The sequence below is a fragment of the Schistocerca serialis genome, chromosome 9 (genome assembly GCF_023864345.2).
Source record: "Schistocerca serialis cubense isolate TAMUIC-IGC-003099 chromosome 9, iqSchSeri2.2, whole genome shotgun sequence".
Lineage (NCBI taxonomy): Eukaryota > Metazoa > Arthropoda > Insecta > Orthoptera > Acrididae > Schistocerca > Schistocerca serialis.
In genome coordinates, this window is record NC_064646.1 from 152,237,406 (window position 1) to 152,309,494 (window position 72,089).

Sequence of the window (72,089 nt, forward strand, 5' to 3'; positions counted from 1 at the left end):
GTTCTGACTCGCTTCTGCTACATGCGAGTTCGTTGTCTTAACCACAGAACAACGTAAATGTGTCATCTTCTATGGAGTCTAGTTTCACGATTAAGTTCTGCTGTCCCGTAAGAGAGTCTGCAAGAATTCTATAATGTTTCATTGTAACCACTCTTCTACTAGCTTAGTTAGAAAAGGCTTTTGACAATGCCGACTGGAATACATTCTTCGAAATCCCGAAGTTGTCGTAGATAAAACACTGGGAACGACACGTTACTCGTAAAGAAAGCAGACTGCGACTGTAAGTGTCGGCGGACATTACAAAGGTAAGCAGTAGTTACGAAGGTATTAGCTTACCCCCACGAAATTCATTTCGTGCGTGTATCAAGCGGTAATAAAAAAGACTTCTTAGTATAAATCCTGAAAGCAGTCTCCCTTTAGTTATAATCAAAACCTTTTGAAGATATATTCTGTTGGCTGCCTGCAGATCTGAAATGTCGAGATAACGTTTTAGGTAATATTCTTTTGCAGCAAATGTCATGCTAAAATAACAGCTGTTATAAAACTGGAAATGAGTGCACCTTGAGGGTAGTCTGTTTGTCTAAAAATTATGATCCCATAAACGCATCACAGACCTAGTTAAAAGAATCCTGCAATTCAAGTCTGTATTTGGAAGTACATTTGAAGCTGTATGCCAGTGGGCCACAATACACTCGTGCCTTTGAATAGATCCAAAAAACACGCACTCACACACCTGCACGCGCGCACGCGCACACACGCACACACTGAGAGAAAGAGAGAGAGATAATTACTAATTGACAATATTTAGTATGTTCCATTTCGTAAGCACCGCTATCAATAGTCTTTCTTTTTCCCTAAAGCAGACAGCTTTTAACAAAGTAATAAAATTATTTCACCTTGGAAGACGTGTGTTAGATCCCACATGAATTACATACAGGATCTATGTATGAGGATCCTCTGCATATCAGAGTTTTGTTAGCAGCACTGTAGAGGTAGCTGATATGCAGAAGATGCCATACTGTTGTTATTATTTGGTGAAAAAGTGTCCAAGAGTTTATGAATGTCTTTATTTCTGATGAAGAGACGAAGATAAACTCGTAAAACGGAAAACTATTATGATGTTACTTGTTTTGGTCTTGTCAGTAGTTGAGATAGTATATTTGGAAGTCCAAGTGGTGCAGTTAGTTAACCTGCGCTAGGGAGGTGGTTTCGTCCTAAGATAGTTGTATTGTGTTATTGAAACAGTGCAGAACGTCACACGTAACACTGAAAATCAGACTTCATCCAATTTGGACCCAGAGGGCGGAATGTAATCCTCAACTGAGACAGCTTCTGAAGTTCACTTCAGCCACAGAAGATTAGTATACCAACTTCTGAATTTTGTTACATCTATCCTTCCTGCTAGAGGCTAAGCTTAATTTTTAGGTATGCTATTTGACATGCGCTTCACATGCTCTGATCGCAAATCTCAAATAAACAAAGAACGGAAAACAGCACTAACACAATCAGATCAGTCGCTGGAACTTGGTGGAGTTGCAGACTCTTACATTCTCTTGATTATGCTTAGGGCCACTGTTCATTTATTCATCGGCTATGAATGCTGGTAATCGTACTCTTCGTATACTTGACACGGTACTGTTCCGATGCGTGCGGATTGACCTTCGAGCAAAGCGATCGACTCCAACAAACGCCTTGCTAATAGAAACTGCCGGACCTCCACTTAATGTTCGACATCGGTACTTGGTAAGAAAATTTATTTACTATAATTGCAAGCTACCCAGTAGTTATCTGCTGCGAGAAAGGAAAGCCGGACGGAGTGGCCGTGTGGTTCTAGGCGCTACAGTCTGGAACCGCGAGACCGCTGCGTTCGCAGGTTCGAATCCTGCTTCGGGCATGGATGTGTGTGATGTCCTTAGGTTAGTTAGGTTTAAGTAGTTCTAAGTTCTAGAGGACTGATGACCTCAGACGTTAAGTCCCATAGTGCTCAGAGCCATTTGAACCATTTTTTGAGAAAGGAAAAACAATTTTCCACTCACAAGGTTAAAAGGAATCTACTGGGGCGCACTTGTATGTGGTACCCGAATACGATAATAATATTAATGTAAACTAAAGTGCAACTAATATATTATAAACGATCTGTGAGTCTAATGGGGCACACTTGTATGTGGCAACCGAATATGATAATATTATTAATGTGAACTAAACTGAAACTATTATGTTATAAACGATGTATGTCTCTGATAGGCTTTATAATGTGGATCACTGACTGTGCACGACTGCAGAGCCAAAGATACGGCTTCTGGTCTGAGATAATAGTGTTCGAGTAAGAGAGTGCTGGTCACATTGTTGTGGGTATATGTGTGAGTGAAAGAGGATAGTGTAGGCAGTTTTTGTGGTGTGCTCTGTAAAGCCACCAAGTGTTAGAATAATGTTTTAATTACGAGAACATGGAAGCAGAAATCTTCATGCAAGCAAGGTAAAGATGTTGAATGATTATGATTTTCGTTTTGCCAGCGCGTTATTATAGATGATTTGGCTGATAATTTGTAATTGTTGAGTGACCCTTGAAAGTACATAAACTGACTGATAAAAAGGCTCGTTAGATATTTCACTTTTGTAATGCTTCTAAGATTTGCTGACAGAGCGATATGTAATTTGGTGATTTGTATTTATCCTGGATTAGTGAGGTTAGATAATACTTGCTGTAAAAACCTCATTGTTTATGGGTCAGTTGGTAAATATGATATTTTTTTTTTTTTTACCAATGTAACTTCAGTTGTCAAATGTGTTTGAAAAACCAAACTTAACTTGCAATATAATTTCACAAAAAAAAATTTGTGTTAGTAGTTCACCACAATCAGTACTGCCCCCTGTCCAGATCATATATTTTTCAAAGAACTTGGATTTTCTTAAATGTTCTCGTCTATCAGCCAAAAGAATTTCATGTGCATTTCAAGTATTATGCACACTACTGCACACTGCTGAGCCTGTAGCTAGCATTCATTTTTTTTTTTATGAAAGACCAGAATGTATCGCGTTCCACCGTTGCTGCTTTAGAGGTAAGACAATTTAATCTATTGTTACGCGCACAGGGAGCAAAATTATCAGCTTTGAACAGGGTCAGAGGATTCAGTGCCAAAGGGTCTGCATGTATTTCGCAATGACTGTATTTCTTTATTGGTATAGCGAGCTGCATTCCCCAGTCAGTTCGTACGAAGTTTTGCTAACAATAACACAGAGTAAGCACACCACTTTGCAGTTACAAGACACTACACGAAAATTTGAGTTTAGCTTCCATTCCACAGTCCATACATTCATTCAACATAATCGTAAAGATTTCTTATTGAAAGAACGTTACAAGGTCTACGCTGGAAATGTGGAATCTTTGTCCTCTACTAGTGACACCATTAGACTTAGTGCATACTATCAACCACTGGATTCAACCTCGTAGCTGTATATACTCTCTAACCGGACAGCCCTACGTAATGCGGAATTGACTACTAGATACCAAGACAAGCCAGTGTAATAGGCAGGGGGGAAGGGGGGGTATTGAGTTGTCAGTACAGAAGAAGCAACAGCAGAGTGGGTCGGTCAAGAGAGCTCAGCGACTACGAACGTGGACCAGTCCTTGGATATCGCCCGAGTAACGAATCCATCACCAAAGTTTCAACCAATCTAAAGTAGGCCAAGTCAACCGTCAGTGATATGATTGTGAAGTGGAATCGCAAAGGAACAACCAAAGCTAAACCAAGAACAGGCGGACTTGTACTGACAGACAGGGACCGTCCAGCATCTCGCAGAGTCAGAGCCCAGCGTTCATCCCGACTACCTCCTTTGATTTCGTATACTGAGGATCAATGGGCTGCCATTGTTCTACAGACATTCAGACTCTACACTGAAATGTTCCCAGCAAAGTCGTCATAAAGGCGAGGGAATCATATTAATGTCCACTAACAGGTGTCCGTATACTTTTGGTCAGACAATATACACTATTGGCCATTAAAATTGCTACACCATGAAGATGACGTGCTACAGAAGCTAAATTTAACCGACGGGAAGAAGATACTGTGATATGCAAATGATTAGCTTTTCAAAGCATTCACACAAAGTTGGCGCTGGTGGCGACACTTACAACGTGCTGACATGAGGTAAGTTTCCAACCCATTTCTCATACACAAACAGCAGTTGACCGGCGTTGCCTGGTGAAACGTTGTTGTGATGCCTCTCGTAAGGAGGAGAAATGCGTACCATCACGTTTCCGACTTTGATAAAGGTCGGGTTGTAGCCTATCGCGATTGCGGTTTATCGTATCGCGACATTGCTGCTCGCGTTGGTCGAGATCAAATGACTGTTAGCAGAATATGGAATCGGTGGGTTCAGGAGGGTAATACGGAACGCCGTGCTGGATCCCAACGGCCTCGTGTCACTAGCAGTCGACATGACAGGCATCTTATCCGCATGGTTGTAACGGATCGTGCAGCTACGTCTCAGTCCCTGAGTCAACAGATGCGAACGTTTGGAAGACAGCAACCATCTGCACGAACAGTTCGACGACGTTTGCAGCAGCATGGACTATCAGCTCGAAGACCATGGCTGCGGATACCCTTGACGCTGCATCACAGACGGGAGCGCCTGCGATGGTGTACTCAACGACGAACCTGGGTGCACGATTGGCAATTCGTCATTTTTGCGGATGAATCCAGGTTCTGTTTACAGCATCATGATGGTCGCATCCGTGTTTGGCGACATCGCGGTGAACGCACTTGGAAGCGTGGATTCGTCATCGCCATACTGGCGTATCATCTGGTGTGATGGTATGGGGTACCACTGGTTACACGTCTCGGTAACCTCTTGTTCGCATTGACGGCACTTTGAACAGTTGACGTTATATTTCAGATGTGTTACTACCCGTCGCTCTACCCTTCATTCTATCCCTGCGAAACCCTACATTTCAGCAGGATAATGCACGACCGCATGTTCTGGATACAGAAAATGCTCGACTGTTGCCCTGGACAGCACATTTTCCAGATCTCTCACCAATTGAAAACGTCTGGCCAATGGTAGCCGAGCAACTGGTTCGTCACAATACGCCAGTCACTACTCTTGATGAACTGTGGTATCTTGTTGATGCTGCATAGGCAACTGTACCTGTACACGCCATCCAAGCTCTGTTTGACTCAATGCCCAGGCGTATCAAGGCCGTTATTACGGCCAGAGGTGGGGTGGTTGTTCTGGGTACTGATTTCTCAGGATCTATGCACCCAAATTGCGTGAAAATGTAATCACATGTCAGTTCTAGTATAATATATTAGTCCAGTGAATACTCGTTTACCATTACATTTCTTCTTGGAGTAGCAATTTTAATGGCCAGTAGTATAGTCCCATTGGGATATTACTCGATTGTCAGTTGAAAGAGCTCGGTATTCACTAGTACAGTTTTACGAAAATTTATTGTAGCAAATCGACTAAATCTCGAGCTGCCCGTAATGTGCCAAATGTTCTCAACTGGGGAGAAATCAGGCGACCTCGCTGGCCAACGTAGATCTGGCAAGCATAATGACAGGCAGTAGAAACCCTCGCCGTGTGTGGAAGAATATTGTCTAGCCCAGGATGGCTTGCCATGGAGGGCAAAAGAAACGAGGTGTAGAATATCGTCGACGTATCGCTGACACGATCATTAATTTATATTGGCCGTACATTGCTCATTTTTGTGTTGGTGGTTCCCGATATCAAGAGTCCTCAACAGGTAGAAGCGAATTTATTGTCTCAAAGTAGAAATATTCCAAGCAAATTTCCTCTGCCCTCCTATTGTTCAGTTTTTACCGTAGAAATGTTACCGATTCGAGAATCTCAGAATTTTGGTCGCTATATGGGGATCTTGAATCTACTAATAGTGCCAGACTCAAAACGCGTGATTGCAACAGTGTAACAGTAAAATGAGTATTCAAATATTGAAAGCTATGCGAGAACAAGGGCGCACATATCCTCGGGCGAAGGCGGGCCGCCCACCTCCCTCCTAGTTCTCAGGGAAAGGAAAAAAAGTGTAGTGTAATCAGCTGTTTTTCTTTCACGAAAATGAATGAAATCTCGGTATTACTCAGGTATATAACAGGATCGGAACTAGAACTTTTTTATGCTATATTAAAAATACTCCATAGCCCTTCAGTCTAGCTCCTCCCCCCCCCCCCCCCCCCCCTACAAACTATTGTACGGGCATGCTTGTAGGAAAATCACTAAATCACTGAGAAAAAAAACGAAGAAGTATGAGAATTTCCTTTCTATGAACCCCAGCTCATGTGGTAAAATATTCCAGTGACAAATTCAGAAGAACAGGAAGATAATAAATACGTTGAAATGAATGTGTACTAAACATGGCTCAGTTCCTGCGCACTTACATGGGATAGGGACCAGTAGTAGACCTTTCCTCTGACTGTCAGAGAAAAGGAGAATGAGATGAATATCATTTTTCGCCTTTCTGCAGTTTCTTAGAAGTGCAGAAAAACCGTTTACTGCAAAATCTTGTGAAACTGGAAGTGCACCTTCCAGTAAATGCTTCTGTTTTATTGTGTCATGAAGATACTCACATATACAACATATTTTATGATTTCATGCGTGATAGTAGCGTATGCACAGGAACTTTAACGTACTGTGATTGCATAAGCCCTCTATCTCCAGGTGTATGCATCCCAGTCTTCCCGGCGGAGATTCGAGTCCTCCCTCGGGCATGGGTGTGTGTGTTTGTCCGTAGGATAATTTATGATAAGTAGTGTGTAAGCTTAGGGACTGATGACCCTGGCAGTTAAGTCCCATAAGATTTCAGACACATTTGGACATTTTTCAACATCCCAGTCTCCGTTGTTCTTATTGTGTTATGTTTGTAGTTTGTATACCGTCAAGACTCTTTAGCTACAGGTATTGTGCCTGTGTAGGCAAAAGTAAAATAATTTTAAATCCTTGATCGAACTATTTAACCTATATCGCGGTTTTTCTGTATATGTGATTATACATTTGTACCAAACTATCGCCAGTATTGTTCAGTAAACCCAAGGCAAAAAATAAAAAAAAAGTGCATGCTAAGAAAAAGAAAATTACGCACCACGAAGGAGCTATGCAGACTGGTTACAAATTGATACATACAGGCAGCGACGGAAAATGCAAAATTGTAAACTTTGGCGGCCGACGGATGAATGTGTGACTCTGCAGTGCAACTTCACCTCGCAGCTGGCAAGGGTAGTAAACAGGGGGCACGTCGCTTACCAGTGCATAAAGTCTTCCCCAATTTCATTCCATGTACTCAGTTGGACAGTAAATATATCTCGCAGACAGGCGAATGAACACTGTACGCAACTGTCAGGGTATGAGAGAAGTGTATTTGGGCTCAAAGAGCTGGTTGGAGTAATCGTCGAATCGCTCGACATTTGAATAGGGCTGTGTTGGTGGGAGTGCATGAGCCATGGCCAAACACAGCATCGGCAAGCAAGCAGTCGCCGGCCGCTGTGGTCGAGCGGTTCTAGGCGCTTCAGTCCGGAACCGCGCTGCTGCTACGGTCGCAGGTTAGAATCCTGCCTCGGGTATGAATGTGTGTGATGTCCTTAGGTTTAAGTAGTTCTAAGTTCTAGGGGACTGATGACCTCAGATGTTAAGTCCCGTAGTGCTCAGAGCCATTTGAACCATCCATTCATCTGATGTGCAACTGGTGCTTCAGTGACCCGCAAGGACCATTAATAGACGGCTCACAGAAAGGGGTCAGCTCAGGGCGCCCTTTGGGCCGACTACCATTGACCACTGTAAGGAATAAGTCCGTTTGCAGTGATGTCGGGCACATTCGGCCTGGAATCTCAATGGCTGAAGTAGAACTGTCGTCAGTGATTAATCTCACTTCGAACTGAGCCCCGATGACCAGCGATGCCCCAGACAACGGCGGGATACTAACTTAACTGTCGCCCGCCATACTGCCCGACAACCTGCAGGACCCCTTTGGCTGTCATCAGCGGATCTCTTACGAAACAGCGGTACGTCGACGATGTTCTACGCCCCGTTTTGTTTCCCGTCATGGCAAGCAATCCTGTGCTTACATTTCAGGAAACTCTACCTTGGCCAAGAAGGTCGCCAGATCTCTTCCCAACTGAGAACGTTTGGAGCATTATGGGTAGGGCCCTCCAACCATCTCGCATTTAGACGATCTGAACGCCAATTGGATAGAATTCCATAATATCCTCCAGGAGCACATCCAACAACTCTATAAATCAATGCCAAGCAGAATGCTCGCGTAAGGGCCAGAGGTGGACTAAAGCGCTAATGACTTGCTAAATTTGTGAAGCTATTTCCCTTGTTTAAATCGTCCAGTTTTCTGAAATTACGATTATTTATTTTTCTGTACATCTAAATGGCATCTGCCGATTTCCATGCCAGTTGGATAATTCCTTCGTTGTGCGTCGTTTTCTTTGTCTTAGAGCGTTTATCTTGTTGAAAGACAAAGCCACGTATAATCTGATGATACAGCAGAGTCATTGGCCTTGTAGCGACGCTGCCGCGCGCTAATTCAAGCTCGCCGGTGTGTGTGTGTGTGTGTGTGTGTGTGGTGTGCGCGTGTGTCAGTGCAGTGCTGTGCGGTCGTAATTACTGAACACGACGTATGTGTAGTTCCTCGCCCAATCTCTAGAGGCGCTGTGTTTTCTAGCTTTTATATACGCTCTGTTTATTATTATTATTCCTTGTTTTTTTTTGAGTTAATTGGTAGTTCCGTGCCTCCTGGCTTGTGTGGACGAGTACTGTTTTCTCTCCAATAACTACGGAAGTTTTCCCAGGATTAAGGATCCTTCTGTAGAGGCCGGAAGCAAATTTTGTAACTCCGATTAGTCCATGCATGCCGGGCGTCGTCAGATACGCGCTCGCAATAAAGTTATTGTTGCTGAACTGAATGTCTTTATTCTCCTGAATCACGTTAAGCAAAGGTCGGACAGCCACCAGTTTAGCTGAACCCGACAGCCTTAATAGGCGGAAACGTAACGACTCCTGTCTAAATTACCGGCTCTGCGAGCTAGACATGTTCGCATTGTGTACCTGGTGGGACCCCATGCCATCGCGACAAGCACGGAGTCATATCTTCCAACAATCTTTATAATCTGAGCCTCCACACACGGATACATCCATCATGGTGCAGTACGCAGAATCGGGACTCGTGTGGTAAAGACAAGGTGGTGTTACTGTTACGTCCAGTGTTGCCTTTAGGCGCACCACTGTCGGCGTGTCTCCCTTTGCTGCCACGCCAAGGGAAATCACAGCAATGGTCGCTGTGCTGACAGTCTGTGGTGTTCCAGGCGTCGACTGTGCATACGGATACCTGTGTTTCTGCAAAAAAGACAATTTCCTTATTCATGTTACGTGACGTAGCTTCTCGATTCTGCATGACTGAGTGAACAATATGTCTAACCTCTCGAGCGCTAGTCGTATGGGGCGATTGAGAACCATCATGCGGTTGAGTATCGCCCTCCTGAACACATTAGTTCCACATTTGCCTAACAATCATAGGATCCCAACCAAAGTGAGCAACAATAGATTCAGAGGGTAGACAACATAACTCTGTATCTACACCATAATCCGCAAGCCACCTAACTGTGTGTGTCGGACAGTACTTCTGGTTAAACCAACTGATCCCCCATCCCCGGTTACACTCGCGAATGGGTCGGGAAGCTTCTGTATTAGCTGTAATTTCTCGATTTTTCTCGTCGTGCTCACTTAGCGACATGTATGTGAGAGGAAATAACATGTTGTCCGACTCTTCCTGGAAAGTGCTCTCTCGAAGTATCAGTAGTGAACTTCTCCGTGATGCACAACGCGCCTATTGTAACGTTTGCCATTTTGAATTTGTAGGGCATCTCTGTAACGCTCTCACGCCGACTGAACGATCCCGTGACGAAACGCGCCGCCCTTTGATAAATCTTCTCTGTCTCTTCTATTAGTTCTACCTGATAAGGATCCCAGAGAGATGAACAGTACTCAAGGTTTGGTCGAAGAAGCGCCTTAGATGCCACTTTCTTCGTGGATGAGATATATTACCTTAAGATTCTTACTATGAGTCTGAGATCTGCTATTTGTACTATTTGTTTTTTGTGGTCATTCCACTTACAGTCGCTCTGGATACTTATTCCTTGATATTTTAGGGTAGTTACTGTTTCCATCAGCTTTTCATCAACAGTATAGTTGTGCAGTAGTGGATTTCTTTTCCTGTGTACGCGCAATATGTCACATTTGTTTACGTTCAAGTTCAACTGCCAGAGCCTGCATCATTCATCAATCCTGCAGGTAATACTGCAAATCGATACCGTCTTCTGGCGTTGTCACTTTTTTATAAAAAAACCGCGTCATCACGATCTGTCTTAAAGAGCTTCCGATGCTTTCTACAGGATCAGTTATATAGATTGTACATGACAAGGGCCCTACACGCTGCCTTGGGGTTCCCCAGAAATTACATTTACATCTGTCGAGTTTGTTCTGTTAAGAACGATGTGTTGCGTTCTGTCTGCAAGGGCCGGCCGGAGTGGCCGAGCGGTTCTAGGCGCTACAGTCTGGAACCGCGCGACCGCTACGGTCGCAGGTTCGAATCCTGCCTCGGCCATGGGTGTGTGTGATGTCCTTAGGTTAGTTAGGTTTAAATAGTTCTAAGTTCTAGGGGACTGATGACCTCAGATGTTAAGTCCCATAGTGGTCAGAGCCATTTGAACCATTTGTCTCCAAGCAAGTCTTGAATCCTGTCGCAAATCTTGTCCGATACTCGGAAAACTCATTTTTTCACTATATGGCAGCATGGAACGGTGTAAGACACGTTCCTGAAGTCAAGAAACACGGCATAAACCTGAGTGCCGTTGTCTACAGCGCTATGGATCTCACGGAGAAACAGAGCCAGCTGAGTTTCCGAAGATCTTTGTTTACGGAATCGATGTTGATATTTGTTCCCCAAAAATGTCATAATTCTTGAACATAAAACATGTTTCATAATTTTACGACAGATCGACCTACTCTGTGCTGTTGCACTAAAATACCAATAATTCGTATGTTACTAGACTTCATGTTAATTTGATGCCTGTTGGGATTCGCATTACGATGCTGTAATTTTAACGGCCAGTGGTAAAGGTTGTCCGAGGGCTAACAGGAATACAAAGGAGCAAAATGGGAATAAGCGCTACGGGCAAAACTTTCAGAGCACTGAAAAAGTTATTGTACCTGGAAACATATCTGCTGATTTAAGAGCTGATTGTACCGAGTGCCAGTGCTGGTTGGTGAGGACGGGAGGGGGGAAGTAGGGGGAAGGAGGGAGAGACAGAGAGAGAGAGAGTATGGTTAAGTATATAAGGCGCCGCAGGTGACTTGGCTGACACTCGGCACCACACATCGCCAGCCATGAAGGTCGCCATCATCTTCACCGCCGCCGGCCTTCTGCTGGTTTATCTGGTGGTGGCAGTTCCTTTGCAAACCGGTGAGTGCGACAGATCTCAGAGGTTCTCTGAGATTTCCACGTCAGAATCAAATCCATCTTAAGCGTCTTTGATACTGAAAATGTTCTTTACTCCAGTCTTCGACCGCAGATAGCATGAAATAACAACCAGTTTCAGCTGGTGATGACGATATTCCGAGCTTTGTGCTGAAATGCAGACAAACCTGAAGATCATGTCCACGGAATGTAACCGGTCGCCATTTGTGGTCATGAGCGACAGAATACTGGAATAAAGCAACTTTTTAGTATTTCTTGTACAGCTGATGTCCTGCAAAATAGCGATTCCACATTTTATCAGCGTACTCGTTCACTTTTCCGCTGTTGTCCGTTTACTTATTTATGCCAACCTTATATTAGATAGGAACATGATATCTGTGTATTGCTGCGGTCGAGCGGTTCTAGGCGCTTCAGTCCGGAACCGCGCGACCGCTACGGTCGCAGGTTCGAATCCTGCCTCGGGCATGGATGTATGTGATGTCCTTAGGCTAGTTAGGTTTAAGTAGTTCTAAGTTCTAGGGGACTGATGACCTCAGAAGTTAAGTCCCATAGAGCTCAGAGCCATTTGGACCATTTTTTGTGTATTGCCTGAAAAACAAACTTACTTCATTTACATGTCACTCCATTTCCACCACCTACTCAGTCTCTTAGTATTGAAATGTCGTCGGGACTATCATCAGTCAACCAAGGAACATCGAAAATAATGAATTAGAAACTAATGTAGCTCGTTTTGGACTATTTTTAATTCTCATCTACTTCTCTACCTCATCGTTATTCGTAACAGTGATAGCCTTGCCCTCAAGATTAAATTAGATTAGATTTGTTACTATATTGTAAGTAATAAATGTACTAAGTTTGGTTGAAATTGCTCCAGGCGCTTCAGAGCTATGCTGGACACACACACGCACATACACACTTCACAGATTTCTTCCAGTCTATAGTACGTAGGGTGACTAGTTCGAAGACAATTGTCTTCTTAGATTACTAGAAACCTCGAAAACATAAATCTTAACAGGAAACGATATTAAAATATCAAAGGATTGCGTCCAGTCCAGCCATTTTGATATTAGACAGTTTTACACAGAAATGAAGTAAATTTTTTACAAATTTGTCATTCACACAATAAAAACAATTTTTTGTAATAATGTTTTATAGGTGATCAACATTAATACTCAATGACGAAATATACTAATAGCCTACATTAATTTATGCAACGGTCTTGCATTCTTAAGGAAAGCCTACAGAGTTACATATTTTTGCCATACTGCTGAAAAATACTAATAAATGGTTCAAATGGCTCTGAGCACTATGGGACTTAACATCTGTGGTCATCAGTCCCCTAGAACTTAGAACCACTTAAACCTAACTAACCTAAGGACATCACACACATCCATGCCCGAGGCATGATTCGAACCTGCGACCGTAGCGGTCGCGCGGTTCCAGACTGTAGCGCCTAGAACCGCTCGGCTAAAAATACTAATACATTTATACAAAATGAAAACTAATTTCTTATATCATATATGTTGATCACACCGTAGAATATATTTAGAATGTACACACAGAGAAAACTCGTTCAAGTCACATCTGCACCAACAAATGTAGCCTATATGTTCTCTTCTGTATCTTCAGCATTACACTTCGTTTTCCGTTTCCTTCTTTCAGGAAATTTGTTTCTACATGGAAAAGAAAGTGGTTTGTTCCATTTCCAATTATGCATTTCTCCTGTGCATTTGCCTGCAATTACTTCTTCACTTCACACCAACATCCAGAGACGTTCCTTCATTTTTCTTTTCAAGGTGCTCGCTTCCTTTATGCTTTTTTATGCTAAGTAGCAGTCTTTTACAAAACGAGCTTCCTGCATTTTTAGGGTCCCTAACTGTCATTTTCAGTCCTTTGCTGCAGATGTGGTACTTATCTCCAGTTCTTTTGTTGTGGCCAAGTAAATCTCTGTCCCTGGAATTTCAGAAAGGACTGGCCAGACGTGAATACTATTTTTGTATTATAACTGAAACAGTGCTTTTGACACAAGCTGTGTGTGTGTGTGTGTGTGTGTGTGTGTGTGTGTGTGTGTGTGTGTGAAAGAGAGAGAGAAAGAGAGAGGGAAAGAGAGAGTGAGAGAGAAAGAGATAAGATTTGCGATTTGGAAGCATAAGTAACCATTTTTATAAGTTTTACTTCGAGTTCAAGTGTGTCTCATGGTCTAATGTATTTTGATTGTGACAGTTGCGGAACTTCATACAATTTCGTCGAAGACTTCCGATCTGATCAATAGGATATCTCCATGTTTCTAGCCATAAGTCTTTAGATAACCTCAGACGAAAGTAACATCTGTATTGTCAGGCACACAGAACGTTACAAGTCGATTCTGTAGCCTTCGCAAGCTGTATTTGTACTTAAATCGTCTTTTATATCTTCAGCTATAGTACGCTTCTGCAGAGACAGTGTCATGTAAAACCTAATAATGGTGAGAGCAGCTATCCACTGAAAGAGGAGAAATACACATTTTGTTCGAAACGAAAATTGTTACAGCTCAGTTCTGGGCAAAGTAATAAATGCTCACAGTCCACAACTGATGTATTCACACTGCTCACTGTCAGTTCCATTTCTTTCTATCCCTTGGAAATCCTGCCATTACGCCCATCGTTTCCAACAATAGCTATTCGTTATTCCACACTTCGAAGCCCGCTGCTTACTAGCCCTCCCCAACAACTCATATTCCTTTCCTTGTTAAAATAAACTACAGTAGTTCAAAATTACATGATAGTTGACGTCTGTGACCTGCCACTACAGTGTTGTCTCATCGGCTACTGGCTACCATTCAGTTACGGGTGACAACAAACGCGGCAAATCACTTTTCACAAATGCTGTTAATGTATAACGCGAAGTGGCCGCCGCCAAAGTATGCCGGAAATACGAGATGTTCTGTCGAAATCTGATTTTAAGTGATCAATGACTCGATCGCAGGTTCGAATCCTGCTCGGGCGTGGATGTGTGTGATGTCCTTAGGTTAGTTAGGTTTAAGTAGTTCTAAGTTCTAGGGGACTGATGACTTCAGATGTTAAGTCCCATAGTGCTCAGAGCCATTTGAACCATTTTGATCAATGACTGAACTGCGGCAGGAGACACGTTCTGTAGCCTTGAAATTAAAGTTGTGTCCTAAGCTAACCACAACCGCGTGATGTGTCATGTGGTGTCACCGCCAGACACGACACTTGCTAGGTGGTAGCCTTTAAATCGGCCGCGGCCCGGTAGTATACGTCGGACCCGCGTGTCGCCACTGTCAGTGATTGCAGACCGAGCGCCGCCACACGGCAGGTCTAGAGAGACTTCCTAGCACTCGCCCCAGTTGTACGGCGGACTTTGCTAGCGATGCTACACTGACAAACTACGCTCTCATTTGCCGAGACGATAGTTAGCATAGCCTTCAGCTACGTCATTTGCTACGACCTAGCAAGGCGCCATTACCAGTTTATATTGAGATTATGTATACACAAGAGCGATGTACACCAATTATGGATTAAAGTTAAGTATTCCAGCAACAATGTACCTTATTGGCTATATTAATTACATTTAACTGTTCCTGACCTCACGCCAGTCTGCGTGTAATTAAACGCGTGCATTTCGGCCGCCTCTAGCAACACGGTGTTGGCTCTTCTGCCAACACAGCATGTTATGTATCCGTGAAAGCGGTTGCCAACAGTCTGTGGTAGAACTAAAATCACGATCACTTTGTTCATGGCTATTAAAGCTATCCTCTACGAACAAACTCAGGACAGAAAATATTCAGTTTCAGCGCCAAAAATCAACAATAATTTCTTACTATCATTGGTTACCTGAAACTATCCTCTTACTAGCTACACGAGTTGCTGCGTTGCCATTGGCACTTGGTTGCGCATTATAGACGACACAGGCAGATTCCAGACAAAAAAAGAATGATAGGTATGAAAATACGAACATATAAAAAAGGTCAATACGGTGATGAAAATGACATGAAAAAGAATACAAAAAAATACATTTAAACCAGTGAAAATACAAATGACAGTCAAACTCTTTTGATTAGATTTAGAAACAAAAAGATTTCACAACATTCGACGAGATACAAACCTACGAACTTTAGCATAGCAGGTTAAAATGTTTACCATTGCGCTAAAGTACAACATGAATGTGTGCTGCTATATTTTTGACTCTGATCACGCCGTCGCAATGATGAACAGCGGTCTTCAAAAACTCGGTTTCACTCAATGTCGCATGTGGCTTATCTAACGCAAGCCGATCTCTGTGAATATAATAAGCGCATATGTCATACTGAATTGCATCTTATGCGGAAGTATCCAGTAGTGTTTACTTAGTGCTGTGTGTGAAACTTAAGTATTTCATTAGCATCGTTATGTGTGTGTCTGTTGTTTGTGGTGTGTTTATCACGTCTGATGAAACACGAAATAAAAGTGACAGACCCCTAATTCGGGATCAAAACACATCAAGAAAGAATGCCGAACAAGGACATGAAAGTGGACTGACAAACTGTTGTGGCAGTTTGGCAACGGCGAACGGTTCGAGCGTGACGTTGAGCCCTCTGGTTGGAGGAAACCATCTGCAACACATGAAGTGTCAGCTATCAAGCTGTTGTAGTCAGAGAATAGCGCAGGAAGCCTATTGTAAGGGAGTCTCCACGGCGTTTTAATTTGTACTTTTACCCACAAATTTTCATTTATAACTCTCATTCCTAGTAATGCCTCCAGGGTCTTTTTTTCTCTCACTTTTTCTATTCACCTTCGACTTCCGATCAGCGCTCTGCTTCGAACTAATCTCCACAAATCTAGGCCAGAGTTTGACAATCAGAGAGAATGTTTCCCTGAAGAGCCTTTTTAAAGCTGTCTTTCTGTTTCCATCATCTTGCGGAAAACAGAATTCTTGTTTAGTAGAATTCATTGAGCGTTCTTTTCTCGGTCATACTCATTCCTTTTTCTGTTCATTACAGTTAGCACGGCAAGGTCCAAGTCTTCTTTATCGCCTTGTAGAAAAAAAAGAGTCATCAACGAACCTTTCCCCTGATACTTCTATTCCCTTCTGTCACTTGAATGGCTGCTCCTGGCGATCAGTTGCTGGGAAACTACAAACCTGTTCCTGTTTTGCGTCAGCTTTAATACAAGCGTGTCTCTCTTGCGTTTCAACTTTTTGTCTTGATTTGTCTGATATGTTGTGGTTAAATTGTCTATCTTTGTACTTCATTCCTATTACACTTAAAAATTCGAATATCTTACTCCTCTCAACGTTATCGAAGACGTTATTTAAGTATATAGATGACATGAGAGTGCCTTGAGATTTTAATGTCTTCTTCTATTATTAAAATTAAGTCTGTATTGCTTTCCTGCTACTTCTGTCTTTTATGACTCCGACTTCATATCATCTAATACCTATTCTTCTTTCTTTCCTTTGCCTAAGAAGTGCGTTTAAAATTGTTAGTTGGCTTGTTGGTTTCTGCTTTATTAATCTCCCAGAATCTTTTCGTGAGTCTTCTTAGATGCCACTGTGAATCTGTTCTTCGGTACTAGTGTTCCAAAGGCTAGACGATATATTATGTTTTCTTTGTAATGCCCATGCCCTGTAAAACTTTCCTAGAGTCTTCTGATCAGCTGATTTTGATCTTTGAATTAAAAGCGTTGAGTAGTGTTGTGGCTAGTCTGCCGTTATTCATTTTGTAAATATGACTACGGAATTTGAAGCGTCCTTTGCGCTGGGTGTTACTGAACTTAACTGTATGCTTGTAGAGGTCAGATCTTCTCCAATTCAACTAAAATTTCATTTTCTTGTGTGAAATATTTTCCTAAGAATTTGCGATTCCTTTTTTCAGTTTCTCCAACATTGGATTGCCCTCCTGCAGTTATGGTCTCTAATGCATATAGTAATTCCTGTGAGAGAACTGTCCTGTGATATTGCAATTTCGCCTGCGCGATATTAGTATATTGTTATAGTGGTTCCATGTGATTCTGAATGCCTTTTGAAGTTTTATTGCTCTTTCTAGATTTGCGCAACCCTCTATCTATGACGACAGCAAGATCTCTCCAAGGTATTTAAGTCGCTTGCCTGTAAAATCGTCGCATATTTTAGCTTCAGTTCCTGTCGTTTTGATGTAGGCTAATTTTCCCGGTAATGGCTTTTCTCATAAGATATATGAAGATTTACCTTTGATATTATTTTGTGCAGTTTTTCTACAGCATGTTATTTTTTCTTTTCTAGCCTTGGTGATCACTATTAAATCATCGATTAAAACTTAGCATTAACATTGATTTTGTATCACTAATTTTTGCTGTTTACACCTTTATTTATCGAAGATACCGTACATGTGTTATTGTAACATATACAAGCAGGAACTGAATAACAAATCATATAATATACTTAAGGGAATCAGTTCCCTGTTAGCAGCTAATGATATGAGACTCTTAATAAAATAAAACTTAAGCAACCTACTTTCTGCCACAAAGATTTCATTTAGGGTGAAATTCTACTCCCTGGCAATAGTGGCATTATGATAAAATGTAGGACAACAGATATAGAAATGAGGGTAGACTGGAAGTTAAGATTGATGACACATGTCACGAGTTTCTGCAGACATTGAACACATCTACAACACATACACTTTTATGCTCAGGATACCACCAACTGTTAGGTCGACATAACCTTGAGCTCGGCATAACCGTAAATAACGAACATCATGTCAAAGACATAGTACTCGAGTTGCTACGGTAACTGATGAGTAACTGTTGATAGTACTAATGGCAAGTAAGTCGTAAGGTTGTGTGTGAGGGGGGGGGGGGGGGGGGGGGAAGGTCGAGGAGGAGGAGGAGCCAGTGGAGGGGAATTCAGGTGGAGTACAAAAAGGGTGGCTTACACAGCATAGTTGAGTTGAGTAATTTCAGCTAATGTCGGTAGACGTGTCACGGTAAATAGGCAACTGACCAATAACAGCAAAAAAAAAAAAAAAAAAAAGTTTATGAATAATAACGGAAATTCGTTCAGTTAGGATTTTGAGAATTTAAAAATACGTTATTTCTTCATAATTTTCAGCTTTGGATTAAATTTAATTCGTTTCTGATAAACACGTCATGGTGTTGTGGTTTCCGATAGAGTGGATGTAGATTTTCCAATATAATGTCGTAAAAGGGCTCTTACTTTTCTATTCCAGAATGCTCCCCTGGGCAAAAGAAGGAAGACCCTTGCAGCACTTGTATCTGTGCTGAGGAGGGCTACTGGGAGTGCAATTACACCTGCTTTAAGCAGAAAACATGTGAGTATGCAAGATACACAGGTAACAACACTTTCTTTCCAAAATGAGTTACTGCTTCTTCACTGAATATTCCACTGTTGTGACAAATCACACATAAAAAGCAAGGAATGAATGCAAAGAATTAGTCGGGGTTTACATACTATGTAGCAGGGGGCTGATTGGCACTCGAGTATTCTGAATCGTGGGAATCATTGTTTGCAAGACTGGGCAATCACGGTGTGAGCACGAAATATACGAGTATGATAAATTTTCCATATTTCTGTGTTAAACTTAATATTCGCATTTTTGGTACTTCAGGAATGGACTGTTGTCTCGGATCGTAACGATGCTTCTGTTCATACGACAGAAAATTATGAATACATTACAGGGATCTGCTCTGAACTGCGAACTTTCTGAAGCTTAGGTAGCCGACAATATTTGATTGCACAGGGATATGCGAATTATTGCGTAACAGGAGGAATTGAAGTTTCAGTTATTAATGAAAGAGTACACTACGTTTAAAGTCATGAGGTTCAAATTTTAGCATGGGAAAAATGTAATAATAATTCGTCGAAGCTAGCTGAGTGCTGAAAATGCACTGTAACTGTGCAGCATTTCGACACCAATTGTATTTTTCTTTTTTGGGGATCATCAGCCTTGCGACTGCCATATATGCCATAATCTCCGTCTATATGCCCTGATCTCTGTCTTCATCTACAATTTTTGCTTTCTACAGCTCCTTCTTGTACCATGAAAACTGCTCTCTGATGTCTCAACGCATGTCTTATGATCATGTCCCTTCTGCTAGTTAGTTTTTCCATCTGTAACTTTCCACTCCGATTCTGCGGAGAACTTCCTTGTATCTTCTCTTACCAGACTATGTAATGTGAACATCATTCTGGTTGGTTGGTTGTTTGGGGAAGCAGACCAGACAGCGAGGTCATCGGTCTCATCGGATTAGGGAAGGATGGGGAAGGAAGTCGGCCGTGTCCTTTCAGAGGAACCATCCCGGCATTTGCCTGGAGTGAAACATCATTCTGCAACACCATTTCTCAAACACTTGATCGTCTTCTTTCCGGTTTTTAGATCATCCAGGAACACATTCATGCAACAGTGTATACGAGAAGTATATTCCCGGAAGTTTCTTTATCAAGTTAAGGCCTGTGATATTAGTAGACTTGTCGAAGGTTGCTCTCTTTACCTGTGGTGATCTGCTTATTAAATTCTTCTTGTTTTGCCCTTCATGGGTCGTTTTGCTTATAAGGGAGCAAAATTCCTTCAGTTCCTCTACTTCGTGGTCCCCAGTTTTTAGTTTAATTTTACTGATAATGACATTTCTGTTACTCCTCATTCTTTTCGTCTATCTTTGGCTCATGCAGTTTCAAGACTTTGTTGATGCAGGACCAGCAGTCGTTTTATTTCAGGAAGAGTTTATTACAAATCTGCCACAGTTGGAGTACATATACGAAGGTTGGAACTTTAATAGTGACAACTATTTATTTACATCTCGTACAAAATAGGTATGTGTTTCAAAGTTTTACTGACCTTCAAAGTAGTCACTAGCATTGTGTATAACCCGTTGCCTGCGATGTGGAACTCGTAGGATACTCTTAGCAGTTCCAGTTGTGTTTACAGTTCGAGCGGCGCCGTCTATTGCCCGACAAATCTGTAGCAGTTCTGAAGTGAATACTGTGAAGTGTTTCCTTCAGTTTAGAAATCGAGTTGAGCTTACGAGGGCTTAAGTCAGGGGAGTGCAGTAGGTGGCATAGCACTTAGCAGCCCCATCAGTCAAACAAATCAGTAAGATTTGCTTGGGCATTGTTCTGCAAAATGATGCTCAGGTCCTGCAGAAAGTGTCATCACTTCTGTCTCTATGCTGCTCATTTTTGGAACACAACCTACAACCAGCTCCTTGTCGCCTATTCGTGGTTCCTGTGGTGTCACCGCCTGACACCACACTTGCTAGGTGGTAGCTTTAAATCGGCCGCGGTCCATTAGTACATGTCGGACTGGCGTGTCGCCACTGTCAGTGATCGCAGACCGAGCGCCACCACACGGCAGGTCTCGAGAGACTTACTAGCACTCGCCCCAGTTGTACGGACGACGTAACTAGCGATGCACACTGACGAAGCCTCGCTTATTTGCAGAGAAGATAGAATAGCCTTCAGCTAAGTCAATGGCTACGACCTAGCAAGGCGCCATAGCAATTGATAGTTATCGTATGAAGCATGTCTCATCAAGAACGATGTATACAAATGATGGATTGAAGTTAAGTATTCCAGAAGCTACTACTTTTCTTTATAGCATTCATTCCGTATCCTGTTTCAGACCTCACGCCATCCTGCGTGAGCTTATAGCGTGCATTTCGGCCTTCTCTAGCAATATAACAGTTTCACCATCCTTCAGAAATTCACGACAGTAGCTTGAGAACGACCGACCAGCTTCATCGTTTATGAGCTGCCCGTTCTCGGTGCCACCGTCTACCTTTTGTCAAAGTGACTTACGTCAGTGGGTCTCCCCGTTTGCAGGCCATGCCACTGCTATATTGATTTTCCATTCGTCTCTCCTCATCTTATATACACCCTTTGCCGTGTCACGTGCCTGCACTCAGCCTCGCGGTAGGCAGCGGACATAATGTGTTGACTGAACGGTGTAGCTCCAAATAGCCAGGAATTCTCTCCATTTCGGAAGTTTTAGGCTGTCTGGAATTTTTATTCTGGATGATTCATTCTGGAAGATGACCAGTTATTGTGGAAATGGACTTGGTTTCGGAGTAGTGGGTTCAGATCCCCATCCAGCCCTCTGCGTTGTCCATAAATAACTACACTACTGGCCATTAGAATTGCTACACCAAGAAGAAATGCAGATAATAAACGGGTACTCATTGGACAAATATATTATACTAGAAATGACATGTGATTACATTTTCACGCAATTTGGGTGCATAGATCCTGAGAAATCAGTACCCAGAACAACAACCTCTGGCCGTAATAACGGCCTTGACACGCCTGGGCATTGAGTCAAACAGAGCTTGGATGGCGTGTACAGGTACAGCTGCCCATGCTACTTCAACACGGTACCACAGCTCATCAAGAATAGTGACTGGCGTATTGTGACGAGCCAGTTGCTCGGCCACAATTGACCAGACGTTTTCAACTGGTGAGAGATCTGGAGAATGCACTGGCCAGGGCAGCAGTCGAACATTTTCTGTATCCAGGAAGGCCCGTACAGGACCTGCAACATGCGGTCGTGCATTATCCTGATGAAATGTAGGGTTTCGCAGGGATCGAATGAAGGATAGAGCCACAAGTCGTAACACATTTGAAACGTAACGTCCACTGTTGAAAGTGCAGTCAATGCGAACAAGAGGTGACCGAGACGTGTAACCAATGGCACCCCATACTATCACGCCGGGTGATACTCCAGGATGGCGATGACGAATACGCGCTTCCAATGTGCGTTCACCGCGATGTCGCCAAACACGGATGCGGCCATCATGATGCTGTACACAGAACCTGGATTCATCCGAAAAAATGACGTTTTGCAATTCGTGCACCCAGGTGCGTCGTTGAGTACACCATCGCAGGCGCCCCTGTCTGTGATGCAGCGTCAAGGGTAACCGCAGCCATGGTCCCCGATCTGATAGTCCATGCTGGTGCAAACGTCGTCGAACTGTTCGTGCAGATGGTTGTTGTCTTGCAAACGTCCCCATCTGTTGACTCAGTGATTGAGACGTGGCTGCACGATCCGTTACAGCCATACGGATAAGATGCCTGTCATCTCGACTGCTAGTGATACGAGGACGTTGGGATCCAGCACGGCGTTCCGTATTACCCTCCTGAACCCACCAACTCCATATTCTGGTAACAGTCATTGGATCTCGACCAACGCGAGCAGCAATGTCGTGATACGATAAACCGCAATTGCGATAGGCTACAATCCGACCTTTATCAAAGTTGGAAACGTGCTGGTACACATTTCTCCTCCTTACACGCGGCATCACAACAACGTTTCACCAGGCAACGCCGGTCAACTGCTGTTTGTGTATGAGAAATCGGTTGGAAGCTTCCCTCACGTCAGCACGTTGTAGGTGTCGCCACCGGCGCCAACCTCGTTTGAACGCTCTGAAAAGCTAATCATTTGCATATCACAGCATCTTCTTCCTGTCAAATTTCGCGTCTGTAGCACGTGATCTTCGTCGTGTAGCAATTTTAATGGTCAGTAGTGTAAATGTGAAAGCTAGATTGCTTTCTTTGAAACAGCCGAAGCATCTTCCCCTGTCCCTTATGGTCTCGTTTCCAGTAGGACATGGTAATTGGTCGAGTCAGTTGGGACTTCGAGCCTATTCCGATGGAGTTTGAGTTTCATTAAGATCCATAATGGCGTCTACTTCATTGCACAGTATAAGCTTCGTTCCTAAAAATTCTAGTCTCTTGGGGTGTTTGAACCGAAAAGCTTTCTGTTTGGTACAATGATAAAATCATGAGCCCAAAGATTTTCAACAATAAAGCTAACAATCTAATTTATAAAATACAATAATGAACGGACAGATAAGTGGAAAAAGAAGAAAGAATTCACAATTTCACTTTGCACGTGACTTAAAGCCAATGAAACTGATAACAAGATGCTAAAATTTAACACAGTCTGTGGAACAATTAGACGTACAAAAAGACACGAAATGGACACAGTTGGTGATTTACAGGGTCATGCAGTTTCTGTTATGCTCTATGGATCTGAAACATTAGTTGCCATGTAAAAGGATATGAGTAGGATCGCCGGCCGCGGTGGCCAAGCGGTTCTAGGCGCTTCAGTCCGGAACCGCGTGACTGCTAAGGTCGCAGGTTCGAATCCTGCCTCGGGCATGGATGTGTGTGATGTCCTTAGGTTAGTTAGGTTTAAGTAGTTCTAAGTTCTAGGGGACTGATGACCTCAGATGTTAAGTCCCATAGTGCTCAGAGCCATTTGAACCATTTGAGTAGGATCCAGGTTGCAGAAACGATATCCCCGACGTGCAAGCAGACAGCCAGCCACTTGACACAAGTGCAAGGCGAGCTGCTTGCTTGCCGGTGCCTAAGAGTATTTCGTAGATTTTCTCTGTAAAGGCACGTTTTTGAAATACCCTATGAACGTGGTTCCACAGAGGGTTTTGCCGAACTGGGGAACCCTTATAGGGGCCCTTTTCTGTTTTATTCATGCATGTATCAATGTCACACTCTCCGTGATCACCATATAGGAGGGCGTGGCAAAAGTGCGCTGAAAAAGCATAAGGACTTTCCGCTACTTCAGATCACGTTCAAACTTCGTCGAATGGTTTTGAGCGCTGCGTAATGGTTCCAACTTCTACACTAGAGCAAAAATTCCTATCACATGCATTTCGAAAGCATGGAATGGAATTGCAGCGTTGTCAAGTCCGTCGGGAAGGGGTGAATCGGACAGGAGGTGTAACAGTGCCAAAGACTGTCGAGAACGTCATCGTTTTGTTCGTAGCACTGCGAACTGTTGTTTCTCACCAAGAAATGTGTAGGTATCACCGTTCTAAGGAAAGGTTGATTTCATTGACGACCTTTATGCCATCACCTGAGGCCTTTTCGTTCCGATTCTCAGCGGCAGTGTGTATGAAATGTTTTCCTTGGCCACTCTTAAAAGCCGCATAATTTCAACGCTGGGCGTCGCATTCCTAATCTCCATCGTAGAGGCGTAAAATAAAGGGTGACATGTGGGTAAGAGGGGCTGTGACGACCTGATTATCGTGTGAGCCTTCCACGATGGCTTTGGGCATTGTATTGAAATTTGGTGTCAATGTGACATGCTCAACCCACGTTACACATCTCATGAACTTCTGAGCTTTGGTCTTTTTCTCGCATTTATCGCCACTTCGCTCTTTGAAGCATCGGCGAACCCAAGGATGACGTCGCAGGGAGCTACGCTTTTTCCCCCTTACACAGGAATCATATACAATCCGTACCCACAGACTGGAAAGTTGCACAGGTCACACCAACATTCAAGAAAGGTAATAGGAGTAATCCACTAAATTACAGGCCCATATGGTTAACGTCGATATTTAGCAGGATTTTAGAACATATATTGTGTTCGAACATAATGAATTACCTCGAAAGCCGGCCGGGGTGGCCGAGCGGTTCTCGGCGCTTCAGTCTGGAACCGCGCGACCGCTATGGTCGCAGGTTCGAATTCTGCCTCGGGCATGGATGTGTGTGATGTCCTTAGGTTAGTTAGGTTTAAGTAGTTCTAAGTTCTAGGAGACTGATGACCTCAGATGTTAAGTCCCGTAGCGCTCAGAGCCATTTTAACCAAGTACCTCGAAGAAAACGGTCTATTAACACACAGTCAACTTGGGCTTAGAATACGTCGTTCATGTGAAACACAACTAGCTCTTTATTCACATGAAGTGCTGAGTGCTATTGTCAACGGATTTGAGATCGATTCCGTATTTCTGGATTTCCGGAAGGCTTTTGACACTGTACCACACAAGCGGCTCGTAGTAAAATTGCATGCTTATGGAATGTCGTCTCAGCTATGTAAATGGATCTGTGATTTCCTGTCAGAGAGGTCACACTTCGTTCTAATTGACGGAAAGTCATCGAGTGAAACAGAAGTGATTTATGGCGTTCCCCAAGGTAGTGTTATAGGCCATTTGCTATTCCTTATCTATATAAACGATTTGGGAGACAATCTGAGCAGCCGTCTTCGGTTGTTTGCAGATGACGCTGTCGTTTATCGACTAATAAGATCATCAGAAGATCAAAACAAACTGCACAACGATTTATAAGAAATACTGGAATGGTGCGAAAAGTGGCAGTTGACCTTAAAGAACGAAAAGTGTGTGGTCATCCAGATGAGTGCCAAAAGGAACGCGTTAAACTTCGGTTACACGATAAATCAGTCTAATCTAAAAGCCCTAAATTCAACTAAATACCTAGGTATTACAGTTACGAAAAATTTAAATGGGAAGGAACACATAGAAAATGTTGTGAGGAAGGCTAACCAAAGACTGCGTTTCTTTGGCAGGACACTTAGAAAATGTAACAGACCTGTTAAGGAGACTGCCTGCACTACGCTTGTCATTCCTCTTTTATAATACTGTTGCCCGGTGTGGGATCCTTACCAGATAGGACTGACGGAGTACATCGAAAAAGTTCAAAGAAACGCAGCACGTTTTGTATTAGCGCGAAATATGGGAGAGAGTGTCACAGAAATGATACAGGATTTGGGATGGACACCATTAAAAGAAAGGCATTTTTCGTTGCGACGGAATCTTCTCACGAAATTCCAATCACCAGCTTTCTCCTCCGAATGCGATAATATTTTGTTGACACCGACCTACATAGGGAGGAACGATCACCAAGATAAAATAAGGGAAATTAGAGCTCGTACGGAAAGATATAGGTGTTCGTTCTTCCCACGCGCTATACGAGATTGGAATAATAGAGAATTGTGAAAGTGGTTCGATGAACCCTCTGCCAGGCACTTAAATGTGATTTGCAGAGTATCCATGTAGATGTGGATAGTTGTAGATGAATGCCTCAGAATGTGAGACAGTTACACGATTTCGAAAAAATGATCCTTTATTTCTGTTTCACGCTGTAGATCACTGGTTCGCAACCTGGAAGTAATTTTTCCTTAGAAAGTGTGTGTGTGTGGGGGGGGGGGGGGGGAGGGGGTAAAATAAACTTTTCTGAGCCGGCCGGAGTGGCCGAGCGGTTCTACGCGCTACTGTCTGGAACCGCGCGACCGCTACGGTCGCAGGTTCGAATCCTGCCTCGGGCATGGATGTGTGTGATGTCCTTAGGTTTTTTTTTTGATCATCAGTCTACTGACTGGTTTGACGCGGCCCGCCACGAATTCCTTTCCTGTGCTAACCTCTTCATCTCAGAGTAGCACTTGCAACCTATGTCCTCAATTATTTGCTTGACGTATTCCAGTATCTGTCTTCCTCTACAGTTTTTGCCCTCTACAGCTCCCTCTAGTACCATGGAAGTCATTCCCTCATGTCTTAGCAGATGTCCTATCATCCTGTCTCTTCTCCTTATCAGTGGTTTCCACATATTCCTTTCCTCTCTGATTCTGCGTAGAACCTCCTCATTCCTCACCTTATCAGTCCACCTAATTTTCAACATTCGTCTAAAGCACCACATCTCAAATGCTTCGATTCTCTTCTGTTCCGGTTTTCCCACAGTCCATGTTTCACTACCATACAATGCTGTACTCCAGACGTACATCCTCAGAAATTTCTTCCTCAAATTAAGGCCAGTATTTGATATTAGTGGACTTCTCTTGGCCAGAAATGCCTTTTTTGCCATAGCGAATCTGCTTTTGATGTCCTCCTTGCTCCGTCCGTCATTGGTTATTTTACTGCCTAGGTAGCAGAATTCCTTAACTTCATTGACTTCGTGACCATCAATCCTGATGTTAAGTTTCTCGCTGTTCTCATTTCTACTACTTCTCATTACCTTCGTCTTTCTCCGATTTACTCTCAAACCATACTGTATACTCATTAGACTGTTCATTCCGTTCAGCAGATCATTTAATTCTTCTTCACTTTCACTCAGGATAGCAATGTCATCAGCGAATCGTATCATTGATATCCTTTCACCTTGTATTTTAATTCCACTCCTGAACCTTTCTTTTATTTCCATCATTGCTTCCTCGATGTACAGATTGAAGAGTAGGGGCGAATGGCTACAGCCTTGTCTTACACCCTTCTTAATACGAGCACTTCGTTCTTGATCGTCCACTCTTATTATTCCCTCTTGGTTGTTGTACATATTGTATATGACCCGTCTCTCTCTACAGCTTACCTCTACTTTTTTCAGAATCTCGAACAGCTTGCACCATTTTATATTGACGAACGCTTTTTCCAGGTCGACGAATCCTATGAAAGTGTCTTGATTTTTCTTTAGCCTTGCTTCCATTATTAGCCGTAACGTCAGAATTGCCTCTCTCGTCCCTTTACTTTTTCTAAAGCCAAACTGATCGTCACCTAGCGCAGTCTCAATTTTCTTTTCCATTCTTCTGTATATTATTCTTGTAAGCAGCTTCGATGCATGAGCTGTTAAGCTGATTGTGCGATAATTCTCGCACTTGTCAGCTCTTGCCGTCTTCGGAATTGTGTGGATGATGCTTTTCCGAAAGTCAGATGGTATATCGCCAGACTCATATATTCTACACACCAACGTGAATAGTCGTTTTGTTGCCACTTCCCCCAATGATTTTAGAAATTCTGATGGAATGTTATCTATCCCTTCTGCCTTATTTGACCGTAAGTCCTCCAAAGCTCTTTTAAATTCCGATTCTAATACTGGATCCCCTATCTCTTCTAAATCGACTCCTGTTTCTTCTTCTATCACATCAGACAAATCTTCACCCTCATAGAGGCCTTCAATGTATTCTTTCCACCTATCTGCTCTCTCCTCTGCATTTAGCAGTGGAATTCCCGTTGCACTCTCAATGTTACCATCGTTGCTTTTAATGTCACCAAAGGTTGTTTTGACTTTCCTGTATGCTGAGTCTGTCCTTCCGACAATCATATCTTTTTCGATGTCTTCACATTTTTCCTGCAGCCATTTCGTCTTAGCTTCCCTGCACTTCCTATTTATTTCATTCCTCAGCGACTTGTATTTCTGTATTCCTGATTTTCCCGGAACATGTTTGTACTTCCTCCTTTCATCGATCAACTGAAGTATTTCTTCTGTTACCCATGGTTTCTTCGCAGCTACCTTCTTTGTACCTATGTTTTCCTTCCCAACTTCTGTGATGGCCCTTTTTAGAGATGTCCATTCCTCTTCAACTGTACTGCCTACTGCGCTATTCCTTATTGCTGTATCTATAGCGTTAGAGAACTTCAAACGTATCTCGTCATTCCTTAGTACTTCCGTAGCCCATTTCTTTGCGTATTGATTCTTCCTGACCAATGTCTTGAACTTCAGCCTACTCTTCATCACTACTATATTGTGATCTGAGTCTATATCTGCTCCTGGGTACGCCTTACAATCCAGTATCTGATTTCGGAATCTCTGTCTGACCATGATGTAATCTAATTGAAATCTTCCCGTATCTCCCGGCCTTTTCCAAGTATACCTCCTCCTCTTGTGATTCTTGAACAGGGTATTCGCTATTACTAGCGGAAACTTGTTACAGAACTCAATTAGTCTTTCTCCTCTTTCATTCCTTGTCCCAAGCCCATATTCTCATGTAACCTTTTCTTCTACTCCTTCCCCTACAACTGCATCCCAGTCGCCCATGACTATTAGATTTTCGTCCCCCTTTACATACTGCATTACCCTTTCAATTTCCTCATACACTTTCTCTATCTGTTCATCTTCAGCTTGCGACGTCGGCCTGTATACCTGAACTATCGTTGTCGGTGTTGGTCTGCTGTCGATTCTGATTAGAACAACCCAGTCACTGAACTGTTCACAGTAACACACCCTCTGCCCTACCTTCCTATTCATAACGAATCCTACACCTGTTATACCATTTTCTGCTGCTGCTGATATTACCCGATACTCATCTCACCAGAAATCCTTGTCTTCCTTCCACTTCACTTCACTGACCCCTACTATATCTAGATTGAGGCTTTGCATTTCCCTTTTCAGATTTTCTAGTTTCCCTACCACGTTTAAGCTTCTGACATTCCACGCCCCGACTCGTAGAACGTTATCCTTTCGTTGATTACTCAATCATTTTTCCTTGGTAACCTCCGCCTTGGCAGTCCCCTCCCGGAGATCCGAATGGGGGACTATTCCGGAATCTTTTGCCAATGGAGAGATCTTCATGACACTTCTTCAATTACAGGCCACATGTCCTGTGGATACACGTTACGTGTCTTTAATGCAGTGGTTTCCGTTGCCTTCTGCATCCTCATGTCGTTGATCATTGCTGATTCTTCCGCCTTTAGGGGCAATTTCCCACCCCTAGGGCAAGAGAGTGCCCTGAACCTCTATCCGCTCCTCCGCCCTCTTTGACAAGGCCGTTGGCAGAATGAGGCTGACTTCTTATGCCGGAAATCTTCGGCCGCCTATGCTGATTATTTATCAAAATTTAGGCAGTGGTGGGGATCGAACCCGGCACCGAAGACGTTTTGATTATAAATCAAAGACGCTTCCCCTAGACCAGGGGTTAGGTTAGTTAGGTTTAAGTAGTTCTAAGTTCTAGGGAACTGATGACCTCAGAACCATTTGAACCATTTGAAACTTTTCTGAGGGATAAAAGAAAAAACAGTTCTTGAATTTCTGAATTAAGTTATTTACAAAAGCATTGTTAGAATTTAATATTTATTGGGAAAATAACCAATAGTTAGCTATAATCAAGTATTACCGCTTGACGTGTATGGTGGAATCCATAGCTTTTGAAACGGGTTGAAATCCTCGTGTAGTCATTGATGGCTATAACTTTTCTGCATGGGAGGGTGTTTGTTATCCCTCCCTGCCGATAATGCACCGGCAGCGAAGGACGCGGAATCATCAGTGCAGCCAGCCAGCGAGTTGGTTACTGTAGCTTCCGACATAGAGCGCTTGCGCCGTGTGTATTTGAGAAAGCCTCTGGTTTCCAAGGCGCGAAGTTTTGGCTGCCGCTGAGTCGTCACTTGCATGTTTGTTAGCTTAGAAGCCTGGCCTGCTGATATTCTGCCATTCTTGGGCGTTTGCTTATTCAGGGATATCTCTTTCTGCTTGCTCTGTTGTCATATTAAGTGCGCTGCTGACGTTTCTGGCTTGTGTGCGGGTTTGACTGCTTTAGTTCTTTGGAATTTAGAACTCCTGCGATTGAGAACTTGGTCCGGCTTGCACTCAGAGCGATGTTTTCCTCCCAATTTGCGAATCCATATTTTTGAACCTGTACCACGGGAAGGAGTTACTAAAAGGGTGGGAGGCCTCTCTGAGCTGAGTTCAGGGTCGTTTTGTTAGCTTGGTGTTTCCAGTGGTTTAACTGAGTTATTTTCTGATTTGCCGTTGAATGTTTCACCAGTCAGCAATGTTGTCCGTTAACAAACTGAGTCAGGGATAGTTTTTTTTTCAGATTGGCGTGCCCTGTCGATATTAACCTTTCCGGGCAAGGAACTGTGATACATAATTTAATAGCTTAAGTCAAAGTCATAAATTTTCTTCTCAAACTGATCCTGAGGACGTTCCACTGTTATAGCTGAGAATGACCATCAACTCAGATAATGTAAAATATGAGCTGATAGAGCACTTAGCATTTATTGAATTAGAAAGTATTTTCCTAATTTGGCAAACCGATAAGTAAATTCCTGGAGATAACATCAACTTGAGAGTGTTAAAGAATATTTTCAGGTAGTGAAATTCGAGCCAAACTAAATTCTTTGAACGCCGACAAGAAATATTATGAAATATGTTGTGATATAACGGAGATTACAACATTTTCGCTAGAGAATAGTGGCAAGTACCCATAAAGGCATGTTATCGTAAAATTTTTTATGATATTCACTCCATTCGTGACAAGTTACACATCTGAAAATTAGTCTTCGAATAAGGTATGAATAGCAAAGAAATGTGAGTAATATGATAGACTTGGAGCAAGATTCACTATGAGCACTGACTAAGACCAAACTGAATATAGGGAAATTATCAGGATCGAGCAGTTCCAACAGCCCCCATTATTCATCGTTTCTTTGTTTAATAAAACATATACAATATGCTAACTACATGTTATTTATCTTTTATCTGTTAAAAAAGAATAGTAGTGTTATTTTTTTCCAAACCATAAATAAGTTTGATGTTAAACTTTGTTGGATTTGCTGGCTGAATTCTAATATCATTCAAGAGCTATAGCCTCAGAAAATTTTGGGAACTGTTGTTCTCGATGTTTTAAAATTCTACTTGTTCTCTGATACAGCGAAACCCTGTAAGCCGGGAACTATGCTCTCTGATGGCTGCACCACATGTACCTGTAACCCAGATGGGACGACTGCCACATGTACCATGAGCGACTGTTCATCCCAGCTACCTGGAGAGGTGAGTATCATTTCACCTGCTAGGTATATACTTGGTATTCTACGCTCTCCCTCTCCCTCTCCCCCCCCCCCCCTCTCTCTCTCTCTCTCTCACACACACACACACACACACACACACACACACACACACACACACACACACAGAGAGAGAGAGAGAGGGTGTAACGGGCATAGGTTCAGATATGTTTGAATGTGGTACCTAAACATGTACACACATCAGTGTGTTAGTTGTTTGTTCTCTGTATCGAAGAGTCTCTCCACAAACAGACAGCGTGTTTAACAACCTGATGTTTTTGCATAGTCACACTGCACCACTAAGTGGACTGCATCTGTCAGTGCAGACTGACCATATTGTGAACATGCATCCACACTTCAACAGCTGACCTAGTGCCCAGCATTAATGGGTTACTGTCGTCACATGTACTTGGAGCTACTAACCAACCTAAAAACATATGGCTTGTCATGGCTATAACTATTAGTCTACAAATGACATAAATACTGATGTTATGTCTGCACTTATACCCATTACATCCTGCATATATACAACATCAAGTTCTTGGTAGGTTTCTGGAGGTTTGAGGCACCAGATGTCTATAAACAGATTATGCAATTCCCATAAAATATGAGCCTATGGTTTGCAGGCACCCAGCTGGCACCCAGGAGCATCCCAACCACGTTACATTATCGTAGACCACAGCTGTCATTGTGCCATCGATTATCACCACTGGTCTCATGGAAGTCCAAGTGAATGTCTGGATAGCAAGATAATGTCATGACCGCCATTTGTCAGTGGAGAGGTGCCTGTTTCGAGCAAACATTCGCTCATATGATGGTGTACCTAGTAACAGCCTCCAATCAGGTGTAACAACGAATGTGATTTATCCAACCAGACGACACTTTTCGATTCATTAATGATCAAATCTCAATTATCTCTCTCGTGCCAACTGCAATCGTAATTGACAGTGTCATTGGGTCAGGTCAACATGAGAACAAGTAAGGCTGTCCCGTGTTCAACAATGCGGAATGAATGCCGAACTCCAAACCAAGTGTGCCAGCACCATCATCGTACTCTGTCATCAAATCTGCTACAGATCAACGCCTACCTTACTTTACAGGATGTGCAGGCCTTCAACTTCCACGTTCTTTGGTGAAGTGTGGACATCCACCACCTTCTTGCCTATTTGTGGTTTCGTTGTCCTCAACCATTTTCCACAGATGCTGAAACCAATAGCACATAAACAACTGCCCAACAAAGCAGTTTCCAAGATTCTTGTTCCTGGGAGGTGGTCCATAACCATCAGCACTCTGTCAAAGTCGCTTAAGTTAGTGGATTTCCCCATTTGCATTCTGTGTCGTTCCTAGAGTGATTTTTCAATCAACTCTGTTCTGAAACTTCCTGGCAGATTAAAACTGTGTGCCCGACTGAGACTCGAACTCGGGACCTTTGCCTTTCGCGGGAAAGTGCTCTACCATCTGAGCTACCGAAGCACGACTCACGTCTCTGTTCTACTTGCATACCTTGTCTACAACATCATATGGCTGCAGAACCAACAGACGACTTTCAGTTTCTCTGTGGGCAGTGGTCACAGGGTCACTAAAATCATTATGGGCACGCTGTTGCGTCTTGTTATAAAATACTTAAAGTATTCGATGTATCGATTTCTTTGACGAGTTGCAGCTACCTTCCTTAAGGCAAGGACTGATTAGCTGGGATATGGTTGCATGAATATATCGCTTTGCTAATGTGTTACTAGACCAATGACGTCACATTTACTACAGATTGTTAGCCATTAAATAACAATTGTCATATGAGGAAAGTGGGAGGGTATATGTGGCTGACTGTGCATTGCACGGCTTGCTGGCAGTTGGTAGCCTGCTACACATCAACGATGAACTTCTGGGGTCGGGTTTTCTGGGCTAGTAGTGGAGAGACAGGGCCAGTCATGCCAACACTGTTTGTTTTGACAGTCGGGGCTGTGTTCAGGGAAGCCATTGCCCTGCACTCACACATGGCCTGTCATACCAGGTTTGGAGGCAGCCAGGACACCACGGCCATGTTGCCAGGATATTTCAAGATTTCAACTGCCTCTTTTATTTTTCGTGTGCACATCCTCGACTCTCCTGTCAGCACTCACGCTTCTTGTGACTTGATAACCTGCACACAACTGTGATAGTGCTTCACTAATACTGATATGTTGTATTGCACCAACAGAACATAATGCTCGTGGTATGATATGCAGGTTGTAACAGTTCTTCTGGTTTCACCAATGTAAGTGGCACTGCACTCAAACTGTATCTTGTATGCACTAGTGGTGTTCACGATTTTTGTTGCTTTCCTAATGGACTACACAAAATTCTGGATCCCGTGGCCACTTCAGAAAACTGATTTGATGTCTCCTCAACAAAATACTATCCCTACTTGATCACTGACACTCCTGATGTAAGGTAAGTATACCACCTGGAACTGTTCTTTTCTTTCATTTTCTGTATTCACTTTCCTTCTAAACTTGGTAACTCTTCTAGCTTTTTATTTCTGATGCATCTTCACTCATGACAAGCACGGTTTCAGAGAGTAAGTGTCTGTACAGTTCACAGGCCTGCTTATAGAGGCCACCTGGGTAAGCACCTGGGCTCTGGTGAGCCGCCAAAGAAACAGCAATATTTAAGCAATCACAAGAGAGTGCTCAGCAGTATTACTGTTGCTCAGACAATGTGTAGAGTGCTATGCACAATTTGTATCGTACGTGTTGTTCTATGAAGTAATGTGTTCCTTACATCATGCTTGTTCTTACTGTAGTAATTATCATATCCACTGGCTCATAAGATGTTATGCAGCTCTTTCAATTCTTGTTTGATATTCTTTACATCACTGATGTGGTGGGCTGCAGTGGTCAGCATGTGTAGGGTGGTACACTTTTGTGCTATATAATGATGCAAATTTGTGCTAAGGGAATAGCTAGTGTGGGTAGGTTTCCAGTAGGCCTTTCGTCCCACTTTGTTGCTGGTAGTTCTGTAGACCTCCACGTACAGAAATGGACTTCCTTGTTCCAGTCTGGATTGGATGTTTTTATGCAGGCTGGTAATATGCTTATCAAAGTTATTCAGTGGACATCTTTAAGCAAGCATGTAAGCAAACTGGCTTAAGGTGTTCGCAGTTCCACCTACGCTGTTGGTTGGAATACAGGGATGAAACATTCATCATTTGGTTGCACAGAAGAGCAGAGTTGCATAAGTTCTGTCAGGATATTAACAGCCTGTATGATAACATCCTGTTCACCTAGAACATTATTCTGTTTCTGAATGCGGAGGTCTACAGAACACCTACCCTCCCAGTTGGTACTTACACACCAAACACCATCATCATCTGCAGATTCATAGGCCCGTTTAAGGGCCATGTGACACAAGCAAGATCTTGGGGTGCCAAGCTGTTGAGGGGTGCAAGAGGCACTGCAATGTAAGACTTCTTATACAGGGTGTATCACAAGTAGTATTGGCTGCTTGGGGGGCCAAGCTGAGAAGGCCACCATGCATACCCAAATGAAAGATTCGTGTAAGTGAATATCAGAACTAGTAGCAAAAACTGACATGGTTAAAGTGTATGAAGAAAACGTGGAGTGGGGAGCAGCCCTGATCCCTGACATTCTGGCACAGAAGTGTGCCATCCCATACATGTTAACTGCTTGAGCACACGGCATCAGTGATAAAAAAGTTATGAAACTAAAATTAAAAGCGCTGTGTAACAACTTATGAGCCAGCAGGTATGGCTATAAAACAATAAGAAGAGGAACCAAGTTTAGTAGGAAGCCAGATATATAAAATGAAAGAAAAGAACAGTCCCCACATCCATACTTACCTTAAGCCAGATGTATTAGTGATCGAGTAGGAAGGATGCTTTGCTGAGCAGACATCTAACCAGTCTTCTGGAGTTGCTGCAGGATCCAGGATTTGTCAGGATCTGCTAAGGGAGCAATAAAAGCTGTGAACACCACTGGTGTGTAAGGGGTATAGTGTGAGTGTGGCTCTGCCTACATCGGTGAAATCACATGGCCTGTTAACACTCATATAACAGAATACAAGTGTTGCATTTAGTTGGAGCAATACAACAGATCAGCACTAGTTGTGCTCTATTACAATTGAGGGTAGGCTACTGAGTTACAACAAGCAAGAGTACTGGAAAGACAACTGTGGATGTGCACACAAAGAATAAAAGGCTTCTGAAATCCTGAAGCAGGCTGGCAACACCAACAGGAAAGACAGCTAGAGGTTTTCAGCGTCCTTGCTGCCAACAATCTTGGTACAATCAGCAAAGTGTGATCACCGGGCAGCAGCTTTACTGAATACAGCTGCTATTGGCCAAATAAACAGCATTTGCACAGCTGACATCGTCTCTCTACTACTAGCAGCATGGAAGTCCAGCCCTCGGATGCTTGTCACTGATTCACAGTGGGCTACCAAATGACAGCAAGCCATGCAACCCACAAATAATGCGGCAGATATCCCCTCCCTCTTCCTTTTCCCCCTCAAATGTTATTTGATGGCTAATAATATGTAATGAATGTAACAACAGTTGTATAGTGACAGTGGTCGAAAGGCAACATGTTGGTGTCAACATACCCTGGCCAATCAGCCTTTGCCCTGAGGAAAGCCATTGCAACAAAGTTGAAACATCAGTACATTTTAATACTTGCAGTGTATTGTAAGATGATGTGACGACATATCCAGAGTCCTTTTAGTGAGACTGACACTGACTGAGGAATTCTACACATTTATATTAATGGTTATAATAGTTTGAATCATCAAAAACACTAACCGTTTGCGTACCCAAACATGTAGCACACTTCATGCCAATTTGACAGGTGATGGAAGCTATCTCCATGATATAGTTATTGGTCAGCATTGTATTTATGGAAGGGGGAGGGAGTGGGAGAATTGGTGACGTGTAATCATAACTCTGGAGCACCTGGTGGTACATATTATACTTAAATCTGAAATAAATATACTGTTGAGATAAAATACCTCTATTACTCTTAGTAATGGGATTTGTTTTGATGTGGCTGATATGTAAATATAATTGTAAATGAACTGTATTAGTGTCAAGTTCGTAGTTTTTACTGTTGTTCTGATTGGTGACAGATCTGATGCTACTTCACTACTAGGGCTTGGAAGTGGCAGTAAGTAGGTGTAATATGTAAGTATAATCCTGGAATGCTAGGATCAGTTTTAACCAAACTTTGTCTATATACAAAGCAGTTCCTGGAGAAAAAAAACGTGGCAATTCACCCTTAGTACTGCTAGGGGTGAAGGATGGTACTGGTGTAGTGGTAGAAAGGGGATGGCCTTTAGGCATAAAACTAGACTGTATAGTGAAATTTTAATCACATTAAGAATGGCTGTGGCTTCCTATCTGTAACATATTCACCAGCAAAACACTAGAGGAAAAATAAAAATTGATATACCAAAACACAGACCAATAAAGGCAGCCCACTCACCCAAAGTCAGCTCCATAAATATCTTTAATGAATTGTCATCCTCACCTTGGTCCATGTCTTGGAAACAGTTTCACAGTAAATGTTATAACTGATTGGCTGAAAACTCATAACAGAACTTTTTATATACATAGTGTCAACATGAAATTTTATAGTCAAAATGCATGACTGTAAGCCTTTAATCAGGTAAATTTGCAATTAAGTATATCTGTAATTGTATATCTCTGTAATTATGCATAAGAGACAAAGCCTATTATGTTGTATATATGGTCAGCGATGAATAAAGATCCTGACTCTGATTCTTCATTCTTTCCTTCCTTTCTTCAGACCACTCTACCCTCGGACGCAAGCTTGTCTGTTGCATATCCTGCAGGTTAACGACACCTGTCTGAAGGTGCAACACATATATCTTCATCATGTTGCATTGCAAAAATATACCATGTCATGAAATGAAAACTGCATACAAAAAGTTGTTTATTGTGTCTAACTAAATGTTTTAACTTTTATCTGTTGTAGGTTTGTCCAGACTGCGAGCAGAAACCATAGAAAACGTCTGGTGCTGTGAAGAGTTGCTTGTGAACAAACTATGAAATTTCATGTACTACAGCATGTAATTTATGCTGATTTATTGAGAAATAAAAACTTTTTGTGAACCTGATATATCTTCTGTACATTTGTTTTATATAAATTTCCTTGGCAAACTTAATATTCACAGTATATGTCATTATGCAATATAGATTTTTGCAGAGTGAAAATAAAATAAAAAAGGCCAGTGATAGAATTAATACTTTTGTGCTGGCTGGTGATAGGTACAAATGTTATAGGAAAACCTAGACAAAAACTAGTGAATGAACTTTACAGGACTTACTCTGGTTAATTAGGTAGTACACATGAAGAAACATCACAGTAGATATACAAAATGGAATGGACTGTTTTCATCTACATTTATATCTACATCATGATCTGCAAGCCACCTACTGGTGTGTGGCAGAAGGTACTTTTTGTACCATTAACTGAGCCATCCAACTCTGTTACACTCGTAAATAATGTGTGAGAAGAATGATTGTTGGTAAATCTCTGTATTGGCTATAATTTCTCAAATTTTCTCCTCATCGTCATTACACAAGACATGTAGGGGGAAGTAATATCTTGTCTGACTCTTACTGGAAGGTTCTGTCTCGAAATTTCAATAGTAAATCTCTTCATCATGCACAATGTGTCTCTTCTAATCTCTGCCAAGGGATTTTGTTGATCTGCCCAGGTTACTTGAACGTGTGTTTTGCATGGCTCCTCACGACTAACTCGCCCCGTCTTCCCGAAGGACAAGAGAGACCACCCCACCTTCCTCTCTCAGCCAATAAGGACACTTCTCTCGTTTCCTACATATATATATATATATATATATATATATATATATATATATATATATATCCAGGCTTTCAGCCAATGGGCATTCAGATCGCTGTTGCTAGGCGTATCTGACGTCAAGTTTGCGGACATTGTGACGGAATTTTGTCTCGGAACACTGTCTCAGATTGTAAGATCCTACTCCTGAATAGTCGGATCCTGTCCCTACTAAGGTTGCACAACATTGCATCCTATGATTTCATCACTAATGCTCCTTGCTGACACTTAATTGTTAAATGTACATTTAGCGTGGCTGCTACAGAGCATGCCCGATCATATAAATATGCAAGATACTTGGCTTAAACACGTGATGGGAATGCATATATGCATTACAGTAAGCATAACAAAAATTATATTTGAAAAGAACTCCATCAGTGAACTCTTGTCAAGTTTGAGTTGCATTCCTTAGCCTCCAAGCCATGAATAAAAACTTAAAATCTCCAAATAGCATGATTATTGTGATCTTAGAGATGTCATCCAAGCTCATAGGTATTTGGAGGTAAGCTTTTCTGCAATCACTGGCACAGAAAATTTAATGTTTTTGTAAAGTTTTGAATATTTGGAATTGAATAACTGTTGTCTATGGTTCAAGTTTTGATAGCTGTGTAATCACTGCAAGGCCTCACGGGACCATCTTCTTCCAGTTCAAGAATTATTTGGAAGCCCACAAGTTGTCTGAATGACAGACTACCCCTGATTGTAATAGTTCACCAACCGCCACTTTTGTGATTTGTAAATGTACTGGTGCCAGCTAGTGTCCTTTGTCGAGGACTGGCAGACAAGGGGTCATGAGGATACAGCGCACTGTATTGTTATGGATGGTGCATTGTTAAACTTTGACCTATGACTGTTTGGGTTGGTGTATGGAACACTCACATGGTGCCCTGAGAGACAAAGCAGAGTGCACCGTAATGTCCTGAGTTGAGTGCAATGTGCTCAGGTTTATTGACTGCATATTTGTGGATCATGTTGATGATGAGGCACGGTTGGCCAGAGTGAGCAGGGTGTAGGTAGTTGCGATGTCACCTGTGTGATGCATGAGTGAAATCCAGAGAAGGACAAAGGGGCCATAGGAAAAAGATTCCTAGTTCTGGCTCACTCATGGCTTTAATGAAGAAAGTCCATGGAAACTGTTGATCTGAACGTAGTTCCAAGATACAGTTAGTGGTTGTATGCATTGTGATATGTGAGTCATTTTCAGTGTGGTGCTGTATGGAAGTTGGGCTAGATAGTGTTGAAATGCCCGCTAAATTACGCAGGGCTGACAGGTAATTAGGATTGTGGAAAGGGCCAAGGGAGTTGCGGTTGGATTCATTTCACATTTGTAATTTATTATCATTTAGTTCAAAAATACACTTTTGAAAGAATTAAATTTGCTTCATGGCTGAAGGCCTCTAAAGAGATGCTTTAGAATAAGTTCAATTTTGAAATGACATGACAAACAGTTAAATTTATGAATAAGATAAATCGTATATGTATATGAGACCAGCATGCATAGCGGCTCAAGGTCGCCAGATTAAATCTTCAAAATTCCAAAAATACTATGATGATTACTGAAGACAAAAGGCCACAATCTTTTAAGATGCTAACAGTGCTGATGGCCCACAAGGTGCACAGAAAGAGATAAACAAACACAATAAGATGGCTGAAGGCTGCAAAGTTAAATTCTGCAAATTAAGGAAATATATGTTGCAACAATAGGTAAAACAATATATATATATATATATAAACAATGCACATGTCAATACCTGCTCATCAATATGGGGTCAGGCAGACAGAAGATTTTACAAGTTATTGTGGGCCTTCCACTGTCAGTGTTGAAAAAGGGAATTTTTAATGTATTGTTTTACCTATTGTTGCAACATATATTTCGTTAATTTGCAGAATTTAACTTATATATATATATATATATATATATATATATATATATATGAGTCTTCCTCCCAACAATGGAAATGGCACCAAGGATGTTTGTCCCATGCTTTGTGGGCATTGGTGGCTTGACATGCAAGTACATGCTGATGCACCTACTGCACAGTTTGGGAGTTTACATAGCTGCAAGGAGGCCAGCAGTTCCATGCAGAATAGGCAAATGTGCATGATGCCAACAATTTGGTGACCTTGAAACAGTGGCAGTGCTCAATGCATTGTTGCTGGCTGGGAGAGTGGTGAAGTGTGTTTTTCATAGTTCATCATCCTTGTTGGGACAAGTGAAGTCACCATAGTATACTTTTGATCTTTGTCAGACTGATACAGCATGCACAGTGTTCAACTGAGATCTAGCTCTGTGTGGCCTGTTATTGTCCACAGCACTGATGTGTTGTCTGTGTTGCAGCACAAAGACCATTCTGTCCACCAAGCAAAACTTTTCCCTTGAAGCTCTGCCTGACCAATCAGCCTGAGCTGCAGCTGCAGAGGAAGAATTGTAATACATAGAGACCATAATGCCACATCTGGAACAAGATTTTCATCAAGTAGTGTCTGTAGTTAGCCACACCAGTTGGGACTGTCTTGTCAGTGTTCCGTTCATTATAGATTGCTTGTTTCAGTTATTGTTCGGAGGTGCATGACAAACATTGTAGCAGGGCAGGTTTTACTGCTTTGTATTTGTTTTTTGTAGGTAACAGAAGGATGACATAGCTAATAATATCAGCATGCTCTGCTAAGTGACAAATTAATGTCATAAATCGAGAGCTATCATCCAAAATTGCCAATGACTTAAATACACATTCCACTGTTGCAAACAAAGTGCTGATTGTTCTGGTCAGAACAGGGGCAGCTTGGGTGATATGCTATCTGAACTGGGGTACAAAATATATAACTAACAAAATATCATGAAGCACTTAATGGTATGGTTGTGAATCAGGTAATTGTGTCTAGGTAGTGGATGGCCTGTTGCATTCCACCATACATGGCAGTTGTATTTCCAGTGACATTCATGATGTGGCCTACACAGTAAGTGTGGGAGTCACGTTATAGTTCACATTTAGTTTGACCTCTCCTGTTGTGACATGAACTGAAATATCTGATGTCAGATCCCATACAAAGTCCAACAGTGGACTGTTCAATGGTGACCATTGTTGTAGCACACCAGAGTGTATATTGTTTTAAGAGGTGACACCTGTATCCATATTTAGTTCATATATGAGCATTGTTTGATAACTGTAACATTGATCATGCATGTTGCTCACATTAATCCCTGGGGTGTGTTCTCAAGGGGCTGGCGATGCAGTTTAATTGCTGCAGAGTGGCTGCATTGTTATTGTGTATTATGACAATATGGAACAAAACATATCCTTGTTGCATTATATGACTGTCATGAGTCACGAATGTGATACGGTTCACTATCAGGTGCAGGGATCGTACCAATACAGAGATGATACATTGCTGTCATGGTATTGGTTTATTCTGGTAACGTGACATACAGCACATTCACACTGTATGAGGTTCTAAATCAAACAGACTTCTCTGAAATCCATACAGATATTCCACTCAGCAATGTGTGTCCTCTGGTCAGAGGTGTTACTTGTGTTGGTGTCCCTACATAGTGTAGTTAATGTATCATTAATTCACTATGTTTTCCCAGAAGGTTAAAAGATATCATTGTCAGATCCATTTTTAAGAAAGATTATACCACAGATAGTAGAAAGGATCAGCTAGTACCACTCGCTACACTATTTTCTAAACTTTTTGGGATTATAATGTACTCTGGGATTTTTCATCCAATTGTGAAGTAATGAGATACTTAGACAGTTATAGTCTGGATTTCAAATTTACTGAACACTTAATAAAATCTTTAAATGATAAAATATCACCAGCCAGGATTTTCCATGACTTACTAAAGGCATTTTATTGTTTCAGTTATAAGTTTCTGTTGGAGAAGTTATGTTTTAATGCATAAATAGTTCAGTCCATTTATGGTTTAGTTGTTACTTAAGAAGTAGAATGGACAAAATCACCAAAGGCTGTTTGAATAACACAAAGAGGATCACCACACCGTCTGCAGAAATTATGATGCAGTTCAGAATTTTGATGAGGACTGTGTCCAACAGCCTTCATGAAATTTTTGAATGAAGTCATTCAGCTTTAGGTTGTCAAAATATTATTGATTGCAATTGTAATTTTAGACGTGGTCATTCTCAAGTATTGTGGGATGTTGTCACCCACTTAGTAACATGACATACTCCTGAAAATAACTGATCCATCAGAAAAAACTTACAATTATTATTTCTGACACCCACAACTTCAATAGCTATTGTTTTTGTTGTTGTTGTGATTTTCCGTTTGAAAATTGGTGTGATACATCTCCCCAAGCTGTTCTGTTCTGAGGAAGCCTGTTTTTCCCTGCGTAATTACACCACATACTTCTGTCTGAATTTGCTTACTATAGTCAAATCTTGGTCTTCCTCTAAGATATTTCACTCCACAGTTCTTTCCCAATACCACATTGACAACTCCTGGATGCCTTACGATGTGCCCTATCAACCAAACGACGTGCCCTATCAACCAATCACTTTTTTTAGTCAACTTGTGCCATAAATTTCTTTTATCCCCTGTTATATTCAGCACCTCATCATTAGTTACTAAATCTACCCATCAACTCTTCACCATTCTTCTGCAGCACCACATTTCAAAACCTTCTACTATTGTACTATTGTCTTCCTGTCTGTAGTGCTTATCGTCCATGTGTCAGCTCACTATATATATATATATATATATATATATATATATATATATATATATATATATATATATGTGTGTGTGTGTGTGTGTGTATACATAAATTATCTGCTGGATGTATTCCGATCTCTGGCTTCTCCTACTGTTTTTACCCTTTATAGCTCCCTCTAGTACCTTGATGGTTATTTCCAGAAGTCTAAAAACATGTCCAATCATCCTGTCCCTTAATCTTGTAAGTGTTTGCAAATGCTCCTTTCTTCGCCGTTTCTGGGGAGAAGTTTCTCATTCCTTATCAGTTCACCTATTTTCAACATTGCAAACATTTTGATTCTCCTCTGTTCCGGTTTTACCACTGTCCATGATTCACTACCATACAATGCTATGCTCCAAACGTACATTCTCAGAAATTTCTTCCTCGGATTAAAGCCCATAATTGATTATGGTATAGTTCTCTTAGTCATGAATGCCCTTTTCGTCTGTGCTAGTCTGCTTTTTATGTCCTCCTTGCTTCGTCCGTACTAGATTAGTTTACTTCCAAGATAGCAGAACTCCTTAACTTCATCTACTGCGTGATCACCAATTTCGATGTTAAGTTTCTCGCTACTCTTGTTTCTACACCTTCTCATTACTTTGGTCTTTTTTCCGGTGCAGTCTCAGTCTGCACAGAGTGCGTAAATTCCTATTAAAATATCTAGCACTTGTAGAGGGGGGGCGAGTACATAATACACACATCAAAAAATGTTTTTCATCACCCTGGTTCCCAGAACTCCTGAAAATAGACGTTGACTGAGTATATTGTATCACGGACACAGTCCCTTTGACTGTTCATAGATGTCACTAAACCTGCCCAAAGATGAAAACAACCATTCACGAGCAGCGCCTATTAGACGGAGGGGTCCGACAGCCGATCCGTTCCAGTCAACCACCAGGAAGGAGGTACACGGCCCGTGTTGTAGGTAGCTCAACCATGCCTAGACAGTCAATACCGCGGTTCGATCGCGTCCGCATTGTTACTTTGTGCCGGGAAGGGCTTCCAACATGGAAGGTATCCAGGCGTCTCGGACTGAACCAAAGTGATGTTACTCAGACATGGAGGAGATACAGAGAGACAGGAACTGCCGATGACATGCCTCGCTCAGGCCGCCCAAAGGCTACTACTGCAGTGGGTGACCGCTACCTACGGATTATGGCTCGGAGGAACCCTGACACCAACGACAGCATGTTGAATAATGTTTTTCGTGCAGCCACAGGGCGTTGTGTTACGACTCAAACTGTACGCAATAGGCTGCATGATGCGCAACTTCACTCTGGACGTTCATGGTGAGGTCCATCTTTGCAACCACGACACCGTGCAGTGCGGTACAGATGGTCCCAACAACATATCGAATGGACCGCTCAGGATTCGCATCAGATTCTGTTCACCGATGAGTGCGGCATATCCCTTCAACGAGGCAATCGTCGGAGACATGTTTGGGGACAACTCGGTCAGGCTGAACGCCTTAGACATACCGTCCAGCAAGTGCAGCAAGGTGGAGGTTCCCTGCTGTTTTGGGGTGGCATTATGTGGGGGACGTACGCCGCTGGTGCTCATGGAAGGTGCCGTAACGGCTGTACGATACGTGAATGCCGTCCCCCGATCCATAATGCAACCATATCGGCAGCATACTGGCGAGGCATTCGTCTTCATGGACGACAATTCACGCCCCCGTCGTGCACATCTGTGAATGACTTCCTTCAGGATAACGAAATCGCTCGACTAGAATGGCCAGCATGTTCTTCAGACATGAACCGTGTCGAACATGCCTGGGATAGATTGAAAAGGGCTGTTTATGGGGACGACGTGACCCAACAACCACTCTGAGGAGTCTACGCCGAATCGACGTTGAGGAGTGGGACAATGTGGACAAACAGTGCCTTGATGAACTTGTGGATAGTATGCCACGACGAATACAGGCATGCATCAGTGCAAGAGAACGTGCTACTGGGTATTAGAGGTACTGGTGTGTACAGCAATCTGGACCACAACCTCTACCACCTCTGAAGGTTCGCTGTATGGTGGTACAACATACAATGTATGGTTTTCATGAGCAATAAAAAGGGCGGAAATGATGTTTATGCTGATCTTTATTCCAATTTTCTGTACAGGTTCCAGTACTCTCTGAACCGAGGTAATGCAAACCTTTTTTTTTATGTGTGAATTTTGAATAGGATTCCATGTTCAGAAAGTCATCTAACTACGCTACAGAGCGTCGAAGTCACAGGCGCCGGGACCTTTAGAAGTGTGTATATAAAGGGCGAGTGTGTGATGATGTTAGAAACATTCTAGGATGATGGAGAAGGATAACTGTATCAATTGGAGGTAAGGGTCACTGAACCGGAAACATACGTGGTGAAAGTTATAAGCGAAAAACGTCCTGAAACTTTTGACAGTGGAATACATGTACTGGTACTGTTGTTGCCAAGACTGTGGCTAGGCAAGTTTCGGACGCGGTAGTGCGGACTAAAACAAAGAAAAAATGTCCAGTAAACATGAGCTCTAACATGCATATCTGAGGAGCTATGAACACTTGTTCGTCTTCACTACGTGAAACAGGTCTGCTCTATTGAACAAATGCTCATAGCTCCTCAGACATGCATTTCATAGCCTATGTTTGCTAGATATTTTTTCTTGTTTTAGTCCATACTACAATTCCTGGAAGACGCCTACCCTACAGTCTTACAAACAACAGTACCATTATACGTATTCCACTGTCAGAGGTATCAGAATGTTTTCGGTTACAGGTTTCGATTCGTTCCTTTCTGGTTCAGTGACCCTATAGCACTATACTGCATTGCGTACCATATCAACATACAATGTGTATTACCAAATATGGTATACGATGCAGGAAATGTTACCCTTGGAAGGATTAAAGTAAAATCGACCGTGAGTTACCTAATGGGTTTGGCTTATCGAACCTGAATTCAGTGCTACGGAAGAAACCAGAAAGCTAGACTGAAATTTGGAAAACGTTTTAAGTAACCGAGTTTACTTAACTGAAATAAAATACGGTCGCCAGCCTAATTAGGCAAAGTAATATGAAGCATTACTTTCAAAGGATCGGTATTGCATTTTGGTAAAGGAAAGCTGCCATTACTTCTTTCCCAGAGAAGTACAATGAAACTCTACTAGAACAAGATAATTGGGCAAAGTAATATGAAACATTACTTTTAAAGGATCGGTATTGCATTTTGGTAAAGGAAAGCTGCCATTACTTCTTTCCCAGAGAAGTGCAATGAAACTCTACTATAACAAGATAAGTGATACAGTGAATACTAACAGTCATAAATAGTATGTACAAGCTCTCACGGGAACAGCTGACACTTTATCCCTTCTCAACAGTAATACTTTGTCATACATAAATTATCTCATCATCAAATTTTGTGAAAGACACTACTAAACCAAAAATGTACATAGACATAGTCTTGTTTCAATAGTTACTTTTCACATACTACAAATATAATTAAAAGTCATTGGCAATAGGATTTTTACATTCACTATGTATCAATCTTGTTCCTATTTTTAAGAATAAAAGCAATTACTGTATCTTTCATAGGCTAAGACTTAGGTGTGGCCCTCAAACTGTCTTTCCAATTTTTACCTCACAAAGCACACAAAACTCAAAATTTACTTCAATTAATTTGCTGCAATTAATATCTTCATTATTCAAGAAGGTTTATTGATTTTAAGCAACTCTGTATTGGAGACTCTTAAACTGTTCATTACCATAATGCAACCGAAACACACTTTCTGAGACAATTTGTAAGGAGCAAATTTTGGTATTGTTTTCTTTTATTTTCAAATTTCACTCACATTGCAGGACTTTTAAAACAGTTAATGCCAGTGATTTTTCATACAGTTTCTTAAGTATGACTTGTATGCATTTTACTCTAACTAACCTCAAAATAACGTTCATCCTTTTGTCATTAGCACAACCAGTAATTTTCACTGACAGAATTAAATGCAGTTCATCTTTGAAGCACAAATACTTTGAATTAAAAGAAATCAAACATTATGGCGGTTATAGTTAATGCAATACTAGCTACCTCTCTTGATTTCAATGAAACACACAGTATTTCTATATCTCTTGTTGCATTCAGTATTGTGCAAATAATCAACTATTCATTTTCATTAGATTTTTACCCACAGGATACTCAGATGTCAGTATTTATGTGGAGTGGATCCTAAGAGGTATCATGAGAGGATCCAAATCAAGGATCGGACACAAGTTTCACACAATTTGCCTGATTATTTCAAATTAAACAACACTTAAATGTACTGGTTCATACTTTGACAAAATTTTGACCTCTTGTAACTGCCGAAGTGATTGCGCAATATCGGTAGCGAGTACATAACGGCTTCTGGTCTCTCCTCTGGATGTAATTGGCTGTATTATCTTCTTCCTGGTGACGACATTTCCAACATTAGAGCCTTTTCCATTAATAGAGCAGCATTTTATAGCAGTACACGCATCTGAGGCCTTTCCATATTACATCCAGGTATGAAACCTCACCCGGCACCTGCGCAGCTCACTCTATTGCTGCTCAGACCAAAACTATCCAGTAGCTAGCTGCCGACAGACTGAGCTCTCTCACTTGGCGCCCAGACTGAGCGCCACATCCACCTTTTAGCCCGCGCCAACCACTTTTTGGCGTGCGCCAATTCACTTCCGTTGCAAATAAGAAATACTGTTGCTTTTCACTTTATACATTGCAAGTCCCTAGGTATGAACTAGCTTGTACATAGTTGTAAACAAACATCTTTTAAAAAATCTCAATATTTTAATACATTAACATGCCAACACAAATGCCACGTATTTATAATACATTTTCCTCCAATTAATACAAAGAATTTAAATAGTAAAGAGAAAGCATTTTACACAACTTTCCATTTCATTAAATAGCTCAAAGACATTACATAGTGAAAAATACATACTTGACATTGAACAGAATTAATCAGTAAATGAAATATTTACAGTATTAATTATGGTGTTACAACCCTTACCTCAAACTGATACATTTATCCTTTTCCATCATACTAGAAAGATTATAACAGCTTCACGGAATCACGCTGTATATACATATTTTTAAAGGAGCAAGGGCTTATAATTTTGACACTTCCGAACATGGGTTGCTCTTCAAATTATTATGTACTCACTCCCCTCTACAAGCAGAAGTTTGTAACGGGACTTTCCGAACACCCTGTATATTCTGTATTCAATGGTCTGTTCATTCCATCCTACAGATCCTATAGTTCTTCAATTTCCTTGAGGATAGCAATGGTGTCAGTAAATCTTATCACTGATATTGTTTCCCCTTACTGTCTTTGTCGCCATTACTTCTTTGATGTACAGACTGAACAGCAGAGGCGAAAGGCTGGCTCTCTGTCTTACATCCTTTTTAATCCGAGCACTTCGTTCTTGGTCATCTAGTGTTATTTTTCCCTGTTGGTTCATGTATATATTGTAAATTACCCGCCTTTCCCTATGGCTTACTCCCGCTTATCTCAGAATTTCTCCAGAACACTTTTTCCAGGTCGACAAATCCTATGAACGTGTTTTGATTATTCTTCAGTCTCACTTCCATTATCAAACACAACGTCAGAACTGCGTCTCCGGAACCTTTACCTTTCCTAAAGACAAACTGATTATCGTCTAACAGATCCTAAATTATCTTTTCCTTTCTTCTGTGTATTATTGTTCAAAAGTTTCAAATGGCTCTAAGCGCTGTGGGATTTAACATCTGAGGTCATCAGTCCCCTAGACTTAGAACTAAGGAAACCTAACTAACCTAAGGACATCACACACAGCCATGCCAGAGGCAGGATTCGAACCTGGTTCCGGACTGAAGCGCCTAGAACCGCTCGGTCACAGCGGCCGGTTGTATTATTGTTATCAGCAATTTGGATGCTTGACTTATTAAGCTGACTGTGCGATGATTCTCACACTTTTCGACGCTTACCATCTTCGGAATTGTGTGCATGATATTTTTTCGAAAGCCCTCATGGAAGGTCGCCAGTCTCATATAGCTGAATGGAACAGATAGGTAAAAAGTAAAGTTCCGCCTACTGGCCCTAGACAGCCTCTGCCACAATCGTCATCGTATGCGGTATGGAGGGGCCAGTGGTCGGCGCACCGCTCTCCCAGTCGTTGTCGGGTTTCTTAACCTTGGCTCCCTTGCTAATCGGTCGAGTAGCACCTCAGTTGGCCTCACGGGCTGAGTGCGCCCCGTACCAGTCCTCCCACGAAGGAAAAATCCATGGCAGTTCCGGGAATCGAACCCGGGTCCCCCGGAAAGGAGTCAGCCGCGCTGACTACTCAGCTACGAAGGGAGACGAACGGCGTAGACAGGTTTCTTTCACCGTCGAAAAACGTATTTCCGGTCTTGTAGGCCAGTTGTAGCATTACAGGATTTGACTCCATATCTAAGATACATATGTAGCTCACATTGTGCACGGTGAGTAATCATTAACACACTGTGTGGTTCACATTGGTCGCAGGAAGGCATCGGCAATTAAATGTGTTAATGGTTACTTACCGTGCACAGTGTCGGACATATTATGTATCGTCGACATGTACTCATATAATGTAATACGACGTCCGCCTCCGGTAGCTGAGCTACCGGCACGGTAGCTGAGTGTGTTCGGTCAGAGAGGTGGTGGCCCTCTATAACAATAAAAAAAAACAGAGTAAAGGAATCAACGATCAACTTGAACGGATGTCAAGTGACGTCCGCTCAGATTAAACGCAACAAAACAAAGAGGTCATCGCTACAGAATGTCAATCCTAAGGGCCCGGGTTCGATTTCCGGCTGGGTCGGAGATTTCCTGCGCTCAGGGACTGGTTGTTGTATTGTCCTAATGATCATCATTTCATCCCCATCGACGGGCAAGTCGCCGAAGTGGCGTCAAATCGAAAGACTTGTAACCGACGATAGGTCTACCCGACAGGAGGCCCTAGTCACACGACATTTACATTTTATTTAATACAACAATTGGTCTGTAGGACCAGAAACAAGTTTTTCAAAGATGACAGGTTACAGACATGTCACATATACTGTAACATTTTAACATGCACTTGAGAATGACTATAAAGCCGAAAACATGAATTTGTGAAATAAACAATTTACACACAAATGAAGAAAGTTTCTTTCGAAAAGTTGCACTTGCCTGTGGTCCCACCCGAAGGAAAACTCATTAGCCTAGATTGTGTCTAGAGACGTGTTTGTAAGATGAACACCGAAAAAAGGAAAACACGGGCAATAGAATGGTTCAAATGGGACTTAACTTCTGAGGTCATCAGTCCCCTAGAACTTAGAACTACTTAAACCTAACCAATCTAAGGACATCACACACGTCCATGCCCGAGGCAGAATTCGAACCTGCGACCGAAGCGGTCGCGCGGTTCCAGACTGTAGCGCCTAGAACCGCTCGGCCAACCCTGCCGGCGGGGAAATAAAACTGAGAGGAGGAGACGAGTTTGCTGTTTGAGGAGCTAAATAACGGACTGCGCCAAAAGTAAAGTGAATATAAAATGCAGACTGGGAATCACAAGAAGAGCTTTTGTAGGAAAGAGAGATTTTACCATCCAACATTAATTTAAAAGTCACCCCTGAAAGCATTTTCTGGAGTGTAGACTTGTACTGAAGTAGAATTAAACAATTCAGACAAGAGGAGAACGGGACGTTTTTGAAAGGTGGTGCCACTTAAATATGGCGAAGATTAGACAGGTATCGAGTAACCAATGAAGAGGTACTTTATCGAATTGGGGAGGAAAGAAATTTATTTCACAACTGCATTAAAGGAACGGATGATTTAATAGGACAAGCCATGAGCCATGAAAGAATAGTTAATTCGAGAATGGAGCGAAATGTGTGTGTGTGTGTGCGTGCGCGTGCATGCAAGGTGAATATCTATTTTTCAGAAACCGATTGTTGTGTTTACATGATAGACTAGAATCTATTTTACGGCCCGACCACATATTGCACATCAGCATAGTGACTCGATGTTATCAGTGGCTTCGTACTTTTTAAATAAACAACAAGTTTGGTTTCCTTACGGAAATCAGTGAATTCGTAAGGTGAAGGTAGAGATTATCCATGAACAGATATATAAAAATCTTATCACCATCAATCAATACATGTAGAAACGTTTTGTCGCACTGACTTAGATTAGGCACGTTGTGGAAAAAATTGCGAAGTGACCACCGGGTGGAATATTTTGGAGACTTGTAATGGTTAGAAAACGTCCGAATGAGTAAAGACACATTACTATTTCCGTGCACACTTTGTCACCAGCTACGCAGCTTATGGGGTTCTTGACAAGCAATTCGATCTTGCTAATGTGCTACATCTATCAGCATTTATACAGGACGGTGAGAAACAGTTTGGAAAGCTTTTAGAGGTGTTGCAGGGTTTGTTGAGCTGAGAAATAAACGTTAACAAAAATTTGATACGTTGTGCCGTTTCTGAGTTAATTAACACCGAAATTAGCCAATCAGCCCTTTGTGCGCCAAAATTCAAGCGGCCCACCAAAGACGGTATCGTCAAACGTGTTCTCTGTTTAGTTTCCTAAAATCGAACACGAGAGCCACACAAATATTGGGTTTGAGATGGTACTACGGATAGAACTAGAGACAAAGGCTGAACAGTCTCGCATGCTAACATCTACACTACGAGCACAGCTAATTGTATCTGGTGGACCGCTTGAATTTGCGCACGCATCAACCTGATAGACTAACTTCAACACTAATTCTCTCGGAAAAGGGGAATGTATCGAGTTTTTTTTCTTAACAATTATTTCTCAGCACAAACAACTCTGCAACACCGTCACAAGCTTATCAGACAGTTTCTGACTGCCCTGTATGACGTTGCCGCCCTGACTTATTGTTTTTACCGAATAACACTGAATTTTTTTCTAATCATCTTCCCCATATAAAACAGTTATAACAATCGAAGTAGAATAATATATCAACGACTTGCATGTGAACTGATAACATTAAATCTTACTGCATTTGTGTTAAAATTATATTTGAGGATCTTATGCACAGGAAAGGAAAAACTGGCGAAAGCATATGAAGCTGTTTTCAGGACGTGAGCAAATTAGTAGAGTTCATTTTAAATACGCTGTACTTCTTCCACTGTAATAACTGACAACAGTCTTTGTTACAACTGAAGACATGCGCGGAAAAACAGGCTAATCCTCAAATGTAAAAACTTGGAGATAAGTGTTTCCATCTGTTGCTGGGTACGACAACTATCAAAATTGACACTGATCTCACCCGTAAATTTACCAGTTTAAGCTTTTACATTTGAGGGTTAACCCGTTTTTCCATGCATGTCTTCAATTATAGTCGAAATAGTAACTATGTAGACACTTGACTTGATGTGAAAACGCCATCTTCTTCTCTGGATTAGATTTCTGTATGAAGACCACTCGTAGATGACGAAGATAATTAGTCGTAAAGGACAATGAGAAAAACGGCACATTCACTCTTGCCTCTGTACTAGAAGCGTGTACTCATTTACGTGAAACAATTGAAACCGAAAGTCTGTGGCCAGCGCCTTAAGTTTTGCTTAACAATCCAGAAAGCAACTCCAAGCTGATATTCAGCGGCGAAGCAACCTTCATTTTGTGGGAAGGTTAGTCGCCACAATGTGAGAGTGTGGGGCACTAATCTTCCTCATGGAACTGTGGCACGTGAACGAGATTCGGCGAAGATTAATGTTTCCTGTGCAGTGTCACACACGAAGCTCTATGTGGTGTTTTTCCCACTCCATGGGAACGTCTCGATTTGGATTTCGAAGGGCCGTTTCGTGGTTCCCAGTGGCTCATACTGATCGACTCTGGGTCGGGATACCCTTATGTCTCCCACACGATGAACACCACTTCTGCTGAGACTATAAAAATTCTCCGGCCCCTCTTTGCTGTCGAGGGACTCCCGAAAGCGATTGTTACGGATAACGTTCCACAGTTTACTTCGACTGAGCTTAAGCAATTCTGTACTGCCAATGGAATTTCCATCGTCCATACCGCCCCATTTCACCCTGCATCCAACGGCTGGGCAGATTTGTGTGGACATTCAGGACTCAGCTCAATAAGCTGGTGAGCCATCACCCACTGGAGGAGGCTGTGCTACTTTCCTTTTCTACATACTACACCACCCCTCATGCCAGTAAAAGTCCAGCGGACATGCTTCACGGTCGACCATTCTGCTCGCCCTTATCTGTCCTGGTTCTCGAGGTTTCTCAGCCACCCGCCCGCACGCCGACATACTCCTCTCGCGTTGGGAAGGAGGTCTGGGCGTGAACCTTCTCTCACCCACAGGCGTGCTTGGTGCCTGTCGTCATCACCGAGCTCTGCAGCCGGTCGATGGCGTCTGTCCGGTGGGCTGACGGTTCCGCCGCCAGCCGGCACCTCAACCAGCTCTGCCCCCGTCTGGCGGGCCACGACGCCCCAGGGGAGCTGCCAGTGCCTGTCGCCGACCGCCCTGTGGCGGAACCTCCGCTTCTGCCTCCGCCTCAGCCACTGTCTCCATCGCCAGCTGCCCGTGCTGCGTCGCTGCCTCCCGCTCCTGCCGGCCACGTCGACCAGGACACCCCTACGCCTATGGACGTTTGTGGTGTTGTGAATTTTTTTTCCCAGGGGGAGAAATGTCCTAGCGGCTCTTTATTGTTAGAGGGCCCACAGAACCGACACGCAAGATGAGTTACTAACCCCCTTTCAGCAGCGCGGAGGGAAATATCGCCAACGGACAGAAACAATAACAGACTTTCAAAATAAACATGGAACTGCTTCGCCAGACAACATATGACAGTGTTTCACTAATCGGAACTCATCTGACTGATGTAGCACTCCGCCGACCTGCCTTTATAAGCACGTATGACGTCAGACCGTCAGTGTTTACAAACTGCTAGGAACAACTCCGGCCAGTACTTACGCCCTCCCTAGCCTTGTATTAACGAGATGTGTTTTTCTTTGTTTGTTATGTGTTGAAACGTAGTGTATGCCAAGAAAGCGTTATTCTTTAATTGTAATAAAGTGTGTTCAAATTGGCTGTTAGTTCATTCCTACCCACCGTAGGACACTACAGGTGTCCCAGGACTTCTGTCACCTCAGTGTGTTGTGAACAGAGGCGGAAAGAGGTTCTGTGGCCCACTGATAATTACAGGGCTACTATGAATGATTCATGCCAACGGCCTTGCCGCAGTGGTAACACCTTTTCCTGTCAGATCACCGAAATTAAGCGCTGTCGGGCTGGGCTAGCACTTGGGTGGGTGACCATTCGGTCTGCCGAGCGCTGTTGGCAAGCGGGGTGCACTCAGCCCTTGTGAGGCAAACTGAGGAGCTACTTGATTGAGAAGTAGCGGCTCCGGTCTCGGAAACTGACATATGGCAGGGAGAGCGGTGTGCTGACCACACGCCCGTCCATATCCGCATCCAGTGACGCCTATGGGCTGAGGATGACACGGCGGCCGGTCGGTACCGTTGGGCCTCTATGGCCTGTTCGGCAGGAGTTTAGTTTAGTTTTTTTATGAATGATTCATTCGCTTCCAAAGCATTATATTTTCCGAAGGATTACCTCTACAAATATGATTGATGAAGGACGGAACGATAAACTCAAAGGGGATACGGAATCACCTATCCCCGCAATGTTAATATATGCCTACTATAGGGAACATTTTCTCACAAACTACTGGAGACAGAGAGGTAAAAATTTTACTGTATGTGCATTCATATGTTACAACAATACTGAAACAACAGTTTATTGTCAAAGTATTTTCTTACAGAGATATTGTACATTTATTTTTAAGTAAATTTTTTCCATCGCTTTTTACTAGACTATCACCCCTAAGTCTTTTGTAAATCAAGTAATTAAAAAATCGTTGTTTCAGTATGTAATAGGGACCTATGTCACTACGTCATAAAAATTTCAGACTTCTAGGTTGACCAGTACCTGAGATAATGTTCCTAGATGAAGTAAAAAGTAAACTTACGGGAAACGGAGAAAGAAGATTAAAACATTCCTGATCCGTAGCTAATACCCCCTTCACAGTCTTCATAATCATCTTCAAGTCTTCTTTTGGCACCCCTCTGCACCTGTCTTGCTTTTTTCACTACTGTCTTGATTATATTATCAGCATGCCTTAGTCTGTGCTGATCTAAAAAGAACATAGCACGTACCGTACGGGAACCAACACACATACCCAACTTTTGAAGGACCTGGCATTTAGTTATATTTCCAAGATTGAAGGTTGCCACAGCATCATACACACCAAAATGTAGTGTATTAATTCCGACAAACACTGTTTTTGGGAGACGATGCCATATCACACTATTCAAGCACTCGTTGGGGTTCTGCGTTTTTCCGTGAAGACATTTCATCAGAAGACTTCTGTCAGCCAGATCTCTGAAAATGGGCTTTATTTCTGCCATGATGGCTGATGGTAGACTGTGGTGGTGAATGTATTTCTCTCCTGTTGTTAGTCCCCTATTGTATTTACACCAGCTGTTTTCACCTTTGGGGCACAAACCATGCTGTGGATGCTCATCCGTGGATGCGGTGTGGAAATATAAAGCCCATATAGCTCTCCTCATTTCTTCAAGATTGCCTGTATTTTGCCTGATTGCAAGGCCATAGCAGTTCTGAATGTGGTCTATTATGGAATCAGTCAATCTTCCTCTGCCATCCAAGGTTTTCCCATCATCTAGTTTTTTCCCTTTCATAACTGATTTTAACCTTCTCAGCCTGGCACCCATTCTCTTCTGCACATGTCCTATACATTCAAGTTTGCTTATATTTACACTGTTCCCATATGGTTTGCTTTCCAAAACTTCTTTGAATGCTTTAGAGTCACCATCTCCCAGATATTTGACATAGCGAACATTATACCACTGTGAAGAGCGATGAAAAATTTTCTTCACCCCAGCAACCTCCATGCCACCACTACTACCATAATAATTAGCAATACAGTCATCACTGTGTTCATTTTTCAGCCTGCCTGTGCACCTACAGTATTTAGACATTATTGCAACATCAATAACCTTGCCAGTATCAACACTAGTTGCTGTTACAACACCATTGTTGGAGGTGTGGCCCCTTTTCTGCCACGTGCCATCAAACGCCACTGTGAGGTCACGACTGCCGTCATTTTCTTCCACTGCTTCTTCCACAGCAACCTGCATTGACTTCTGTGCTACATCTTCAACTGCAGATCCTAGTACATAATTGTAAGCTTCAAACTTTGAAGGTGCACTTGGAAGATTTAGAACACCACATAGCATATCACCAGCTGCTTTGCCCTTACCAATTGCTCGCAATCCATAAACTAACCTAATATTTACACTATAAAGTTCAGTTTTCTTGTATCCATTATTTACAGTTACTGAAACCGAACTTGGAAACTTACAGCTGTATTTACAAACACTGCATATTAAATTAAACTGGGCAGCCAGGCCAACATGGGATTCTACTTTCAGAGAAACGTTTCCATGACATTTTTTGCAGCACAAACTGTTTTCAAGAGCTTCACACAATATATTCGTATCAATGAGTTCAAAAACTTCATTCCCTCTATCAAGTAAATTATATTTCTCTTCCAAATCTCTTAGTTTTTTATGAGAAGCACTGTTTTCATTTGGTGTAAGTTCGTTCGGCAAATCAGTAATAAGTGGATTCACATTTTCCAACAGTGATGATGATGAACTGCTTTGCTTTGCTAATGAATCATTATTTCTTTTCTTTTGCCAGTTCACACGCTTTTTAAATACTTTTGCTTTAGCTCTAGGCATTTTCACTGCGAAAAATGAAGCACTAAATACGAAATAACTCAACAACAACTACTTTCTTATATCACACTGTTTACAAAACAGTCCCGCCACAAAGTCAAAGAGTAACTTGAGGAAACCAGAGAGAAACATTTTCGGGCAACTAGTGTATAAATAGTCGCTGGAAACCGGGATATTTGAATTCATGTCACTAGGTACTGCCAAAAAGTTCATGGTCAGCCACGAGAGACGTGTATAACTAAAGCGCAATACCCGATCTCACAAATATATAAAAATAAAATAGTTATAATTGTAGTAGAGCTATGTATGATACGTCATTTTAAAGAGGAAACATGGCAGAATATAATACGCCAATAAAAAAAATTCGATTTTTTAACCCAAAATCCGATTCCGTATCCCCTTAGTTAGAGTGTCATCACAACACTATTGATGTGCGCTCTGAGCTGTTCCCATGTTCCTGGTAGTGGTGGTACGTAGACACGGTTCTTAATGTACCCCCAAAGGAAAAAAAGTCACAAGGCGTTACGTCAGGCGACCTGGGCCGGCAAAGGGACAGAGTCTCATCATTTTCATCATTACGCCTAATCCTAGCGATGCGGAAGGCCGTCGGATAGGTTGCAAAGAAAAACGGTGTTGGAGGGAAGGGCTGCCCTGTCTTGTTGGGAAGCAAAAATTCTCAAATTAGTCAGCTGTGGAAACAACCATGACTACAACATATAAAGGTCAGAGGTACCCGTCACCGTCTTATCACACTAGAAAAACGCCATATAGAGCTTCGTGTGTGACACTGCACAGGAAACATTAATCTTCGCCGAATCTCGTTCACGTGCCACAGTTCCATGAGGAAGATTAGTGCCCCACACTCTCACATTGTGGCGACTAACCTTCCCACAAAATGAAGGTTGCTTCGCCGCTGAATATCAGCTTGGAGTTGCTTTCTGGATTGTTAAGCAAAACTTAAGGCGCTGGCCACAGACTTTCGGTTTCAATTATTTCACGTAAATGAGTACACGCTTCTAGTACAGAGGCAAGAGTGAATGTGCCGTTTTTCTCATTGTCCATTACGACTAATTATCTTCGTCATCTACGAGTGGTCTTCATACAGAAATCTAATCCAGAGAAGAAGATGGCGTTTTCACACCAAGTCAAGTGTCTACATAGTTACTATTTCGACTATAATTGAAGATATGCATGGAAAAACGGGTTAACCCTCAAATGTAAAAGCTTAAACTGGTAAATTTACGGGTGAGATCAATGTCAATTTTGATAGTTGTCGTACCAAGCAACAGATGGAAACACTTATCTCCAAGTTTTTACATTTGAGGATTAGCCCGTTTTTCCGCGCATGTCTTCAATTGTAACAAAGGCTATTGTCAGTTATTACAGTGGAAGAAGTACAGCGTATTTAAAATGAACTCTACTAATTTACTCACGTCCTGAAAACAGCTTCACCAGATTAGCCGAGCGGTCTAGGGGCTGCAGTCATGGACTGTGCGGCTGGTCCCGGCGGAGGTTCGAGCCCTCTCTCAGGCATGGGTGAGTGTGTTTGTTCTTAGGATAATTTAGATTAAGTAGTGTGTAAGCTTAGGGATTGATGACCTCAGCACTTAAGTCGCATAAGATTTCACACACATCTGAACATTTTTTTGATAACAGCTTCATATGCTTTCGCAAGTTTGTCCTTTCCTGTGCATAAGATCCTCAAATATAATTTTAACACAAATGCAGTAAGATTTAATGTTATCAGTTCACGTGCAAGTCATTAATATATTATTCTACTTCGATTGTTAAGACTGTTTTATATGGGGTAGATGATTAGAAAAAAATTCAGTGTTATTCGGTAAAAACAATAAGGCAGGGCGGCAACGTCATACAGGGCAGTCAGAAACTGTCTGATAAGCTTGTGACGGTGTTGCAGAATTGTTTGTGCTGAGAAATAATTGTTAAGAAAAAAAACTCGATACATTCCCCTTTTCCGAGTGAATTAGCGTGGAAGTTAGTCTATCAGGTTGATGCGTGCGCAAATTAAAGCGGTCCACCAGATACAATTAGCTGTTCTCGTAGTGTAGATGTTAGCATGCGAGACTGTTCAGCCTTTGTCTCTGGTTCTATCCGTAGTACCATCTCAAACCCAATATTTGTTTGGCTCTCGTGTTCGATTTTAGGAAACTAAACAGAGAACACGTTTGACGATACCGTCTTTGGTAGGCCGCTTGAATTTTGGCACACAAAGGGCTGATTGGCTAATTTCGGTGTTAATTAACTCAGAAACGGCCCATCGTATCAAATTTTTGTTAACGTTTATTTCTCAGCTCAACAAACCCTGCAACACTCTTAAAAGCTTTCCAAACTGTTTCTCACCGTCCTGTATAAATGCTGATAGGTGTAGCACATTAACAAGATCGAATTGCTTGGCAAGAACCCTATAAGCTGCGTACCTGGTAACAAGATGTGCACAGAAACAGTAATATGTCTTTAGTCATTCGGACGTTCTCCAACCATTACAAGTCTCCAAAATAGTCCTCCCGGTGCTCTCTTCGCAATTTTTTCCACAACGTGCGTAATCTATATCAATGCGAGAAAACGTTTCTACATGTATTGATTGATGGTGATAAGATTTTTAAATATCTATTCTTGGATAATCTCTACGTTCACCTTAGGAGTTCACTCACTTCGGTAAGGAAACCACAGTCGCTGTGTATTTAAGAAGTACGAAGCCACTGATAACCTCAAGTCACTATGCTGACGAGCGATTTGTGGTTGGGCCGTTGAAATGGCTCTGAGCACTATGGGACTTGACATTTGAGGTCATCAGTCCCCTAGAACTGAGAACTACTTAAACCTAACTAACCTAAGAACATCACACACATACATGCCCGAGGCAGGATTCGAACCTGCGACCATAGTGGTCGCGCGGTTCCATAGTGAAGCGCCTAGAACCGCTCGGCCACACCGGCCGGCAGTCGGTATAGATTCTATTGTAACATGTAAACGCAACAATCTGTTTCTGAAAAATAGCTTTTCGCCTTGCAAACACACACACACACACACACACACACACACACATTACTCTCCATCGACAAATTAACTATTCTTTGATGGCTCATGGCGTGTCCTATTAAATCATCCGTTCCTTTAGTGTAGTTATGAAATAAATTTCTTTCCTCCCCCATTCGGTGAAGTACCTCTTCATTGGTTACTCGACACCTATTTAATCTTCGGCATATTTGTGTGGCGCCACATTTCAAAAACCTTCCGTTCTCTTCTTGTCTGAATTGTTTCTCGTCCACGTTTTACTTGAGTACAGGTCTACACCCCAGAAAATTTTTTCCTAGGAGACTTTTAAATTAATGTTGGATGATAAATATCTCTCTTTCTGAAAAAAGCTCTTCTTGTGATTCCCAGTCTGCATTTTATAATCTCTTTACTTTTGCGACAGTCCGTTATCTAGCTCCTCAAACAGCAAACTCGTCTCCTACTCTGTGTCTCACTTTCTAATCTAATTTCCTAACCATCGCCTGACTACTTTCCATTGCCCGTGTTTTCCTTTTTTCTGTGTTCATCTTACAAACACATCTCAAGACACAATCTAGGCTAATGAGTTTTCCTTCGGGTGGGACCACAGACAAGTGCAACTTTCCAAAAGAAACTTTCGGCATTTGTGTGTAAATTATTTATTTAACATATTCATGTTTTTGACTTTATAGTCATTCTCAAGTGCATGTTAAATTGTTACAGTATATCTGACCTGTCTGTAACATGTCATCTTTGAAAAAAACGTATTTTGGGCCTACAGACCAGGTGTCGTATTACATGACATGAGTACATGTCAAAGATACATATTTTCGACACTGTGCACGGTAAGTAACCATTAACAGATTTAACTGCCAATGTCTTCCTGCGACCAGTGTGTACCACACAGTGTGTTAATGATTACTCACCGAGCGCAGTGTCAGCTACATTATGTATCTTAGATATGTACGCAAATCCTGTAATGCTACAATTGACCTATAACATCGGAAATACGTTTTTAGATGGAGAAAGAATCGTGTCTACGCCGTTCGTCTGACTTCGTAGCTGAGTAGTCAGCGCGGCTGACTCCTTTGCGGATGACCTGGGTTCGATTCCCGGAACTGCCAGGGATTTGTCCTTGGTGGGAGGACTGGTACGGGGCGCACTCAGCCTCTTGAGGCCAACTGAGGTGCTACTCGACCGATTAGTAGGGGAGATAAACGACGACGACTGGGAGAGTGGTGCCTCGACCACAGGCTCCTCCATACCGCTTACGATGACGATAGTGGCATAGGCAGAAAGGGTGGTGGTGTGGGGCACAATTTTCCTGTCTAGGTTTAGTAGGCGGAACTTTACTTTTTAATTATCTTTTCCGTTCAGCTATATGAGACTGGCGACCTTCCACCAGGCCTTCGAAAAAATATCACCCACACAATTCCAAAGATGGAAAGCGCCGAAAAGTGCGAGAATTATCGCAAGTCAGCTTAACATGTCATGCATCCAAGCTGCTGATAAAAAAAAATACATAGAAGAAAGGAAAAGACAATTGAGGATCTGTTGGACGATTATCAGATTGGCTTTAGGAAGGGAAAAGGTTCCGGAGAGGCAGTCCTTACGTTGTGTTTAGTAATGGAAGTAAGACTGAAGAAAAATCAAGACGTGTTCATAGGACTTGTCGATCTGTAAAAGCGTTCTGCAGAAATTCTGAGATAAGCGGGAGTAAGCCATAGGGACAGGCGGGTAATTTACAATATATACAAGAACGAAGAGGGAAAAATAACCCTGGATGACTAAGAACGAAGTGCTCAGATCAAATAGGACGTGAGACAGAGAGCCAGCCTTTCGCCTCTGCTGTTCAGTCTGTACATCAAAGAAGTAATGTCGACAAAGACAGTATGGGGGAAACAACATCAGCGATAAGATTTACTGACGAAATTGCTATCCTCAAGGAAATTGAGGAAGAACTATGGGATCTGTTGGATGGAATGAGCAGATCAATAAGTACAGAATGTACAGGGTGTTCGGAAATTGTCCGCAGCTCGTGGTCGTGCGGTAGCGTTCTCGCTTCCCGCGCACGGGTTTCCGAGTTCGATTCCCGGCGGGGTCAGGGATTTTCTCTGCCTCGTGATGACTGGGTGTTGTGTGATGTCCTTAGGTTAGTTAGGTTTAAGTAGTTCTACGTTCTAGGGGACTGATGACCATAGATGTGTAAGCTTAGGGACTGATGACCTTAGTAGTTAAGTCCCATAAGATATCACACACATTTGAACATTTTTTTGTTGGGAAATTCCCGTTACAAACTTGTGCTTGTTGAGGGGAGTGAGTACATAATATTTTGAACAGGAACCCATGGGTCGCATTAATATTCTATACGCGGTCTCCTTTATAGATGAGCTACGCTTCCAAAAAATTCTTCCAATGAAACGAAGTCGAGCATTTGCCTTTCCTACCACCCTCCTCACACGATCGTTCCATTTCGCATCGCTTTGCAAACTTTACGCGCAGATATTTAAACAACGTGACTATGTCAAGCAGGGCACCACTAATGCTGTATCCGAACATTACGAGTTTGTTTTTCTTACTCATCCTCGTTAAATGTTTATACCTTTAAGCTAGCTGCTATTCATCACATCAACCAGAAATTTTCTCTAAGTCCTCCTTTAGGAGGATGTATCCTGCGAAAGTCACTCACGTTCGACACCTTCCCGCGTATCATAGCATCATCAACAAACAGAAGCAGACTGCCGTGCACCCTTTCCATGATTTATGTATGTAGAAAATAATAGTGGTTCTTCCACACTTCCCTGGGGACTGCTGACTATACGCTTGTCTCTGATGAACAGTTGCCGTCGAGCCCAACATAATGGGTTCTGTCACTTAAAAATCTTCGACCCATTCACTTACGTGGGAACCTATTCCATATGCTCGTACCTTCGTTAACGGTCTGCAGTGAGGTATTGTGTCAAATGCTTTCGGAAATCTAAAAATATGGAATCTGACTGTTGCCCTTTATCCATATTTCGCAATATAGAATTTAAGGATAAGGAAAACTGAGTTTCGCACGAGCTTTCTTAAATCGTGCTGACACGTGCACATAGGATCCTCGCTCTCAAGAAAATGTGTTATATTCGAACTGAGAATATGTTGAAGAATCCTGCACCAAACCGATGTTAGGGACATTGATTTGTAACTTTGTGTATCCGTTCTCTTACACTTCATATATGAAGGAGTCATCTGAGTTTTCTTTTTTTCCATTCGCTTGTGACTTTGCACTGGGCAAGTGATTCGCGATAAATGCCAGGTAAGGGCCAAGTGCTGTACTCTAGGCAATACCGAACTGGGTTTTCGTCGGGACCTGGTGACTTCTCTTCACCAGGGATGCTTATTACTATGTCATCAGTACGGCAGTTTGTGCAATGGTCAAACGAAGGTACGTTTGTACAACTGTCCTGCGTGAACGGTTTCTTAAACGAGGAATTTAAAACCTCGGCTTTCGTTTTGCTGTCTTCTATTGTACACACCAGATTGGTCAAGGAGTGAGTGCATGGAAGAGTTAGACTCATTTAACGATTTTACGTAGGACCAGAATTATCTTTACTTCTAGGCCAGAATTTTTGCTAAGGTGTGACGCCGGCCGCGGTGGCCGTGCGGTTCTAGACGCTGCAGTCCGGAACCGCGGGACTACTACGGTCGCAGGTCCGAATCCTGCCTCGGGCATGGATGTGTGTGATGCCCTTAGGTTAGCTAGGTTTAAGTAGTTCTAAGTCTAGGGGACTGATGACCTCCGATGTTACGTCCCATAGTGCTCAGAGCCATTTGAACCATTTTAAGGTGTGACGGTGGTAATTGTTTACGCGTAGCGCCTAAATTTTTTCATAGACGCATGTATCTCTATTGGGCTTTGCATTCGAGTCAAAACTTTCGAAGGCCTTCTCTAAATCCGCAAACGTCACAGGCTAGGTGGGTGCCCGGCGTGACTGTTGGGACGTCCCCGGGAGGCCAGTTATTGCCGTGGCCTGGGCTGGGGGGAGGGGAAACTGCGGCGCGGTAGCCGTTTGTCTGGTTTGGTGCCGACTGTTGGCCACCACAAAGCCTCCAGCTAATAATACGGCGGCCAGGGCTCGCGCTAAAAGTGGACTGTTCCGCAGCAGGTGGAGACGGACCACGGCGCCCGCCTTGCAGGCCACAGCCGAGGGCCGACGCCCTCGGACGCTCAGCACCTGCTGCCGCTGCAGCGCCACCCAGCAGGAAAACACACCAGTCGAATGCTTGCTTTAAGTAGCCAGTCTTTCGACTGATTTGAGGTCTCTCTATCTTTCCAGCCATACCTATTTCAATGCAAATGTTTCTTTTCCTGTCAGAAGTAACCATCGTTTCTAGAGTGAAATTTTCACTCTACAGCGGAGTGTACGCTGATATGAAACTTCCTGGTAGATTAAACTGTGTGCCGGACTCGAACTCGGGACCTTTACCCTTCGCGGGAAAGTGCTCCACCGACTGAGCTACCCAAGCACGACTCACACCCCGTCCTCACAGTTTTAATTCCGCCAGTACAGCACTTGCAATAGAGCACTTCCCCGCGAAAGGCAAAGGTCCCGAGTTCGAGTCTCGGTCCGGCACAAAGTTTTGATCTGCCAGAAAGTTTCAGTAATCATCGTAATTATGAGGTTGAGTAGAGCAGCACTACCTACACATTGTTGTTGGTATACTTGACAGAAGGAGCCAGCAGTGGTAGCCTGTCTCTGTTAATGAGTAATTTGACTTGTTCCACGTGCTTAAGGGCCCTCCTCCGTGATAGAATGCGGAAAACAATACTATATGTGGTAATTAAATAACCGGACGGCTGTAAAAAACATTTTATTGTTCCCTAATGTCGAGGGTCGTTCAGTATGTATTGAATCACATTTTCTTCTGAAATCAGGTTGATTTTATTCGGGATTCCAATACACAGTATTACTCCCCACTCTTTTGGCAACAAAACCCTGTTTTCAACATAATCTTCGTCCAATGCGATGGCCTTTCGCCACCTTACTGGTGGTACCTCTACTGGTCGACATCACCGCCAACTTCTTTCTATATCGATAACCGCCCCATCATCCGCCTACTGCTTCCCGTGGAGTGCATCCTTCATTGAGCCAAACAGATGGGAGTCGGAAGGTGCAAGGGCCGGGCTGTAGGGTGCATGCGGAAGAACAGTCCAATGAACATTTGTGAGCGCTACCAGCAGAGAGGTTCAGTTGTGCAGGAAGGTGTTTGATTGTGAAACGTCCTGGCAGATCAGAACTGTGTGCCGGACCGAGACTCGAACTCGGGGCCTTTGCCTTTCGCGGGCAAGTGCTCTACCATCAGCTAGGAAGGTAGGAGTTTGCAAGGTAGGAGACGAGGTACTGGCGGAAGTAGAGCTGTGCGGACGGGGCGTGAGTCGTGCTTGGGTAGCTCAGATAGGAGAGCACTTGCCCGCGAAGGGCAAAGATCCCGAATTCGAGTCTCGGTCCGGCACATAGTTTTGATCTGCCAGTATGTTTTATATCAGCGCACACTCCGCTGCAGAGTGAAAATCTGATTCTGTTTGATTGTGATCCGTGAGTCATGTCGAATGAGAGTGTCCGCACGTTCCAACATGGTAGGAGTCACAGCTGTGTGCGGCCCGCCCGCATGTGGAAGACCGGACAGGTTTCCGCGACCTAGCTTGCGTTGATGACAGACGGCTCGCGCAACGACTCACCTTGTTTTTGTTCACTGCCAGATCTCTGTAGACGTTGTGAAAGTGCCTATGAATATCTGCGATGCTCTGGTTTTCCGCCAAAAGAAGCTCAGTGACAGCTCTCTGCTTGGAACGCACCACCGTTACAGACACCATTTTGAAAGCTACGTATAGCACCGCCACCTAACGGAACTTCATGAAACTATAAGGCTGATGCGGCAATATTCTATGATGTCCCGCAAGAAATTCCACATTTTTTCAATCTCAACCGGTTGAGCAACAAAAGTGTTTTACTGCTTATTAGGCACCCACTACAAAGTATCTTCAGTGTCAATACAACTATAACCAGACGAAGTAGCAAATATTTTATTTTTCATTCGATAACTAGTTTCGGGCCAAGACCCATTTTCAGATTAACATAACAATGTCTGTAAGACAATGCGGATTTGGCTGGCACATTTGTTTCGGTGAAGCAGCTAGGACTTGCTGTTCCATAAATCGAATCTTTCGTCTTTTCACTCGTTCACCAACGACCGTCAGAAATTCTGATTAATAATGTTGACTCATGAAGAGTTTATTATAAGTCTGTCGCATCTGCGGTAAATATAAAGTATTTTGGCGACCAATTTCGAATCGACTAGTTCATTCGCAAGTTTGGCCTACCGAGACTGCACTGAAAGTGCCTGATTTTAATGACAACCGTCCATAATTGGCAATACATACATCACATTGTGACGGTAAATAAAGGTCGAAACATACATTTACGCTCCATACAAATCAGTAGAAAAATGACTAGTAATAAACACTTCATGAAATAGGAGTTGCTGGTCCTACATCAACAAAATCTTGAAGTAGCAAAATAACGGTGATTGATTGTCTGAGTATCTTGAGACCCCGTGAATGTAGACAATTCCACGCCTGTCAAAAAAAAGAGAGGCAGGCTTTGAATGTTGATTTACTGATTTTCACTTTATTTGCCCAGGTGAGTTTCAGCTCTTCTTATGCATCGATTGGTGCTTCGTTTCGGGATCGTAGGTAAGAAACCACGATTCATCGCAAGTGATTACTGTCTAAAAATTCTAGATCTTCAATTGCTCAGGAGAGTAAAGTTTAGGCACCTTTCGTGCATAAACGTTATGTGCGTTAGATGAATGCAGAATCTGACGTACATTTTCTCTGTTAATTCGCGAGGGTTCAGCAAGAACTCGGACAATCGGACGACGACTTTCGCGTATCCTTCTGTAAAGTTTGGAAGGTAGGAGACGAGGTACTGGCAGAAGTAAAGCAGTGAGTACCGGGCGTGAGTCGTGCTTCGGTAGCTCAGTCGGTAGAGCACTTGCCCGCGAAAGGCAAAGGTCCCGAGTTCGAGTCTCGGTCGGGCACACAGTTTTAATCTGCCAGGAAGTTTCATATCAGCGCACACTCCGCTGCAGAGTGAAAATCTCATTCTGGAAACATCCCCCAGGCTGTGGCTAAGCCATGTCTCCGCATATTCTTTCTTTCAGGAGTGCTAGTTCTGCAAGGTTCGCAGGAGAGCTTCTGTAAAGTTTGGAAGGTAGGAGACGAGGTACTGGCAGAAGTAAAGCTGTGAGTACCGGGCGTGAGTCGTGCTTCGGTAGCTCAGTTGGTAGAGCACTTGCCCGCGAAAGGCAAAGGTCCCGAGTTCGAGTCTCGGTCGGGCACACAGTCTTAATCTGCCAGGAAGTTTCATGTCAGCGCACACTCCGCTGCAGAGTGAAAATCTCATTCTGGAAACATCCCCCAGGCTGTGGCTAAGCCATGTCTCCGCAATATCCTTTCTTTCAGGAGTGCTAGTTCTGCAAGGTTCGCAGGAGAGCTTCTGTAAAGTTTGGAAGGTAGGAGACGAGGTACTGGCAGAAGTAAAGCTGTGAGTACCGGGCGTGAGTCGTGCTTCGGTAGCTCAGTTGGTAGAGCACTTGCCCGCGAAAGGCAAAGGTCCCGAGTTCGAGTCTCGGTCGGGCACACAGTTTTAATCTTCCAGGAAGTTTCGACACAAACATGTTGAAACCTGCCGCGGAGGGCTCGTTTGTCGGTAGCAGCACCAATCCGGTTATTTGATTGTTACACCTGATTGAACGAATGATTAACTACTACACGAACATCCTCTACAATTATCAGTCTGCACGGATACGGTAATCAGCAGTAATAACTACTTTATGGATAAAAGCCTGCGCGGGTACGGATATCCGCGGGAATCTCCACAGATGTCTGCAATAATATAATCAATTTGTGGTTAAAAGTTAAAGAGCAGTGTCAGCAGTACGATTTTCGTCCATTATTATTACAAGTAATCGATAACAATGGGCTTGGCTAGCACATCGATGACTGACGGTCCAATCTACCGACCACTGTCGGCAAGCGGGGTGCTCTCAGCCCTTGTGAGACAAACTGACGAGCTACTTGATTGAAAAGTAGCGGCTCCGGTCTCGTAAAGTGACAAAGGCTGGGAGAGCGCTGTGCTGACCTCATGCCCCTACACATCCGCATCCGGTGACGCCCATAGGCTGAGGATGACACGGCGATCGATCAGTTTCGTTGGGCCTTCTGAAGCCTGTTCGGACGCCGTTTAGTTTTTTTAATCGACGTTAGTATCGCAATTATCATTTAAGTCACTATTCTTACCCATTCGGGACGGAGTGTCACTACACTGGCTTGAATGTTCCGCATCCAGGAGACGGTAGATTGTTGACATCTGTTAAGGCTCAAGATTGCGACATGGCGTTCCTCTTAATCTTCCACAATTATACTGACATACTTCTTTCGTTGTACCAGCACCTTCAGTACAAATGAGTCATGTTTGTTTCGTTTACGTTAACAGAGGTCACTTACGTTATTACTGAAAGCGTCCACAAACCTACTTGAAGGCCATTTCAATATTTTATTCATTGGTATCAATCAATGAGTATATCAAGGAAAGGCAAACCTACATTTCTAGCATTTGTAGACTTAGAGAAAGCTTTTGACAATGTTGACTGGAATACTCTTTTTCAAATTCTAAAGGTGGCAGGGGTAAAATACAGGGAGCGAAAGGATATTTACAATTTGTACAGAAACCAGATGGCAGTTATAAGAGTTGAGGGGCATGAAAGGGAAGCAGTGGTTGGGAACAGAGTGAGACATGGTTGTAGCCTATCCCCAATGTTATTCAATCTTTATATTGAGCAAGCAGTAAAAGAAACAAAAGAAAAATTCGGAGTAGGAATTAAAATTCATGGAGAAGAAATAAAAACTTTGAGGTTCGCCGATGACATTGTAATTCTGTCAGAGACAGCAAAGGACCTGGAAGAGCAGTTGAACGGAATGGACAGTGTCTTGAAAGAAGGATATAAGATGAACATCAACAAAAATAGTTTGGACAAGAAGAGAACAGAAGCTTTCGAAATGTGGTGCTACAGAAGAATGTTGAAGATTAAATGGGTAGATCACGTAACTAATGAGAAGGTATTGAACAGAATTAGGAAGAAGAGAAATTTGTGGCACAACTTGACTAGAAGAAGGGATCGCTTGGTAGGACATGTTCTGAGGCATCAAGGGATCACCAATTTAGTACTGGAGGGCAACGTGGTGGGTAAAAATCGTGAAGGGAGACCAAGAGATGAATACACTAAGCATACTCAGAAGGATGTAGGTTGCAGTAGGTACTGGGTTATGAGAAAACTTGCACAGGAAAGAGTAACATGGAGAACTGCATCAAACCAGTCTCTGGACTCAAGAGCACAACAACAACAACAACAACAACAACGCCTGCCGGAGTGGCCGAGCCGTTCTAGGCGCTACAGTCTGGAACCGCGTGACCGCTATGTTCGCAGGTTAGAATCCTGCCTCGCGCATGGATGTGTGTGATGTCCTTAGGTTAGTTAGGTTTAAGTAATTCTAAGTTCTAGGGGACTGATGACCTCAGAAGTTAAGTCCCATAGTGCTCAGAGCCATTTGAACCTTTTTTTGGAACAAGAACAACAACAACATTAACATAGCTTTGGTACATACATTAGTGTTGCAAAACTTAGGGACGAAAGTACCGTTTGTATGAAGATTCACTGCTAAATAACATATCTCGATGTGTCTTGAAACTGCTACAGTATAGTACAGAAGGTAACTCGAACAAATATGCAATGAGACGAACAGATGTTAAGTCCCATAGTGCTCATAGCCATTTCAACCATTTGCATCTATACGAGCGCGGTTGACAACGGCTGGATGGGCGTTAGTCACGTGGACATGCTGCAATGCGTCTCCTCGACGAAAGCTCCTCGACGGGGTTTAAGTCGGGGGACCGGGCAGGCCAGTCCATTTGCAAACATCCTCTCATTCTACCTGCGCTCTTTGATGCAGTCGTTCATTGCCATCCATAAAAACGAAAACAGGGCCGAATGCATCTCTGAAATGAAACACACACGGGAAATAAGTTGATCGACGAGTGCACCGTTTTTAAAAATATTTCGAGATCAGTATGCCCACGCAACATTACGCCTCCCCAGAATGCAACGCTTCAGACCACCAGAAAAATCATGTTCGACAGTGCTGGTCATACGGCGACAAAGGAGGACATGTCATGCACCTAGGAACAAAGACAGGCTGTTAAAGACGGAGCGCAAACTCGGCCGTATCCTTTTAAAAGAACCATTCCATTATTTTAGTCAAGGAGGAGGGATAAAGAGAGAGCTCAATCTGGATGAGCGGATGGGGATTTGAATCTCTGTTCTCTCGGATAGGAGTCCAGCATCTTGCCACTGCCACCTATCACTCAGTTTCTGTCAAAAATGGACAGCAGCAGACACTACTTGAACATTTCAAAATCTGTCAAACCTTGGCCAGCGAGATTTTTTTTGGTTTATCAGTCGCCTGACTGTTTTGATGTGGCCCGCCAGGAATTCCTCTCCTATGCCTACTTCTTAATATCAGAGTGGCGTTTATACTCAAGGCCCTCAACTTTTGTGAGACGTACTCCTATCTGTGTCTTTCCTTACAGATTTTACCCTCCCCACCTCCCTCTGGCATCATGAAAATTAGTTTCTGATGTAATTAACACATGTCCTGTTATCCTGTCCCTTCTTTCTTCCATATGCTTCGCTCCCCGTTGATTCTGCGGGAAACCTCATGTGTTTTCTTACCAGCTAACATAATTTTCAACGTCCTTCTGTAGCACCACATCTCAGACGTCTCCAGCATCATCTTTTCCGGTTCTCGCACAGTCCTAGCTATCGTTCGAGCGTTCATCGTCAGAAACTTCTACCTCAAATTAAGGTTGATACTAGCAAACTTCTTTTGGTCTCACGAATGCTTTCTTCATCTACATCTACATATGTACTCTGAAAACCACCGTGAGGTGCATGGCAGAGGGTACGTCCCATTGTACCAATTTTTAGAGTATCTTCCCACTCCATTTACGTATGAAGTGCGGGGAGAGTGATTGTTTGAATGTCCCTGTTCGTGCAGTAATCATTCTGATCTCATCCTCACGATCTCTATGTCAGCGATACATAGGGGGTGTTCCTAGAGTCGTAATTTAAAGCCGGTTATTGAAACTTTAGTAATTGACTTTCTCGGGATAGTTTACATCTATTCTCAAGAGTCTTCCTGTTCAGCTCCTTTAGTATCTCTGTGACACTCTCCCACACATTACACAAACCTGTGACCATTCGTGGTGCCCTTCTCTGGATACGTTCAATATCCCCTGTTAATCCTGTTTGGTACGGGTCGCACACGTTTGAACAATATCTTAGAACCGGTCGCACGATTGATTTCTAAGCAATTTTCTTTGTAGACTGATTGCAATTCCCAAGAATTCTATCGCTAAACCGAAGCCTGCCACCCGCTTTACCGAGATCTGAGTCTATATGATCATTCCATTTCACGTCCCCACAAAGTGTTACTCCTAGGTATTTTTATGAGTTGACCGATGCCAGCAGTGACTCACTGATATTATAGTGTTAGGACACTACAATTTTTCGTTCTATTAAGTGCGTAATTTTGCTTTTATGAACCTTGAACTCAAGATGCCAACCTTCTCATCACTTTGGAATCTTATCAAGATCTGACTGAATATTTATGCAGCTTCTTTCAGACAGTGCTTCATCGCAGGCAACTGCATCATCTGCAAAACGTCTGAGGCTACTATTGATACTGTCTGCAAGGTAATTAATATACAACTTGAATAGCAGAGGACCCAACACACTTTCCCTGGATACACCTGAAGTTACTTCTACATCTGACG

General features: G+C 42.7%; 1 protein-coding gene across 1 annotated transcript; it reads left to right on the top strand.

Annotated features, from left to right (window-relative positions):
• Positions 1-11,391: 11,391 nt before the first annotated feature.
• LOC126419903 (serine protease inhibitor I/II-like) lies at positions 11,392-37,850 on the top strand. Its single transcript, XM_050087181.1, has 4 exons — positions 11,392-11,476; positions 18,675-18,776; positions 31,626-31,744; positions 37,746-37,850. Exons 1-4 carry the CDS (start codon positions 11,401-11,403, stop codon positions 37,773-37,775), a joined length of 327 nt encoding a protein of 108 aa, XP_049943138.1. The 5' UTR covers positions 11,392-11,400; the 3' UTR covers positions 37,776-37,850.
• Positions 37,851-72,089: the final 34,239 nt, after the last annotated feature.

Coding starts and splice junctions, on each gene's coding strand:
- LOC126419903 (XM_050087181.1), top strand. CDS start 11,401: ATGAAGGTCGCCATCATCTTCACCGCCGCCGGCCTTCTGCTGGTTTAT. Junction 11,477..18,674: donor GGCAGTTCCTTTGCAAACCG/GTGAGTGCGACA, acceptor TTTCTATTCCAG/AATGCTCCCCTGGGCAAAAG. Junction 31,745..37,745: donor CATCCCAGCTACCTGGAGAG/GTGAGTATCATT, acceptor TATCTGTTGTAG/GTTTGTCCAGACTGCGAGCA.